At 42.9% G+C, this 63909-nt stretch overlaps 1 protein-coding gene and 2 long non-coding RNA genes across 3 annotated transcripts; 1 reads left to right on the forward strand and 2 right to left on the reverse strand.

Moving 5' to 3' along the window:
- Window positions 1-2259: 2259 nt before the first annotated feature.
- Window positions 2260-13886, reverse strand: LOC310892448. The gene is made up of 2 exons (XR_014578142.1): window positions 13796-13886; window positions 2260-3994 (listed from the first exon to the last, which is right to left on the reverse strand). It is a non-coding gene; the product is annotated as an uncharacterized lncRNA (long non-coding RNA).
- Window positions 13887-23876: 9990 nt separating this feature from the next.
- Window positions 23877-33989, forward strand: LOC310891868. The gene is made up of 3 exons (XR_014577751.1): window positions 23877-26088; window positions 30772-30896; window positions 32924-33989. It is a non-coding gene; the product is annotated as an uncharacterized lncRNA (long non-coding RNA).
- A 14-nt stretch (window positions 33990-34003) lies between these two features.
- On the reverse strand, window positions 34004-60298 carry ISX (intestine specific homeobox). Its single transcript, XM_083819443.1, has 5 exons — window positions 59905-60298; window positions 52875-53117; window positions 39352-39503; window positions 34931-35047; window positions 34004-34257 (listed from the first exon to the last, which is right to left on the reverse strand). Exons 1-5 carry the CDS (start codon window positions 60071-60073, stop codon window positions 34012-34014), a joined length of 927 nt encoding a protein of 308 aa, XP_083675569.1. The 5' UTR covers window positions 60074-60298; the 3' UTR covers window positions 34004-34011.
- Between the last annotated feature and the right edge of the window lie 3611 nt (window positions 60299-63909).

The raw sequence follows: 63909 nt of genomic DNA on the forward strand, positions 1-63909 counted from the left end.
AACAGACTCCAGTCCCCTGCAAAGCCCACCCAGGAATTTTAGGCACCGGGTTAAAGTGCAGGAGCTAAGGGACCACAGAACATGCCCCCACAGAGGCACACCTCTGCTTGAGCTTACTGATTAGACAGGCAGGCAGCTGGCCATCCTGTTATTTTAAAATCTTGCCCTCTTATGCTGAGCTCTGTTTGCCTTCTGGATGTTATGCAAAGCCCTGTTGTCTGCGGGCTTTTCAGAGCGGCTGTGTTCCTCGCTGCCAGAGCAGAGATTTGCTTGTTCTGAGCTACGTGGGGCCAGCCTGCCGGCAGTGCTTGCCGGGGGCTCTGGATGGAGCTCAGCCTGGGTGGACGTGTCCCCTGCCCCGTTCCCTGCTCCAGAGGTGGTTTCACACTGGATGAAAGAGTCGGAAGCTCAGCAAAATTCCTAACTTTGCCTGCTGTCATCAACACAGGGAGCACTAAGATGGGGGACATGTCCAGAGATGGACTGGACATCACAGATTTGCTCCAAGAATGACATAGACACAGAACAAGTTGTTTCCCAGATCCCTGGACACATATCTTCTGGGTACTGGCCACATATCTTCTGGGTACTGGCCACGTGGGAGAATATTAAGTGGTATGTTTAATTAACACTTACGGACTATGCCTGAGCTAGATTGATGCTACAGGTTTTGTGAAGAGATGCTTTGTCCTTCATGGCAGTATATATTCTCTGGATTCTGTGTTGTGCTGTGGAGGTATGAGTCAGCCGGATACCAGAGAAGATTTTGCCAAGTGCTTTGATGCACAGTGTTTTGGGGATATATTATGTGAAAAAAACACAACTTGTTTGATCTTTTGATGCTCATCCTTTCTCCTGCTGTGCCCCGTGTTCAATGAATAAGTACCGATACTTTTCCTGAGTACAGGACTAGCTGCTAGCATTCCTCAGAGTCTCTTATATGTTATGGGCATTATACTTTACGTATGCCGTTATTTCCCGTGAAGGTGTTCTTGCTACTTATAGCCCTTGGATAGATGGATAGATGAATTCATTTTGGTGAAATGTGAGCTCTTGTCTCTTATGGAGACAAGAGTCTTCTGCATGTCTTCCAAAGCCTTGGCTGTTCATAAACGCTGCTCTGGTTAACTTTTCAATTTCCCTCAGCTGTGAATGGTGCCACAGTTGCTTGTGCTGCTAGAGCAGCCTGGAGATGTCTCTGTGAACAACAGGAGGGCTCTGGCAAAAGGTCCTCCCGCACAAAAAGCAGGACTTCTGCAGTGGCAGGAACCAAAACAGGGTGCTAGGTGGCTGATGTGGGATTATAACTGGAAGATAGCTTACACTGGCCCAGGCAGAAGAGGGATGCATTTTACTGCTGCTACATTATGCAGCTGTCTTCACTGCACAGGGCTGAATCCCACTTCTGGAGAGGTCAGTGGCTTTACTGGAATTGCCCACAGCACCAATTCAGAGGAGTACTGACCCTGTTCCTCAGAGGGAGGTCACAGACCCCTTGTTTAGAGGTGGGGATTACAGCAGCACAACATCTGGGTGTCAGCCAGGACCAGTGGCTGCTCAGGGGCTTCTCTGGCCTTGGAGGCATCTTTGGTGGAGATTCTCAGTCTGGGTCATTCTCAGCCTGCTACTCTGTCAAGCAGTGATCCAGAAGCATTCCTCTCCATCCCCCAGATCCCTCTTTGTTGACTACATCCTTCAAACGTCTTTTGGTTATCTGCTAATCTCTTCACAATCACTGTTAAGCCAAGCTAAACACATGCTCCCTTATTTTCCCTTGTAAATCAGCTTCTCTTCCCCTTTCATCTTTTTTTTTTTTTTTTTTTTTTTTTTTTACTACTCTCCTCTGAACTCTATTTACTTTGGGCACATGTTTCTAGCTCTTAGCTGCTAAAAGCAGAGTATAACCCCTCAGCTTTCGTTGTTGTTCATCTGGAAAGGGCTAATACTTCCTGCAGCACCTCAGGAGCAGGAGAAAAGTGACCTACCACTGCAGGAGCTGTAAGCTGCTGCTCTTCACCAGCTATTGCAAACCAGCCAGATAATTTCTTTCTCCCAGTCTAGCTCATGCTCTCATCCTAAAAAGTCTTCTTTTACCAGATGAGATAGGCTGCCATAGACAAAGCAGGGCTGCCTTGCCCACTGTGGATACCACAATTTGGCCCAGAGCTGGTGCCCAGCCCTGTCCTGGTGCCAGCACTAGCAATGGCAGCTGGAGAAGGAGAGGATTGAGCCTGTGTGTGCTAGCAGTGACTCCTCTCCTTTGCAGCAGACATAGCCTGGCTGTGGAGGCAAAGTTCCTCCAGCTTTTTGTCATGTCATATTTCATGGCCTGCTTGCATATGAATTTACTATCTGTCACTGCCAAGGCTCCTTCGGTTCTACATTTTTTTTTGATTTTTTCCTTCCTCCCTTTGAACGTCTGTTGCAAATCTCTCTTTATTTTTTTCCCTCTCCCTCCACATCTCACTTGCATTTTTCATCTGAGATGGAACTCATTTCTTTTTCACTCCAGATTGCAATCTCCCCAGGTCTGCTGGTCTTCCTTCTCTCTCTCCTTTCTGCTACCTGCAGCAGCCGTGACTTTGTGACCCAGAGGGCACAAACATAAATAAGCAAGGGAGAATCCCCGGGATGGCAGTAGGACACAGCTGACGTAATGAAGCCAGAAGGTTGGTCTTGTTGTAGACCAAGCAGCACTAGCACAATGTGCAGCCTTAGCTCCTGAGGTACCATCACGGTCTGCTGACAATATAATTGTAATGATGTCTCTTTCTGGGGGACTGTTCAGCTGCAGCTTGTCTGCTTAAGCTCCGTGAAATATTTTTTTTTTTCTCACAAAATAAATGTTTCCAGTTAAAGGCCATTGTGAGCATACAATGCAAAGCCTACAAGGTCAGGCCTATGGCTGCACACTTTGAGCTGTATCTTCTGAAAAATCCAGCTGCACAAGTTGGAGATGCTGGGCAGTTGTTTGAAAACTTAGTTTCCTAACTAATGCATCTGCTGATGTTTTGGCAGCTTTTGAAATTAGATGGCATTTGCAAATATCCATGTCTCTTAATCCAAAATCTTTATGGAAGGCTGTGACTCCAGTAAATATTCCCCCTAGGTTATGGTTGCAAATGATTGCTGGTTTGTGAAACTCACACCCGTGATAAAAAGCAGCAGGTAGATGGGGCTCTTTCGTGTCTTTCTCCCTGGCAATTTGCAAAGATTAATTTTGTAGTCCAAATGTTTGTCCCTGAGCCTACCGCTAAGCTGCAAATCTGGCACTTCAGCTGCATTCCTGCTCACAGTCACAAACACCCCCAGCGGCTCCTGGGCCCAAGGTCTCCCAGCCAACCTGACAGAGATGTGCCTGCTGCCCCAGAGGGTTTCGGTTGTACCATCTGGCAGGTGACACCGAGCCTGAGATGGTGTCCTGGAGAGGGGACAGCCTGGCTGCTTCTGTGACCAGGACATCTCCAAGCCAGCGCCATGGTTATAAGGGTGATGAAACAAAAGATGTGTGGTGCCTGAAGAGCAGTGGGAAAACAGGAGGGGCTGCTCATTGACTGTCACAGCAGCTGCCATGTGTCGTACACAGGATGGAGCTGCATGGACCAGAATCCTGCTGAGATAAGCTGAGGAGGTTTATCTTCTGACTGCTGTTCTCTTGCAGGACTCCCAGTCTCTTAGCAGACCCTCACAGGCTTTGTAAATGCACACTCGTGCAGGAATGCACACATGTAAAATTACGAACAGTGTTTGTTCACATGTGAGGCAGGCTGACTGATCAGTTTATTCACAGAAAGTAGGGGTCTCTATCCCTCTATCTCCATAACACAGAAAATAGGCATCTGAAATACTCCGGTGACCTCTTCACTGACATCGATTTGTGTCATGTAAGTTGCTTGCCTTGGTGGGTGGCAGAGTGCAGGGCAGGCTTTGTGGGAAGGCAGAGCTGGGCTGCGAAGCATCTTACAGCTTCTGGTGCTCCAGGTTTTCTGTGCAACTGAAAAAAGATGAAATGGGACCTTAGGATTTAATCAAAGCAATTATTAGCGCTTTATGGCGAATCAAGATGGATGTGCATTGTGTGTTTTGCAGATAGATGCTAATAATTTCCTATTTATTTGCAATGATGGCTGCTGATATGTTGGCTGTTTCCCCAGGTATTCTTTAAAGACAGCATCAAAGATGGACCCCAGCCACTGAAGAGCCAACACGTCCTTGAAATGGCCCTGGAATTTCTTTCATTTCTCTGGTCATGTCTTCACATATTGGATCGTGCACTGTACCCACTCTTCTATTTGCAGAGTGGGGCTGAATCTGTTTCTCCTTCTAGAAAATCAAAGCTGCCTTGGGAGTGTCAAAGTTAATGCTAAGTTAATGCTGATTTCCCCCTCTGATGGTATTGGAGCACCCTGTTGCCACTGGACTTCCAGACAGTGACCAAAAAAGAAAAAGAGGGGGGGAACGACAAAGAAAAGACTGAGAGAAAAGGAACTGTAACTCCTATTTACTGCATGACAGTTCAGATCACTGCATTCTGAAAAATAACCCTACCTGCTATAAAAAATGTACAGTTCCCTGTGAAATGAGGAGGTCTGCGTGTGCTTCAGATGGGCCTGAATCTGGCTCCGGATTCCTGGATTGGTTAAAAGGATTTCTTTTTAGCAGAAGTGCTTAGCACAGGTTGGTAGCAGGTTAGGCATGTCCTTTCCTTTCAGAATTGGAGCTGTCTGGGGAAGACTGAATGGAATAATTGATTTTTTATCAGACACAATAATTGGGGAATAATGGAAAAGAAGAGCGTGGAGGAAGAAGGGCCTGGGAATTGTGGTAATACAAAGGGGAGGAGTCCCTTGGGGGCAGATCATATCAACTGAAGTGGAAGTAATACATAGGCTTTTCTATCCTTCTGGCCTCTCGTAATAGCAAAATGAAAAGGAGAGCAGGAGGCACGAAGGGAAGAATAAAGCCATATTCTGCTCTCATTCACTCCACTTTCGGTTTAACCCTCTACTGTCTCGTGTAACTGAGACTCAGATGGGTTGTCCTTCCTCTCCGCCTCTAATTTACGGGTTGAGAAATTGCAATGCCACTGAAATAAAGCCAGTTCATAGGTGCAAGGCTGATGGTAGAGAAGAGGTGGGCCTGGCAAGCCTGGATTTAGGGCTTGGAAGAGCCACTTGAAGCATGACCTGGTGAGGATAAAGACATACCTCCTTCTGGGAAGCATTTGAAGGCAGTATGGATGGTGTTCTTCAAGTGAAAAACAACAAAACAAACAAAAACTCACCACCACCACCACCCAACCTACACAGACATGGTACAAGGTGCGAATCAGGCCCCTGGCTCCATCCATGGAGTGGCACAGAGAGTGGTTGAGCCTCCTTCAGCCAGATGTCTCCTTGTGGTGTCAGTGCAGTAGTGGCTTAACAAGGGGGGTGGATGGATGGCACTCCCTGATGTGGACATGTTGCTTTGGGACAAAGGATTACTGGCCACAGACAGCTACTATGCACGCTATGGTTTTGCACAGCCCCTGCAAACACACCTAGTCACTGGAGCTGGCTTTTTTCCACCCTACTAATAATGCCTTGATCCTGACTTGCAGCAAGGCTGGCTATTCTAGTCTTTGGTGATGTTCATCTCTGATTTCAATGAAGCTAGGAGGTATAACAAGCTTTCCCATTCTAGCAGGTACACTTCTGCTCCCTACAAAACATTTTTTGGTGATTTATGGCACCTTTCAATATCCGACGTCACAAAGATTGACTGCCTTCCCTAGGGGAAACTTATTATACAAAGTAATACATTATCATTATCTTTCTCTTCCTTCTGGTAATATCGCTGTCCCTCCTTTATATCTGACTACCTGTCAGCAATTATCCTATTTATTTTTACACATTGCTTAGTGAAGTGGTACATACTTTGCTCTTTCCACCTTTCCTTGTAATTAGATGTCTCCATTCTGGTAATCAATATATATTGCTCTGTCAATAGCTTTTGGGTATTGAAGTGCCCAGAACTGAAAATAATAGTTTAGGTGTGGCATCTATAGAGAAAGAAGAGCAGGGCTTGCTGCTGTATAATGTATATAGTGCTTCTGTGCATGGAGAAGGGCATTTCGTTGCCTTGCCAAAGCTGTACGCAATTTGCCCTCTGTTATGACCCTTTGTCATCTTCCATTGTTACAGCTCTCTCTTTCCCATTAAGCACCTGTGGTTTAGGTTATTTTCCTCCTGCCTCCCTTCCTGATCTCCTTGGTCACATTTTTTTTTGCCAAGCTGAATGTTTCATTTGCGTAATTTCTTCCTGTTGTTTCAGTTTCTCCATCTCCCAGTTTGTTATTTCTCCTCCTTGTCTGCCTCTGAAAGCAGGCTCCCACATACTCTCTACTCATTCCTCCAAACTGTTCCAGATCATTTGTGAAGTTATGAATGGAACCAGAATAAACAACGGAACAATAGCAGGCTCCCTGCAACACCCCTCCTGAGGCTTTCCTTGGTGGGCACATACAAGCAGGCATGGCCTGCAGTGAGCCTTCATGCTCTATCATGTCCATATCTGTGCCCTCTTGAATTTATTTTGCCACTGTAATAATCCACAAGATGCTCTACAAAATGCTGTCCTTATGAAGTTGACAGAACTGCATCTAGTGCATTTTTTTTTCCTCCATCATCACCATGTTAGCAAGTGTGTCAGGAAAGCAAGCCAGCATGCCCTGGCGTGCTTGATCATTTCCCATTACACCTGACCCACGGTGCTCCTCTGCATTCCTCTCTTGGCAGCCCACCTGCTCCGCTTGTGCTCCTCAGCTTTGCTTCACAGCATTTCTCTCTGAAACCTTTCCCAATTTCCCACTCACTGATATACATCCTTAACCTGTGGTGTATGCAGCCCTTCCAGTTCCCCTTTCAGGCTCACTGCACTTTACAGAACCAGAGCTTCAGCTGCTATAAATTGTCATAGTGCCACAGAAATCAATTGAGCTATGTGATTTGTTCACCAGCTGGGCATCTGGCTTGGATTTTGTGAAAGGCCATTTGCTTGGACTGCAAATAGGGCACTGAACGTCCCTAGGGCCAAGTGAGCTTGGGGAATGAAGGAGAAAAAAAGAAGATATTGCAAAATAAACCAGCTCTAGCAGCCAAAGGAACTGGAGAAGGGCCAGATAAGATAGAAAAAAAACATCAGCAGGGACTTCTCTACTCTGATCATGCTGCTAGTTTACTCCTGGTGGTCTCGCTGCTCTGACGGGCCACCTAGCCCTCCCTTAATGAGTTCTTTCTCTTAGCAGTGGTCACCTCCCATTTGCTTGTATTACAGCAGTACCTCTGCTCAGGTAGCAGAGACCCTTACTGTGCAAGGTGCTGTACATGCACTGAAAGACCAAAAGATTATCCTAGAAATCTTCACAAAACCTGCCACAGGGGCATGCAGGTAGGGAGCAGAATATTACTATCAAAAAATATCAGGATCAGCTTCACAGGCTGTGATCCTAAGCCCTAAACACTGGGAAAATTGCCTCCATAGACGACTTCTATCTTCTTCCCTCCCTTCCTCAGGTCCCATCTTCTTATGTTGCCCCTTTCCTTTTAGTTCTCCACCTGGAAACAACAAATCCACATGGATTTATTGCTCAGACCGAAACAATAAAAACAATACTGTGAGGCTGATCTGACATTTGCTACAACCAGCTTGCCCCCTGCCTGCGTGTGCATTTCTCCTTATTAGCCTGGCACTTTTTCTGCCTGGTCCACTGGGATTTGTAGGCAGAAGTGGTACCTGCTAAGACCCTGGGTGAAGCACGTGCAGCATGAATTATCTGCTGCTTTGGATTTGTACGGCACCTAGCAATAGAACAACCCGCTTCTTGACTGGCTCATAGGTGCTGCTGGAATACATGTAAGCCATAATTAAACATGGCCCAAACTGAATAAGCAAGTGACAGAGAGTCAGCATATTTTAACACCTCTGCAAGGCAAGGCTGCACAGCAATGACACTTTTCCATGACTTGTTAACGCATTTAATCAAGGTGTTTCCAAAGGGCTGCCCAGACTTCATTTATACTTATAAGTTAAGTTCCTTCAAAGGAGTAGAATAATAAGCATGCCTTGTGTCTGTATCACTTTGTCTTCTTTTTTTTTTTCTTCAGGGAGGAAAATGGGAAGCAATTAAAGACGTTAAAGGGAAAACACTCAGAAAAGATGTCAGGGCTGTCTGTGAATAACCCAGGTGCTGTTTGTGGAATCCCACGACTACTCTTGTAGAGATCCATAAGTCATTAAGATTGTCCTGGCTGGCCTATACAAGGCTGTACATGCCTTCCCTTGGCTCAGGACACAGTGCCCTTGCTGAGGTCTCACAGCCAGAGGTCTGAGCAGAGCTAGGTGCTCTCCCTCTTGCTGCCAGCCCATCTGCTGTTGGGCAGCTGCTCTTGACCCTGAGCAGAAACTCTACATCTCTTGCCCTGGAAAGGGGCCTTTGCTGTTCACCTCTAAGAAATTGTTTGTACTTGAGATGGAGAAGAGCCGAGGCTTCTCACAGTCATTAGGAAAGCACTGAGGCATATAAACTGTAGGGTTGTTGGTCATTTGGGCAGTCCCCGAGAGGCATTCGTGTGGATGGGAGGGTGAGAAATGTGCCTTACACAACATATGTAAATGGCAACCAATTTTTCTTTCCTTTCCTGCCCCCCCCCCACTCTCCTGAGTGCAAAAGGCCTATAAAACAATTAGAGCTTAAAATTGGACTCCTGGCAGAGAACGACAGAGGGAGTTTATGCCTTGTTAAGTGTAATCAGTCTGGTGATAAGGGGACAATTTCAGCTGTGTGAGATATAATTACATCATAAACTCCACATTACAAACAGGGCAAGCAGAGGTGAAAAGGTAAAGAGGGAATAAACGATGATGCCCTTTGGGGGCTGTGACAGAGGAGACTTTTCTGGATACCATTTCCCAAAGAAACTTTTCCAGCTGGAATAGGAGCTGTGAGCGTGAGGAAGGGCATGCCAGCACTTCAGGGCTAGCGCCTGCCCTGGTTCTCCCAGCAGGCTGGGAGGAGTGCCTTGCTGTGGCTACACCTGAGGTTTCACATCTGCCATCTGGAATGGGATGTTACTTTGGGCAAGTTAAATATTAATCGTTTTTTCAGAAAACAGACAAACATCTCTTTGTAGCCTGAAGCCGTAGGAAAGCATCTGCTGTCGTGATGCCAGATGAACTATGACAGCCAAACTGCAAATAGTAAGGAAGCACAAAGTGTCCGCCGCCTGGTGGTACCACACCGCAGGCTGAGGTCTCGATCTGACCACACACCGATCCTAAACCTCAAACAGGACCCCCAAGATGTCCCACCACAGGGTTGGTAGCGGAGGAGCAAAGCACCAGCTTGCCCCTCTCCCAGGCTACCTGCACTGCTGCAGAAGTGGTGGGAATGGGTCTCTCTTCCCTCCATGCAGGACAACCCACGCAGCATGAGGAAGTCCCTTAGGAACCAACTCTGGCCAGCCCCATCAGGAGACACATCCCAGAATGCAGCTCAGAGCAGGTGTGGCTGTTGGGGTCTCATCAGGAACAATGGGAAACAAATACCTGGGGGGTTAACCTTTGCCATTTTAGGTAAATATTTTTAAATATTTGATGTGGGTGAAACAGGAATGGAAGATAAACAGCACACTGTGGGGGCATGGTTTATTTGTTTGAAAACAAGTTTTTAGAAGTTCAAAATTACTTAGTTCAGGGATTTGAAATATTGGCAAGAGATGAAAATAATCCTGGGAAATTCTTGTTTTACAGTTTTCTCTCTCAAAAAATAGATGGACATTTTTTAACCAGTAGTGTCAGAAACTGTGGTCCCCGTTTCTGTTTTTGCTGCTAATTTCCCACAATACAGACTAGAGAGCCGTGTCTGGTTCTGGATCATGTGTTTTAGTCTTTTCTTGATACTGACATGCTGCAAGGTACTAGATAAATCACTTAACCTTTCTGTGACATATTTCCCCATCTGTAAAATAAGGATGATAATCATATTTGCTTACTTCACAAAAGTGTTAGAAGAATGAATTATCGCCGTTTTTATAACCATTTATATCTCTCTCTGGGGCAAAGACTGCTTTTTCTTCTGTACTCATGGAACAGCAAATCTTGCTCTGTAATGGAAGTCCTTAAGTGCTATTATGATATAGAAAGATAAAAATTAAATATAGCTTTTGACAATGTAGCAAACAGCTTGCAAGTATAGCAAATACAGATTAAAAGAGCAGGAACTTTTTTTTTTCACTGCTAAACAAATGATCAATTAAGTATAGTGATAGCATCCTGAAGTATAACCCTATCTCAAAGTGGGTGGTGTAACCCTCCTCCAACAACCATTCTTCTGCAAAGGACAGAGAAAAATGATTAATGTTTATACAGTTCCATGAATAGATTATTATTATTGCTTAGATTAGAGTGCTCGGAGGCTTTGGACAAGATGAAGTTGCATTGGGAGCTTTGCAAGCCTGAAACTGGAAACAGCCCTCACCTTAAAGAGCTTGAGGTTAAAAGCAACAAAGCATGAACTTGAGGTTAAGAGCAACAGTCCGTGTCAAAAGAGGCAGAGATGCACATCCATGCATACACAACAGGTCACTGCCAGAGATGGGGATTCCCAAACTGACGTTATTTCAGATCACTCACGTCACTGCCTCCACAGAAGCATTGCTCATATGCTGTTCTTGTACTGCAGGTCACCTTCATTCACAGAGGCTAGGTGTTTTTCTGAGGAATGGGCATGAAAATATACAGGGTCCAATTTGTAGACTTAGCGACCATGCAGGCCACTGAGGATGGAGGGAATGAGGGAAGCCTGAGCTGGCTTGTAGAAGGGGGACCATCACTGGTAATAGCACAGCCTTGGGTGGTGCTTGACACTGAGACTGCCTCACATGTCACAGGACCAGATCAGTCATAGAAATATAGACTCATAGAATCACAGGATGTCTTGTGTTAGAAGGAATCTTAAAGACCACCTAATTCCACCCCCCCTTGCCACAGGCAGGGACACCTCCCACCAGCCCAGGTTGCTCAAAGCCCCATCCAGCCTGGCCTTGAACACCTCCAGGGATGGGGCATCCACAGCTTCTCTAGGCAGCCTGTTCCTGTGCTTCACCACCTTCAGAGAAAAGAATTTCTTCCAAATATCTAATCTAAGTCTACCTTTTTAGTTTAAAGTCATTCCCCCTGTCCTAACAGTATACTCCCTGACCACAGAAGAGGTGCTCCAGCCCTCTAATAGTTCTTGTGGACCCCCTCTAGACTCATTCTAATACATCCATGTCAAGAGTAAGAAGCTCAGCACTCACTGACATATTACATTTAAAAAGACTAGTCCCTGTTGCTGCTTAAAAGGAAGACTTCAGCTGCAAGTAGCTTAATGCTGTTCTACAGGATTGCAAAGAATCATCCCTGGTTGAACCTTGCTGTGAATCATTAAGGCCACAGCTACAGCATCACACAGGACTGATCACAAATATTCTGTATGAAGTCTGGGGCTGACATCATTAGGTGTCTACTTCAAGCATCTTCCTTATGACCAGCTCAGTCCTTCATACTCACACATCTTTTCAGTACAGCACAGAAGGAGAAAGCAAGGTCCCTAATTTATGGACAGAGAACTGCAGCAGGGGTGGACTGAGGCTTTGTCTACACTTTAAGACTCAGTGGTGGTTCCCAGCTCCTGACTTTAGTCTAAGATAGTCTAAGACCCTGAAAGTATACATACCACCCCCCCAACATAGTTTGTTCCCAAAGGTGGGTAGCCCTAAGCTGGAAAGGAGCCCTTCTGTGCTCTGCTATACCTCCTGACAGGACACCTGCAGTGCCAGGGCTATGAGGAAGGGCGCCCACCTCCAAATCTAATTGTAAACTTGATGCAACCTTTGTTCCCCAAAAACATAAAAGCATGCCCAGCTGTGCCAGTGGGAGAACTTAAATCACTTCTCTCCTATCTAAGCCAACTTGTCACCTTCGCTTGCCTGTGGGACTTTTTGTCATTTTTCCTGAAGCAGCAGGGTCACAGTTTCCAAGAACTTTAGGGACCCTACTCAGTTTGGCTTTCCAGAGTGTTTAAGGAATATTCACACCCTGATGGATGGGCCTCCTGCATTCCCTGCCAAAGCCACAAGAGATGGTAAGGAAGTGTTAGAGATGGACAGCTAGGGTTATTAGGAGAAACACTAACCAGACAGGACAGGAGTGCCAGGCAAACTTTGTCTGATCTGAATGTGGTTGCCTCTGGACTATGAAACATAGTGAAGCCCTTAGTACGATCCTTGGTGTTTGCTTGATAGACAGTCAAAGCCCCATGAGACAGCCTCACAGTAATACGCTAGGTACCACTGGTGTTTTTTGTGTAGAGAAACAAAAGCATATAACAGGCAGGATTTTCTCTTTGCTAGGGTCATTGCCCAGGACCATGCTCCCTGCCAGGCGATCCACTACCACAGGAGGATATGGCCTTGAAAAGAACGGGAGCATGATGAACCCTGTCCATGTATTTCACCATCATCAGAAGGGTGTGGGGATGGCAGAGAAGCATGAGACTGCAAAAGGAAGAAGTGGAGGTAGCAAGCAGTGATTGCAGAGGCTGCCTGCTCTGCTGCCTGACACTGAGGCCAGCTTCAGCTACCAGACTCATACCAGGAGAGGAGAATTGTTGGGGGCCTCCATGCGCCCTCCAGTCATGCCACCCTTGAGCAAAGAACAACTGCCTACAGAAAATTTAGAAGGGAACTTTTTTTTGGTTGCTTCCTTGCAAAAACAAACAAAATCCCAAACCAAAATCCCAGTAGAAGTCTGCTGTATTTTTGTCACTGAGAGTCCTTGCCCAGCCTGGAGACATCTCAGCTTGGCAGCCTGCACTTCTTGGTTTGGCATCAAATGGTCAATGGTTTGTGCATAGCACAGAAGTGCCAGGAGCACCCCATACTAGGCTTTGGGCACAGAGGTGGTAGGATATGCTGCACAACTTTTGCTTTTCACAGTCAGAAACTAACAGAGCCTGATAAACCTGAAAGCCTCAAAGGAACCAAAGGATATGTGGTGGGACATCTCTGGGACAGTACTTGAATCGGGACTGGAGACCCCTACCACCTGTGCTCTCAGCACTGTCCTTTTCCACATGGGAAAAGACAAAGAAATCTGCTTAAAAGACAAAGAATCCTGACAGCAGCTGGAGAAGAGCCCACAAAAGTTGAAATCCACCATCAGTGTGGGAAAGGAACAAAGAGAGGAATGATGGCACACAGTCCTGACACAACCATTTCTTGGCAGGAGACAAGTGCCTGTGCATTTCAGATAACTTCTAGAGAACGTAAGAGCTATCAGAGCTCAGTGGGGAGAAGCAAGAGGCTTGGAGACAAAGGCCCTGATCTTTCTGCTGGTTCTCAGGGGAAAACTGATGTCTTCAGAGCCCAGACTTGCACACCTGCTCAGCATGCCTCCTCATGCTCCCCAGACCTCACCAGTGGTGCATGGAGAGCTCTGAGCTCTCTTTCTACCCTGCTGTCCTAGATGAAACCATTTGCTGCAGGAAGCAACACCTCTGGGAGCAGACCTGAGCCTGATAGTCATGCTTTGTTCCCTGCACTGCTATCTGATGGGGAGAAGATCATTTGGCTTTTCCTGATTTCTAAGTATTTAGTCACATTATCTGAACATAGCTAGTGCTCACTAGATATATATGCCCAGGTCTTTTTCACCCTAGACCAAATCAAAAGTTGATGTACTGCTTTAGCTATGACTATTAAAAGGAACCTACCTTTGGGCTGAAACAGAACCTCAGGAAATCCTTCAAAACAACCTCCCAGCAGCATCAGAAAAAATGGCAGGAGACCAAAGCAAGGGCTTTATAATGGAGTGACTCTTCCGATCAGTTGGTGTGAGTTAATTAATTAATTGCTGCAGTTGCAATGACATTCCCTCTGGCTGAGTAATCAGGAAATCAGCCACCTGAGGCTCTTCGGGAGTTAATTGCCTTAAACTTTGTTAAAGCAGAACGATAATACCATTTTAAAAATGCCATCAGTGCACATTTCTTGTCTTTTGGGATATAGCAAACCAATTCTTCATTTTGCAGAGCAAAACCTTTGGAGTTTTACTTGGAACAATTGAGTAATGGAGACAGATGAGGTGGAGAAACAGGGAGCGAACTGTGAAATACAAGTTCTATCTGAAACAAGAGGCATGCTTGTGAATTTGAAATACCCCGAAGCACTCTCCAAACTTTCGGTGTCCATCCAAACCTATGTCCTTTCTTAAGTGCTTTTTGTCTAGTGGGGAGTGGAGTTTCCCTAGTCTCTCTGAATCTCTGAGTTGCTCTTCTCTTTGAAGCCTCATACAGAAACCCTTCTGCTTTCGTTCAACCTGATTTTATCTTAATGAAGTGTTGGCAGAAATGATAGAACTATTCTGGGGAAAAAAAAAGAAACCCTGTTCCCTCCCCTTTCTCAACTACTTATTTTTCTGGCTGAAGTTGAACTTCTCTATTCTTTAGACCTCCCTCCCAACTGAGCTCTTTTAAGACCTTTGGAGGAGAGTCAGTGCTGTCAGTGGAAGTGGGTATTTTTGGCTAGAGCCCCTACAAGCTTTTCTTTAAGGAGGCAAGTCAGAGGCCTTTGAAAGATGTCAAACTGACCTGAGGCAAAGCCAGTCTTGTCCCAGCAGTGGCAAAATCATTGTCAGATGAACAAAGGCTAAACCTCCTGTGCATCTGGCTGCCTGCCTCTCAGGCTGTCCATCTCTTGTGTTTTCCGTGCATATACTCCTTCGTGTGTGGCTGCAACACTGCAGTTTGCTCCAGGCATGCGCCTTCACTTCTCCTGCCTGGGGCTCCAGTCTGTAGCTGGCAAGGCTTTGACTCACTGCCAACTGATGGAGAGGGGAAAGAAAATTCCTGCGTGGACTTCAGCACCCTGAGGACTCCCTAGCTAGAGCTTGCCAGAGAACTTCACCTTTTCTTGATGTTTCTAATTAGAAGCAATCCACAAAAATGAACTGAAATAAAGAAACCAACGGAATGAAACACAGCTTTCCCCCTGCAAAGTTCATTTCATGAGAGACAGTGAGTGCATATGGAAGAAACAGGCACTGAGGACAGTGATATCAATTCCCATTATTTTTATCACAGTTGTTTTACAATGATTGTTTCTTTTCTTTATTTTTTTCTTGTCAGAGAGAGAGTTTTTAAAGTTCTGCTATTAGCACAGATAGCATAATCTCAGGGTTTGTTAAAAAATGAAGAGAGTCTAACCCAACAGATGATGGAAGAAAGCTTGAAATCGTTGGTTCTACAGCCTCAGAACAGAGAACAAAACCAAAGGAGACACATGTTTTAAGTGATTGTTTTAAACATTCCAAAGGCTTTATGGGGGCAGATTCATAACTTATTACCTGAGTCTAGCAAAACTGATTTATATATATATATTTTTTTTTTCCAGCATGAAGAATTCCTGGTCTCTGGGGGACATTGGGCAAAGTGACTACATGTTTGGTGTGTCAGATCTCCCCACCGCAGCCCAACATGGACTCCCAGCGAGGGATGCCGCCATCCTCAGATGCAAACAGCCGTTCGTCCCTTCTATCTTATCTCTCAGTCACTTTGTGTGTGAGCGCATACACATATTATTAAATATAAATACAAACCCCAGGCACACATTTTTATCCTTAAGTAATAAAATCTAATGGAAGAATTTACAGTCATGGGTTATAAAGCAATAATAGTTGTAAAATCATTTAGCAGGGTTCAAATACAGGTGAAAGGAGAAGTTCAGAAGTTCAGCATTTAAATACGTTTCCTGGCAGTTTCCGATGACAAACAGCAAATCCCCTATTGACATGGTGCCGGTAATGAAAGCCCAGAACTGTTCTCAATCTGCTCTGCTTGTATTTTTGAGATCATGGCTTGTTCAGTTTTATTACATTTCATGTGCACTTTCTAGAGGTCAAGTTATTCGGTGGAGTAGTTGTGAGGGCTGCCTAAAAAGGTCACTGAATAGGAAACAAGAATCCAGATTTCTGTGTGCTGCCTGTCCAGCCCTGTGAGGAGGGAATCAACTTTCTATGTGAAACATGGCACCCATGGCTCAATGCAGATTGTACTGGTGTCACCTGAAGGGAAATGGGTGCTGCTAGCAGGACTGGGCACTATTTTTATTGGCACTTAATGCCACTCCAAGGAGACTTAGAAGTTATCATTAAAATGCTTATGTGCATATATGTGTATATTGCTTATACTACTGTTTCTGCTATTTCTAGCAATTAGTAATTTCTAGCAACTACAGCTTACGAGCCATTTTCAATTGGGCAATGACTTTGCTAAATGTCTTTACCACAACAAAGCAGAAAACGCTTGCTCAGCCCTTAACAGCTTGAGCCTGTCTCCTTGTGCCTCTGTTGCTTATGGGCTTAAGGAGCAGAAGAATGAAAGCAAATAAAATCAAGGTCTCAGAAATCACATGAAGCACTTGTCACGGGGCTGACCCAAAATGACAGGTCCCTTTTGCTGTGTGGCGCCAGCCCAAAGCCCTGAGACAGGAACCATGTAGGAACCCACAGCCATTGTCAGCTCTGCTTCTGCTGCTGCATTACTTAACATCCCATCTGAACCTTGCCCTAATGATGGGAGCAGGTAATAAGTTATAAGGTTGCTCACCGGATAAGAAGATAACTTTGCCCTATGTTTCATTTCGTAATTATTTTTTTAAAGAACAAATGATTAGAAGGTGTGAGAGCTACTAATAAAGAGAGTGTACTTTCTCTCAATAAAAAAGGACTCCATTTCTTCAGGGAGCAATTCTCAGCTGGCTAGCAGAATGGAGATATCTATGATATGTGCAGCATGAAAACTTCAGAATTTCTTGGTTCTTGAAACTTTTTTTTTTTAACATCATTAACCTTGGCAATCTAAACTACTTACAGCAAATGAAGGCTGTGCTCCCAAACATGCCCCCATTAATGACATATCTGAAAAGATATTGCCACTTCTTCAAGAACTGTCAGAGAGGAGCTGGGACAGCATCTCCGTTCTCCTCTGGGGAGGCTGGCAGCAGGCGGGGGTTTCCTGCCAACGTTCCCTGTGACCAGGCTGTCCTTTTTCATTTGGCTTGGAAGTGATTTTTAAGGCACTGGGGAAAGCTTTAGTTCTGGAGGAAGTTAACTTATTGGTAGTTTCGCTTTCTTTTGCCTGCTTTGCTCCCCCCACCTTCCACTGAAAGTATTTCCCCTCCTCTTGCCAGGCCAGCTCCCCAGAGAGCAGGGCGAGCCAGCCTTCTGCTGCTGGGAGGCCCTTGTGCTCTCCCTCAGCGTGCTGCCCGCCATTACATGCCCCACTCCCTGCTGCAGACCCTCCGTGCCTTGTTCTGGGGGGGCTGCCGTCTAAAGAACATACAAGAAAAGGGCTTCTGCCTTCTGGGAAATGGGGTCAATGAGCTGGGCTTCTGGTGCGGCACAGGAAGCCTAGCGAGGAACGTGTCCTGGGCATAGGTCCCCGGCCCTGTCTGCAGAGGTGCAAGCAGGCCAAACCAGGCCAGTGCTGACAGAACTGGGCTCTTGCAGGGGCGTGGAGAGTCTGGCTGGCATTCATCAGGGATCAGCTTATCCCCATAGCTATTTGTCTCCTGACAGTCATTGTCTGCCTGTGTTTTTGCCCTCTTTTCCTCACACCTGCCTTTACACTCCTTGAGTAAAACTTCCCAGCTGGCTATAAGATTTCCCAGTGCAGCTGGATGGCCTGAGGCTGCACCCTGGGAGAAAAAGATGAGCAAGGTCACTTTGTATTTCCCCCAGCATCTCCACGTAGTCACATTTCCCTAGGGAATGGATCCACTCTCTAAGCAATGCTGCATGAAGCTACTGGAATGAAACAGCTCCTACAGCTTTACTGGCAGCGAAGAGGAACCACCACAAACATGATGGCTCGTGCACTGGGGCCAAATGTTTATAGAACAAATTTAGCAGTGACTCAAGCGATATAACAGGTTGTAGCATTTTATCCACATCCTTTCTGCCCCTCAGGACACCATGAACCAGTGAACGATTGATAGTACATGAGATCAAACCTCACCAGCTCAGCAATAGCTCTTATCGCTGTGGACATTAGAACCTGCAGATGGAGATCAGCCACACGGGCCAGGCTAGCAATGCTGTTGTAATGGTTTGTGGGGGGCTTTAATTCCTAGTATGGCGGATGTCAGAAACAGAGAGACACGACACTGACAAAGAGAAAACAAGAAGAGCGTTATGGATGTGAGTGCAGATATCTAAACCCCTCATTTGCAAGGCATTCTGTGGTGGATTCCCAAGGAAACAATTTGCATAGGTCAGTTTAGCCTATGAAAATGAGCTCACCCTGCACTCAGGAGAGAATCTATGGGGCGGTTTAGAGAACCTAAAATGGAGCTCATGGCTTTGCAAGGTCTGTTTAGAGAGCCCGAAGTTTTACCTAATGCATGAGATTAAGTGCCAGCCACAGCACCTGTAGGAGTCCTGGTGTCCTGATAGTTTTAAAACAAGCAGGTAAATGCATACAAATACCATCATGCTTATAAGAAATGCTAAGAACGCACTATGCAGTGCTGTTTCTTAGGGAACTGAAAAATTTGTCCCTTTCTTCATTAAGGAAGATGACAAACTTTCTTTTTGAATAGACACAGAAAGAGGAGTTGGAAAAGTTAGTCGGCTGCTCACACTGTATTCTTCACTCTGGAAAAGGGGTGATGAGTGTGGTATTGCTTCTTACCTGTCCCCGAAATGGTAGAGCACAGGTTCTCACTGGGGCACTTCAGGGTTAACCCTTCTTATGGGCCACCTCATTTTCCTTATTGAGCTCCATGCTCCATTTCAGTCCTGCCAACACCCCTGACCGGTTTATGACCTCCCTCAAATAATGTCTTGGGACTCTGGAGCTGTTAGGAACCATTGTATAACTGTAAATGACTTAAGCTGGTCGGGAGCCTAATTGCTGCTAAATGACTCGATTGTCTCACACAGATAGCAAGGAGATCTCTTTGCTCCCATCGCATGTGCACAGTACAGGACTGGGGTCATGTAGCAGGTGGCTGATAAAAAAAATGCAAAGGCAGCTGGCCTGCCTGGTTGGTTGGATGCCTTTTTCCAGTTTGAGAAGTTATCTGTCCTTCTTGACTGGGGTGAGGGGGAGCTGTGGTCTTCCTGAGCTGGTCTCAGGTAGCAAAACCTGTGCAACGAACATTTTGCTGATGAAAAGCTCTGTTTCCATTATTTTCTCTCTTAATTGGCTGAGGAGGTTGGTGCTGTCAGCTGCAGGAGCAGACAGGGCAACAGTGGGGCAGCTAGCTGTCCAGCTCCATGCCCCGGCCTATGTATCTACAGTTTTCACTCTTGGGAAATGGGAAAAAATTGCGGGAGTGAAGCAGGGATTTAAGGTGGGGTCACAGGTTGTAAGTGGTGCTCCATGTTTGCTCATAGAGTCAAAACGCAAGGACTTGTAGGGTGTGCATCATGCATCATGCTGTTCCCAGCAGTGCTCAGGGTGTGTGACTGCCCCAAACATCCCCAAAGACTATTAATCCCTTATAAGTACTTTGCCTCACCAGTTGAGATATGTTTCAAGAGGTAGGATCAACCTGGACCAGTCTGTGTTTGGTATGTAAGATGACACAGATGCATTGCGTACATTTTCTTCTTCCACTCAGGGGCAAACACTAGACTGAATGGACTTTCTGAATGTGGTAATTTAAGATGCAGGGCAACACAAGGTAACATATTTGTTTTGAAAAGGATAAAGACAACATTCAGAAAAAAAAACACGGGTTTATTTTATTTCTCCATGTCATTTTTTACCTGGCATGTGAGCATTGCCACTGCAGTGAGCAATGCAATCATTGCTTAGAGCAAGAGTTTTTTTTTTTTTGGTTGAATTCTGTTGTAAAAGGGAAAAAAAAAAGAAAAAAAGTAGTGTAAAAAGCAAGATAAAACTCCACGCTATAATAGGATAAATGAGACAATGATTAGATTAAACCATATTACTGAAGCGGCATTGACTCTGAGCGGTGTTTTTGGGTGTGAGAACTTCATGCGACTGCAGAGCTCAGCAACGGGAAGGCAACTGTGGTGCCTTCAGTTAATGAACACGTTCCTGCTGTCATCATCCTGGGCACTGGCTTTACACTACCTGACTAATAAGGGAGCATAAGTTTGCTTTGAGTTTTTAACATGGTTCCTTCCTTATGTGCTGCTTCCATCTGAGTTTGGCTTTGAGCATCAGTTATTTTTTTTTATCCTCAGAACAAAACTCTGGGGTTTTGAAACCATTCCTGCTTGGGGAAAAGAAGCCATTAGCACAATCTTGCGTGGGAGCCTGCATCCATGCAGGGCGGTGGCATTCTGCTCATTGTTATACTGCAGGAAGTGGCAAGATAAATCATTTTAATCACAGAGCCAGCAGAGAAAGTTGCTTTCTCCCCTCAGATTTCCAGATGACCCAGGTGTAAGAATGAAAGCAATAATCCCTTGGAAGGACTTGTAGCTGGTTCAGCAGCAAGATTTAAAACACCATAGGATGGAAATATATGGGAAGCATCTGTCAATGTGTTGGCATTTTAAAACAAAGAGAGGAAAAAAATAAAATAAAAAACAACCAACAAAGAAACCTCCAAGTGGACAAAATGGAGTCTGGCTGAGAAAGACCGGCCAGAAAGGACATTGCTTTGCTTTTGCTTAGATTTCCCAAGCCATAAATTCACTTTGTTGTCCTTTTGTTCTGTGTTAACTCCACAGTGCTCCCAGGAGACTCTGCCTAAAATGTCAGAGGTCTATTTACAGCAGGGAAATTGCAGGCTTGCAGGAGGCTTTGTAGAAAACCCTGAAAACACCCCAGTGGATTTCAGGTACTTTGATTATTTTATTGGGTGAGGCAGCTCTCTGTGGAGAAAAGATGAGCTGAAGCAGTGCTGTGTGTAAGAAGGCACAGAGGGGTGGGTGTTAGTCTATCTCTGGGGAATGCAGGCATGTGGGGATCACCATCCCTCATTTTCAGGGATCCTTGCCCATGTAGTGGTGCTGGAGTGAGATTACCAGGAAGGGGATCCAGCATCCAAATAGTGTAAAATACATCCGATTTTTGGATATCTAGTTGACTGCATCGGTGGAAAGTGAACTGCCTGTTTGTGGTAAAGAGCTGGTGGGGGGAAACTCTTCCCAGCCTACGAGCCCCTCTCTTGGCCTGAAGTTTGGCTCTTTAGCAAAAGGCTTCCTTGAGATGGGGATGACCCCCCCATGAAAATGAATACAAACCTGATAATAATAAGAATTTAATAGGTGAGATTACAGCCTGTTTCTTCTTTTTGGAGTACATGCAGACTAACTTGCAACACTGTAATATCTATATACCATCTATGCATCTCTTGGGCATGGTGGTTGCTGACATTTCTGGAGAAACTTCACCATTTCTAAGCTAATCTAGATGATTTCTTCTGAATCTTCACCCATGAGCAGGATCCAGGTGATCAGCCTTGGGGCTGAGAAACAAGGTCATTTGAGGATCAGCCAAGGAAAATAGCTTTTGTTTTCTGTTCAGAAATTGCTGTGGTCTGGCATCCCCAGAAAGATTTCTTCTTGATTTAGGTAGCAAAACTCACCATTACCAACAGGGAAATTCTGAGATTTTCCTGATTTTTTTCAAGGCTATCTCTATTGGCACACAGATCTCAAAACTGATAGCCTGTGCAGGGGAGAGATTTTATTCACTTCAGGTACAGGCAAGAGGAGAGTAAGAAAGCACGTATGTGTGACACAGGCACGTGCAGGCAGTGTCCGCAGAGATATTTGTGAGCCATCTGATGAAAAAAGACAGTGCCTTTGCTCAGGTGCAGCTCATGAGCATATGCCTCAGAGTGGCTTCCTTGCTGACGATGGCTGATATCTCGCCAGGTTGTTGCTCTGTGTTGGCCCAAACTCAGCGTACCCTGACTGTCACACCAGCTTACTGCGAGGTGACATTTAGCAGGATCGGTGCCCTGTGCTCCATGCTGTGTACAAATGCAGGCAAGCCATTTGGATATTTCTGAGCTAGAAGAACAGGTCCTATCCCTGGGAGATGTAAGCTATTTGATCTATTTAACACCTGTGCTCCTGCTTTTATTTTATTTTATTTTATTTTATTTTATTTTATTTTATTTTATTTTATTTTATTTTATTTTATTTTATTTTATTTTATTTTATTTTATTTATTTTATTTTATTTTATTTTATTTTATTTTATTTTATTTTATTTTATTTTCAGTGGGAGCTTGTAATGAATCTAGTGAGTTAAAATCAAACTTACAAGGGTGGCTCTTCAATACCAGCACAAAAGAAAAAAATCTTGAAGAGTTTCTTCTCTGCTGCTATAAAATACTCACCCCTAGGGAACTGTACTGACTGGAGACTGTGAGTGATTCTGGAAGCAGCAGGCAGGCAAATCACTTATTTTATTAGCTATATTTTGCAGCCCAGTATGTTTGTACAGTAGATAACATATTTTGCATAAAGTCAATGGCTGATGCTGTGCTTTTTATCATGGCCTGCTATTTTTTACAGCTGCTCTTTTAAGTGTCAGCATCGAGCATTTGTTGATGTCATCATCCGCGCTTTACATTGCTATGTGCTGCGATATAGCTGTTCCAAAGCTTTGTACTGTGACAGGGATGTCACAGTTACTGGGGAGAGATGCAACCGCACTTCAAACATTTTTCACTCTTTGCATGGCCACGTTTATGGCATTTGTAAAACTCCGTGCAATTTTATGGTGTTTGTAAAATAGCGTCATTTTATGGCAGTTGGGAAGTACTGTGCTTTCAGTGAAAAATGGACTTACACTGGTTTCAGTGGGAGAATTTTCCAGTGCCACAGAGGGATGAAAAACACCGAAACTTTCTGGGCATAACAGAAAAACGCTTCTGAGAATAGTAGCAATTAAAGCATTTCCTGCCATTGGCATGTAAGTGATTATTCTTTTTGTGGTAAAGAGTATTTGCTGCTCTGCATGATGTGTATGAGAGAACAGTGCAGCAAGGAAACCTCTGTAGTGAAGGATTTTAATAAAGCAGAACCTCAAGAAAATTGTATGTTTGTATTCACACACATATGTAAAAGAGCAATCATATTCAAAGGCTGCCAGGTCCCTTACGCTGATAATGGTAAAATTTACCTCTGTGCAGAGCCAGAGAACAGTCTTTGAGACTTGTCTCTGCTTAGTATCCTCCACGTTAATTTGTCCCTATTTGCACAATGTTAATGCTCCTGTTTGTCAGAATTAAACAGGAGTGCCATTAAATACTGCAGTCATTTTTATTCTTTGCAGCTGTGTAACCTTCGGTAACTGTGGACAACTTCTCCCCCCCCTTGCCTCCCTTCTGAGGGCTTCACCCTTAGCCATAATTGGGGAAAAATCCAGAGAGGGGCTGGAGGTGAGATTTCTTGGAGCTGCTAATTAGCTGATGCCATCACCTCAGAATTACAATCCAATTCCTTGGAGGACTCCAGAGACTCATCTCCAGAGCTCTGAGACACATGCTGAATTTACCCTCAGAAAACAGGGGCAGATGATTAGTGCTGACACCCTCAGTTCCCTGAATGAACAGGCTGGCAGAGGGTTGGTTGGTTTAAAGGCCTTGCCTGGAGTTAAAGAGATTCCTTTCAACTTTCTCTTTCTCTCTTTCTCTCTCTCTCTCTCTTTCTCTCCTCTTTCTCTCCCTCCCCCCCTTCTCTCTCTCTTTCCTTCTCCCTTTCTCCCTTCCTTCCATCCATCCTTCCTCCTTTCCTTCCTGATTCACAAACTATTTCAACAGAATGTGAAATTTGATGAGGGAAATTTCCTCTCCACAGCTTCTCATTTGGGGAGGAAGCGAAAACAACAGCAACTCTGCTGACAATAAAATTCAATTACAGTTGAACTACCATTGGTTTGTTTTTTTTTTTTAATTTCATTTGTGTTTATCTTTTAATTAAGTCCTCCTCATAGTATTTTTTTTCGTCCTCTTTCTTAACATGTGTTTCAGGGGCAGGTGTTCAGTGAGCCTGAGATAAAAGACATAGTGCTGCATCTCTCTTAGCTGACGTGCTGGATGATGAAGAAAGACTTCTAAAAATAAAAGTATTGTTAAGATATATATGATACACTGATGGCAGTATCCAGTGCAAAGGCTGTGGAGTTAGAAGGAGAGCAAACATGAAAGACCCTAACCAGGACTTAGTGGTCAGGGAAGTGTGCTGTGAGACACAGGACTGGAGCTTGTCTCTGCTCAACATCCTCCCCTTGGAAAACCAAGGAACAACATTTTCTTTCTAGTAATACTTATACCAAGCAAGAACCAGTTATTGTATAACAGTGTGATAAAACATTTCCTGGGCTAGTGCTGTGTGCTGCAACAGATCCTAGAAGAGCTGAGAAGGTGCAGCTTCCCAGAAGAGGAGGATCTAATTTTCATAGCTCCTTCAGCACTATCATTCGTTGTAACATGCGTACAGATTTAACTTTATTAAAGCAGCACTACTAAGGTAGCTCAGTTAAGCACACAGGAAATATGACATGTCACCATGCACTGTTGTTTTTGTAAGGCAGAAGCTTTAATATTGGAGAGCAATGAATTGCCTGGAATGATATTAAGTCTGGAACATTGTGCTAGTGCTGGTCTGCACTTGCATAACTCCCAGTGCAACATCAACAGGCCTCCGGCTGTAGTTTTGTTCAATAAGTAGATGTTTAAGATTTTTATTTTTATTTTTTTAAAGTGCACCAATCTCTTGTTCTGCCAAACTTGGGAGATGTTTTCCAGTTTTCTTGCTGATTTCAACAGGGGTTGAGCAAGAGTCCCACAGTCAGACTTGCCAGCTTTCCTGGAGCCACCCCCAGCACCTGGTTATCAAAAGCTGAACAACAGATTTTTACACAGTGTAGATCAGATGCAGTGTTTCCACATAGCACCCTGTTTGTTTTGTGACTGGTCATATAAAATTATTTGTTGTATAAGTAGTTTGTGGTTCTGCGAGTCAGCAGATGCTCATGACACCTGGGGACTGTTTAGGATATTTGGGCGTTGAAAATAGATCTGCTTTTCACAGCTTGCACCCACCTCAGGCTTCTGCCATTCCTCAAAGAGTCTGGATGAAAAGTGAGTGGACTGTGAGTACCCAGGAAAGCAGGTAGTTGTGTAGGATGAGGGGAGACTCTGCATTTTTGCTCTGAAATAGGCACAGAGATGGGTCTTTGTGTTGAAGGCTTTGCAAAGAGGAAGAAAAGGATAGTTCTGGGCATGGAGGGCTTCTGCTGGACCGGGAGACATCATGACTAGATGATGCCAAGGACAGAGAAGTCAGGTTGTTTGCATGAGCCGGATGAATGCACAGGAATAACCTGATGCACGTAACACAACATGAAATAGCAGTGAGACTGAAGCATGTGCCAAAAGCATCCAGTGATGACTATTGGAAAACTCTCTGGATACTGGGCTGGGTATAGATCTGAGGTTTGATCCATTGTAGCTGGATTTGTGTTCTTTTGCTCCCACTTTCTATAAAACATGCAGTATTATCATTGGAATTTATTCTTTGACCTGGTAAACTCTAAGCTGTTTCGTTCAAGAAATGCACGTGTACATATACACCCACATTTACAAACACACATACACTCATCATATATATATATATATCATTCTATTACTGCCTCTTAGTAACATATGACATAATTGGGTAATAAAATGCCTCCTACTCTAGTTGAGTTCTTTCATCAGAATCAATGAAAATTTATAGCTGTGTTCATAGCACAAAGAGTTTTTATCCTCATCACGGTTTGCTCCTCTCCAGTGATGCTCTGCAGAACACCACTGGCAAAAGCTGGCTAAAGAAAAAGGTAGCTAAATAGAGCACTGAAAAGAGTAGAAAACCCCAAGAGGGTGGAGTGAATACTCAGCTCTGCCCTCTTTTGTGCTTACATTGTGACAGTCCTTAATTAAGTGATCACAGGATGCTTTTTTCCCCTGTGGGATCAGATTTCATTGAATGCGCAGGATGGAAGGACTCATTGAAAGACAGGCCTTAGGTAGGACTTGTTTTATTCTGTTTATTATTAATTATGAACTTTCAGGCTTTACCTCCTGCCTTCTCTGATGTCAGAAGGATTCCCAGCCCCCTGGGCTCTCTGCAGTTCTCCACCCAGGGGTGTCTGAACCCCACAGGCAAGGGAATGTAGTCCCTGTAGTTCAGGAAGGAATCAAGGAACAGCCTGACAAAGGCTGGGGTCACTTCTGAGCTTTGCACACTACTGTCAGACCCTGGGGATCTTATTTTTGCAAGCAGGCAGTGCCAAACAGTGCTCTAGCGTGACACAGCCATGCCTGGCATGCAGAGAAGGAGCCTTGCACAAGTGAAACCCACAGTTCAAGTCACCAGCAGAGCATCCTGTGGGAATGTGGTGGCACAAATAGGGCCAAACCTGCTCCTCATCCTGCCTCAGATCAACTCTTGTCCCATACTCTGTTGTGCAGCTACCCCATGCTGGCCCCATGAAACCACAGGCATCCTCTCTGGTTGCACCTTCCTGGCCTCACCAGTACAGTCTCCTCACACAGCCAGCATCACTCTCCTGTTTATACCATTCCCTGTTCTGTTTTTCCTCTCCACTTCCCAGTCAGCATCCAGCCACAATCTACAACCCCTCCTTGCCAGCCCACCTCTCCTGAGGAGTTTTTTCCCACTATTAGCCTAGGGAATTTTGCTCCTGCTCACTGGATCATGATCCTGTGATTAAATTGGTGGGGCACTCAGAAAGCAGGGGAAACAGGCTTTTCTGGCTATCCTGAGAGTCTGGGCCACGTGTTGTGTTGTTTGCAGCAAGCTAAGGACTGAGCCTGGGGGGGGGAAGTCATGCTGAGCCATCAGAATAAGCATTGCCAAGGAGCATCGACTCCCTAAGGAATGTAACTGCTATAATCTGAAGGACTCAAAATAAACCTGTTTGAACAGATACTCTTCAGACGGATACTTTGGCCAGATGACAGGAGTTGGTGACAATGACAGCAAAGAGCACAATTAACAGAAAAGGCCACCTGCGTGCCAGAATTCAAGCTCCTGCTTTAAGCACTGTTCTCTTTTGAAAGGGTACCAGAATTTTGTCACCACAAGCAAAACAGTGCACTTTCCCTGTCTCTTTCTCAGAGAGGACTGAATCACTAAGATTTAAGATATTGGCCTGAGGCAGGCAGATAACATAGAAAAATGTTAACTTGAAAGTTAAAAATTTGGTAAAATTCAAAGTGTCTGAGAGCAGGTGAATTGCACTGAGGAGTGCTGTTAAATGCCATCGATAAAAGGATCTCACAAACACCTGTGATGCAGGCTGAGATTTGAGGCTCCTTGGTGGGGACCTGCTTTTCCTTACCTATGGGAGGGGTAACCCTGGGAATCATATGGTGCACCCCGAACACTGCACATCTACGTACTCCTCCTCAAGGCAAATTGAGGAGAAAGCCTCTCCTGAGTAGTTCCCTACACCAGCAAGCCTTTCATGGCAGTAAGGAGGTGCTTTCCGTTGCCTGGTGTCCCTGCAAGAGTGTGCACCTACTCCTGCCTCGAGAATCCTGGCAGCATTGTGTAGGATGGCCCTGAGGTCAGAGCAGTAAAAGGAGATTAGCCAAAGGAATAAAGCAAAAGTAGCAGTAGCATTTGTTCTGTTAGTACATGTGGGAGACAAAAGAAAGGAGAGAGGGAATAGTGAGGTTTCAGAGAGTGGAAAATTAGTGACAAGCAAGGCTGAAATTGCTGAGGGCCCTAAATGATTTCTTAGCTTCAGTAGACGCAAACAAAGCAAAGGTACCATCCCAGAGTCAGGAGTGTGTTCCCTGCAGATAAAGAAAGAGAAGTGTTAAATTGGCTTTTCCTATTGTTGAGGAGCAGACAAAATGGCTCTTTCTGCTATTGGAAGCGTTTGAAACCATTAAAAGCTGACAAGGCCTGGGGTCTGTAAGGCTGTAAATAGAAGCATCTATATTTAATCAAAGATGATGAAGGATTCAGTGAATTTCTGCCCTGTAAACTTGACATCAGCTGTGTGACAAAGATGAGGAGTGCAATGGCAAAGAATGTGATTATTAGAGAGTTTTGAAATGCAGAAAAAGGGGCAGCTGCTCTGAATTCACGGCACATGTTTGCTGGCTGATACTCTTTAATTCTTTAACAGGCTGTGGATCATTTAGGTGGCCAACACATACCACTTGATATGCTGGTCCCAGAAAGGATCGCAGGCTCAGCACCAATACATGATGTCCCATGAGGGGACACGCTCTCCCTGAAATGCTCTTGAAAACAGCTGTTTGAGTAATTACTTATTTGCTACTTTGAGATACAGTTTGTTTTTTTTTTTCCTGATAAAAACCTGTTTGGGTTTATGTTTAAAGCATTTAATCTAAAACCCCTTTGTGACTTTGACATCAGGTTTATTTTTGATCAAGCAAATGAAACAACTCTGAAGTCCTTTGAGAAGCTCCCAGCTCTGAAGAGCTGGAATGAAAGGCTTTTTCCCTTCTTGCCCTTTTCATCCTGCCAGGCTTCAGGAGGCCAGGGGGTGAGTTTTTATTGCTAGTCCCTGCAAAACAACATTAAGCTGTGTGGGTATCTTTGGATAGATATTGATTGTAAATGTTGGATTTTAGAAAAAAAAAAAAAAAGTAAAATGGCCAGGATCTCAATTAAAAGCCGTCCCAGGGACAGAGCAGGTTTGCCTGAAGACACAAGCAATGAGGATGTACCACAAGAGTCATTCTCAAAAGAGCCAAGATCTCCTGGCTGTATCAATGCCCACCTGAATTATTTCAGTGACCACTATATTTTGAATTAAACCCTTATTTGCACAGAGTCTTTCTGGTTGATCTCCATGAGATGCACAGACATGGGGTCATTTGGTCCCTGAGCTAAACCAATACAATTTTCTCAGATACAAAAATACCAAACTACCGAGGGGCAAAAAGGGAACAGAAAAAGAAGAGGTGCTTAGGCAAGGCCTATAGTCTAGGCTAAGGGGAGACGTGGGGTGATGGAACAAGAACACTTTGCAGTTGCTTAGCAAAGTCAGGTCAGAGCACAGAGTGGGAAAAGAATGGAGAGCTTGCTCAACAAGCATGAAGAACCAGATGTTTGGCTGCTTTAAATCACAGGTTTTTTCTGACCCAAGGTCTAGTGTGTACCTGTTTGGAATTACAGAGTAAGCAGCACCTTCTCTGCACGCTCTCTGACTGTGGTAATCACAGGGAAGAAAAAAAAAAAAAGAAAGAAACCCTCAAAAGTAAACAACCCCCTCCAAACCCCAGCTCTCTTTTCCAGCCGCCCCCACAAAATAACAGCAGCAATGATAACTGAAAAGCTTTCTAGAACCCCTTGGGCTCTCTTACTGTGGTATTGGTAAAAGTCTGCCAATCTGAAAACTCAGCTAAAAGTAAAGAAAAAGAAAATCAGCTTTTGATCAAAAGAGCAATCCCTGCACACATGCCTCCTTGCCCTGCCCACTGGTGTGAATTTCAGTCTCATATGCAGCAAGTTTTCCACATTAAATTGTCTAAATAGGAGTCAGGCAGGCTCATAATCCAGTTTTTATGTGGGGTCCAGCTTTCCTCCTGAACAGCCAAGCTCTCTTCCCCACCAGCAGCACAGGACCCTGTCTTCCCATAGCTGATACGTGAGCAAAACTGATCCCAACCCTGCCAACTCGCTGCACGCCACATCCCCTTCTCCCTGATGCATATTCACCACCCCCTTTGGACTTTGTCCCAGTCTCCGCCCTCTAGATTGGTGCTAGTTTACGTCTGTTCTCGGACCTTGGTCATCTATCTAATTGTTTTTAATCCAATTGAGAATCTCACCCTCAATACCTCTGGCCCAGAGGGATTTACAAGGAAAGGTTAAGGACACAAGATAGCTAGGTGAGTTAAGCCAGGGCGGCCTGTGGGCTCAGAGGTGTCTAAGGTGTGCAAACATCATCTGCAAGATCATGATTTCCTTATGCTGAAGAGGACTAATTTTTCTGAAATCGGTGGCCTGTCTCCCCGAGGAAAGTCAGTGCAAAAATGGAAATCAGGGCCATAAGCAGAAGGGAGGAATTGTGCAGGTTATGAGGGGTTTTATGGGGAATTAAAGGATGAAACTGTCACATGGAAAATGTAAGCTGAATGTCATGGAGAGCTGTGAGACTGTGGAGGGGTATCCCTAAGTGGGCTGCACAACCTTGTCATTTGAGTCGCTTAAAATTAGGTGAGGTAAAACCCCCAAGCATCTACCGCAACTAATGGCCCTTCAGTTTTGTCAGGGACTAGGACAAGACAGGGCTGTCCCGTCACTCATTTCCAAGGTGTTATTAGGCTAATGAGACCTGATCCATCTGACAGCAGCAACAGCCTTCCAGGATGTCCATAGGCAGGGAGAGTGCAGCCCCATGCTGTCACCTCGCATTGCCCTTGCCTTGGAGAAGTTATCCAACGAGTATCAGCCAACGGAACAAAATGTTATTGTGACTCTCTGCTGTGCCTTGTGGGTAGAGAATATAACCATGATTTTTTTCGGGGGGGGGGGGGGGAAGTGGTATTAGGCTGCTGAGAGTGGGACAGAGTGTTTCTGGCTGGGACACGAATAGCAGTGATGCTAGCTGATCAGAAAGACTGGTTCACTCTGAAGCAGCACAGTGAGAGCCAAGCACCTCTGACTTTTTTTCCCTGATAAATCTGACTCCTTTTCCCAGCCAACAGCACTTGGAGGTGTTGCCTTCTTCCCCAGCATCTCCTTGTTCAAAACATGGATCATAATGTCCGCTTTGTGAAGGATTTCCTGAATTTCAGAAGAAAACAGCTCTGTTGATGTTAAAAGGTTGGTGATTATTGCTGGGTACACCTCAGTCTATTATCCTGAAGTTAGGATGAAACTATAGCTGCATTTTTGTAGGCAGATGTTGCTAGCACATGGTCAGCTTCTTCAGACAGCTTGACCCTCTGACAACCCTTTGTCGGGCAGGTTTAAGGTAAGTGAATGCCCAGAGCAATCCGATAAGTCTGAATGATGTTGTGGAGTATAGGATGTGCCCAAGCTGACATTTTTGGCAAACACCAAAATATATTACAATGCCAAAAATATATATATATATATATATATATATATATATATATATATCCTGGGGACCAGCACAGGCATGAAACAAGTGGCCTTTTTTTTTTTTTTTTTTTTTTTTTTTACTTCTTGCTTTGAAGATAGGTCCAGGGTACAGGGGAAGGGAAAGACATCAATATCAGACAAAATGGGATGAAAACTGGAAGATGAGAAAGTGTAGGAGTTTAACAATATGCCAGACACTGTCCCACTCCATGACAATTTGTTCTAAATGTGCCTCAGAATAAAATTATGAAATCTATGAAAAACAAACTGATGATATTAAGTCTCTTTGGAATTTGGCCAACTGTATGTATACAAGTGGAGATGCCACACATTTCCTGAAACCTAGATTTGATGTTGGGTGGGAAATTCTGAAACTTCATAAATAAATAAGAAAGCCCAAGCAAAATTGTACTACATCAAAACAAAATCTCCAACTATTGGCACTGCAAGCAAAAGAAGGAATTCCAAGGCTTTGATTTTTCAAGATGAAGCTGATGTAGTTTGCTCAGTAGCTCTGCTTCTCACCTCTCTGTCCCAAAACAGGGCTTCCTTATGACCTCAGAGACACGAAGCAGAGCTTCCAAATTTTGGGCAGTCATCCTGCTGTGTAGGAACCCTGGCAGTGGGGCTATCAGATAGACATATGGAGTGGTCAGAAAGTAAACAACAGTCTAGAAAAGCTGCTTGGTTTCTATTACAAGACTGGTGAAATTGAAACACTCCATATCCTAACAAAGATAAATTGACACATTATGATCATCCCCAAATCGTCCTCTATTCTACACAAATTAACCCCCAGGAGAAGCTGTTCCAGTGCTGGGGCTGGCTTGCAGGCCTGGTGCACTTGTGTGGAGAGTCATGCCCATATAGTCTTAGCTTTATATGACTACAATGCCAACTTCTATATTTAAGACAACCATTGAATAGGAACGATATGGAATAGGGAAACTGCAGTAATGCACAGTCTTCACCCAACTTAGAAGCCTAAGTGTGAGCACTTTTCCTTCCGTAAAGTGAGACCAGGGTGCTTAATTCAGGTGTATGTGGCTGCAATGCAGTCACCTAAAGTTGCATGAGGTGAATAGCACAGCTAATTCATGTACATTTAAATCAGTTAGGTAGGTAAACCCCTTTGTGGTTCTGAACTGTATCTGACTTGGCTTCTTTCAGATGGTAGATGAGATACCATGGATGAAGAAGATATAAAAACCCTAGCAAACCCTAGCAGGTGTAGAAAAAAGGTCTTGTGTAAGACCTGTAGGAGGTAAGACAGGGTATCTGATTTCTGCTGAATAGTTGTGGCCTGGAGAAATGAAGCCCGTATAGGGCAGGGTTTTGCTCAATTATTTTTTCACCCTGTAACAATCAGCTACTCACTAGTTTACAGTTCCCTCAAACAGTACGGGGATAGCTGGTACAGGGACAGCTGGTACCAGCCAGACTACAAGAAAGCTATTGATTCACTGTGATCTGCTATGTAACTAACAATTAGTGGCTAGGAGAAGGCTGAAGACCTGGCAGCTGCAGTCTGGCCAGAGGGATTTCTTAAGTAAGCAACCTATACAGTCATTAACCTACCTGCACTCCCGTGTGCACAGGACAGCCTCCCCAGCAAGCCTTTGGGTCACGATTTGCTTTGCATTTGGACTTTGTCACAAATGGCCACCCTTGCAAGTGATATGTCTAGGAGGGAGACTGCATTTTAATGGCTTTGCTCAGTGTGCAATGTGTGCTTTCCCTGTCAGTGTGCAATGTGTGCTGGGGCTGCAGGACAGAGGATGGTGCAACCCTTTGAAGAATGCTTTCCAACAGTGCTTCCTGTGAAAACCAGTGGAGGCCTCAGCAGAAGGAGGATTGGACCCTGAACAAGCAGAGGAAAACAGCCATATGTTGGAAGGAGATGAATACTATGTAAATAATAGGGCATACAGACATTTTGTAAGTGGGCAGGCCAACCTCATTATTGATCTACAATTAAGCCAAACTGTGGGGTCATACCATCCTATTATATCTAGTAGATTAAACTCAGTTAGGCTGTCTCTTTTTTGTTATTGTTTCTGAAGTATCTTTAGAGCTTTCTTAATTCAGGTCAAAAAATGAGAGGCTTCCTCATAAGCATTTTAATTAACCAGCTGAAGAACTCTTTTGCCCCCGGAGACCCACAGTACCAAATCCAGAGCTTAGCACTGCTACCCCTCTCAGAGTGCCATAAGTAAGCTCAAACTGTGTTTGCATCCCTTTATATATTCAACTCAAAAACACAGCCAGCAAATCAAACCCACACCCTTCCCTCACCAAATCCTTGGAAAAAACAGTATGTTAAAAATCTGATTTTTGACCTAAACATGTTCTTTGCCCCCTCCCAACATGACAACCAGCATGTCCAAGGAAAGAAACCAAAATTTACAGAGGAAAACCCTTTTGGCTGGACCTCAGGGCTACACACTCATCACAGGGATCTTCCCTGCTGCAAGGCATCGGTGCAATTGGGTCATCCTGTGTTATCAGGGCTGAGTAAAACCCCAGTCCTTTTTGCAGGACCACTCAGCTTGATGCACTGTCCTCTCAGGGAGAAGCTCTTGGCTGAGTGGTTTGGTTTCTACACAGCACGCTCCTTAGGTCAACAGGAATCTCCTTCCACGTCCACGGTGGCTCTTGCCCACGTTCACTAGGCTGCAGCTTCTTGTGGTGGCACTCATGCAGCAAGCTGGCCTCACGCCACAGGCTATTCATCGTCCCAGCATGCTTGTTTGAGGAGAGCACCTGCCCCCTGCAAGCAGTCACGGGCGATAACAGCATGCACCCCAAGTCCCCTGCTCCTCCATATCCTCCTCTATGTGGAGCTGGCGCAGATACTGCTCTGTTCCAACTTGTGGGGCAGCGGCGTGCTGTAGGTGCCATAGGCGGGGAGGACATTGAAAAGTAAATACGGTTTGGGGAATGGCAGCAGCTCCAGGTGGTGAGGGATGAAGGAGAGCATGCTGGGCAGCCAAGCAGTTGTCAGTTGCCCTTGCAGTGGTGAGTAGTATCCCACAGCAGGGACAGTAGCGGCGAGCTTTCTCGGCATCAAGCTAGGAGCCTTTCAAGAATAAAAACAAAGTCTCAGGTAAATCAATACTGACTTTTACTTAGATACAATTTGCAATCAACCTTAGCTGTTTCCCTGGTGCTCAGTAATTAAGAAGAAAAGTTTAGAAGAATAGACTCCCTAAAACCCAGTGATGTGCTGTCAGCTGGGGAGCAAGGCAAAATACTTTTTGTTCTAGCTATGGAAACACTCCTGTCAGGGAAATAGCCTGTGTGCCAGCCTAGATTAACTGCCCTGGAGTTAGCAAGGGTACGGGGCAAGGGCAAAAAACACTGATGACCCTAAGTAGGCTGGACATTGTAAAAAGATCTTGACTGCCTAAAGAAACACATCTTTGTGGTTACAAATGTCATATTTTTTCCTGTTCAGGACATTGCTGGTGGTTAAGATGTTTTGATCCAAAGCACGATTTACAAGCATATGATTTAGAAGTAAAATAGGGTAGGATGACCCTCATGGCATATTTACAAAATAGGTTTAGGAATAATACACATTTTAAAAAATAAATTTTATTTGACCATATTTGTTGGGATTTAACTTGATCATATCACCTTTTTGTCCTTTCCAGTCCTTCCTCTCTGGGATAGTCCCATGTGAAGAGGTAACCTGGTGAAGGATAGCTTTCTCCCCCTCACTGGTTTTATACATAGCCTCCAATACTTACTGTGATATCTGCCTTGGGAGCAGGAATGAAATCAACTTCTGTCAGATGCTGAAGGCCACCAAAGTTGCCATATTTTTCATGTTTCCTCCACTTGGCTCGCTGGTTCTGGAACCAGATCTAGATACAGGCAGAAATGAAAGGGCACAGAAATGAGCAGCAGATAAAGAAGGAACTACTCACATTCAATTAATTTTCCTGCTCATTAAATGACCTCAGCAAAACCAGAGGCTGAACCTAAAGGAAAACATGGGGTTTGACACAACACCTTTTGCATTTTGCATAACATGTGGGATCTCTGCACGATCATGACAGCCACTTTTCTCTCACAGAATCACAGCTGTTATTGAGCATTTGGTTTTGTTTCACTCAAAACTTTTAATAAAGATTATATATCATTTGATGTTGTAGCAGAGCCCTGTTTCTGTAGTAATGGTCTAGGTCCATCCCCCTCTTCAAGGAAAGACAGTAGGACAGTGTGCAACAGGTCTTCCAGGGATCTCCTTGGAAAGTAAATCCTTTCATGGTCAAAGCTTCACAGCAGTCAAGAGATATGGCATTATGATTTCCTTAGGAGGTACAACTTATTGCATGGCAGGACTTTGTCAACCTGCTCTCAAATGAATAGACTGGGAAAAGACCCACCTAGATGTTTGCTGGACTGCAATAAGCGTGTGTCACCCATGGAGCTATAGTAACAGGGTTCTTCTTGTATTTAGCTTGTAACATTCTGAAATTCATGTAAGGATCCTAAGCAAAAGACCCATGGGGATGCCACCTTCTGAGTCACTCAGCACTCTATGTTATCTGCCATCTCTTTTGCTCTGGACAACAGACAACTAATTTTCTCGAGGGAGAGCTTCTTTGTCTTTCAGCTGGTTTGACTTGTCTGGCTTCTGGCTGAGGCATGCAAGCATTTACTGTGCAGCCACAGTAGTACATCTTGTTGCATTGCTGTGAAAGTTGAATTCCCCTTCCATTGTAGACTAGCTGGCTTTGGAACTTGCTGTTTGAATGTAAACATTTCTTTCTTGGCAAGAGATTTAGATGAACACAAGGTGTTAGGGATCAAAACCATATGCTGCTGGTTGTAAATATATATGCATTTTAAATCCAATAATGAACAGCTCAATTATTTCTGCATCTCTTGCCCAGCAAGTAATGGGAACGTCAGGAGACCTCTGCTATATTGCTGATAGAAGTATCCGAGGTTACTGAAAGGACAGACCTTTTTTGCTGGGTTTGTATGTGTTTGACAACTGCTCAGTGTGTATGAACTATAACATTCCCTTTCTACCAGGTAGGAGTTATATAGTGAAACAAAACCATGAAATGAGTCCTCTTTATCATCGATTAAGTGATTGAAAATAGAGGGAGGTGCCAAAGCCAAAAATTCAACCTTTTAAGTGCTTCTTCCAGAGTCTGCATGTAGGATAAAGTCCTCACTTCATAGATTTTTATTTTTATTTTTTTTTAATATAGGCATAGCTGTGTTCAGAGCCTAAACTGCCTTTTCTGCCCAGCTGCTCCAAAAAACCCCCCTCCCCAGAATGATTTCTAAACCTGCACCCTGACTTCTCTTTACTGGGATTTAATCCTATTCCTCCCTGCTCCATCCACCACAGATAGCAACCTACTGATACCATTTTTTTTTTCTGCATGTTAGTAACCTTAAATTTTCCAGTGTTCCTGAGCTGTGGCACTGAGACAGAGAACAACATTCCCATGGGTGCTCATGAAAATCACACTGGTGCTAAAGCCAGGGTCAATTGCTTCCTTAATCTTGCCTGAGATTTCACAAAAGACTCATTTGCCCATCACAGCTGTAGCATTAGCCAGGAGCAGAATGAGGGCGGGTTCTCAGCAAGTTGTATGAAGAAACAGGGGCTAAAACAGAGCACAGAGGGAGGGTGGTGTTCCCCGTGTTGTAGGAATGGCTTCTGTCTGTTGCTCTGTGATTGTCCCTGTGTTGTTCTCTTGCAGACACATAACCAATGACCTAGGGCACGCTAAAGAACAAGCCTTTTCCTTATTTACCAGTCCTTTATCTTCTTACCATTTCATAACTCTATCATTAAAGATTTTACTGATTATGCAGTTCACATTGACCTCTGTGTCAGCAAATGGTTCCTATGAGAGGCCTCCTTTGAAATGTCCTCATTTGCAATTGAACACCTGCTTCTTGTGTACTAGAACATGACATCTTGATCTGTTCTGCTGTCTTAATCCAAGAAGGATGTAAGACCAAGGCAAGGTCCTTACAGTGACATCCCATCAATGTTATTACCTCTATCAACCAAGTATATAATTAATCAAAAAAAAGATGAATTTGACAACATCTGTTTTCCATAAGCCAGTGTTGATCAGAATTAAATATATTACCATTTCTTTAATTCTTCGTGAGTAGGGACTCATATAAGCTTTATCACCATTTTGCCGAAATCAGTGTTTGGCTCACAGGTCAGTCATTATGTCGTTGTTCTCTTTACCCTTCTGAATACCGACACAACATTAACTTTCTGACAGGTCCCCAGAACTTCCACTGTGCTACAGGACTGATTGAATATCAAAACTGATGATCGAAAGTGTGTCTCAAGCAGCTTTTTAAGAACTACTAGAAGCAAGTCACTGAGATTCTGGATTTAAAAACGTAAGTCTGTAGCTGCTATTCAATATTGTCCTGATGGAAAGTGTCTCATCACCATCATGTGATACTGCCACCTTACCTGACATATTTCCAAGGACAGAGCAGAAATTATGACTGAGCATCTCTGCCATTTCTGCACTCTCCTTGACTATTCCACTATTTCTGTAGAGTAACAGATCAATGAAATTGTTCACTTTTTTCTTCTTAATGTACTTTTATTGAGTTTCTGATGATCCTTTGTTTTTCTGACCACATATTTGGCCTGTATACTTTAGCTTTGGTTATTCCTTCTTTTTATAACTTTCTGTTTCTAATGTTTACTCATCCAGCATTCTTCATTTTGAGTTGGATGTAGGCATGCATACATGCAAGGATATAATTCCATCTGTCCACTTAAATTGTTTTGTAGGAAACATAGCTTTGTTTCTTGATTGGGGGACACAAGCTTTTCACACAGTTGTGAAATGTTTCACATGGTTACCCCAATAGCTGCTCACTTTTTTGTTGTTGCTGTTGTTAAATTCTCTCTCTGAAGTCATTTGACTTATAGCTTATTTTGGTTCTATGATTCTCTGATTTCAAAAATACCTAAGTTACTGCTATTTTTGAGTTATGTGACCAGTTTATCAGCCAATACAGAGGCAAATGCAGAACCTCCGTGTCAAGTGTAACAGTCTGGATAGGGAATTTGCTATCTGAAATTCAGACACGATGGGTTTTTTCTTCCTTGCACATCTCAGGTTGATGTTTCCCATGATAATTCCGTTTCTTTCGTTTCTTCTTTTTTTTTTTTTTTTTCCCTAGAGATTAAAAATTATTTTTTACACAGAAGATGGTCCTGTTCTTTCATGTGGTTTGGCGCTCTGTCAGGAACACTGACTAGTAGCCCAGCTTGCACTCCCATGCTATCAGAAATGCATTTTGCGTGCACTGATATTGCTAATGAGCACATTACATTTATGCTGCTCCAATTCTCCCTGTCATCTAAATATGAAGCAATATCACCACAGTTACTCAATAGTCCCAGGCATGTCATAGTCAATAAACTGATCAGTGTTGAACTTTGATTGTTAGAGTGGGACATGTACATGGAAGTACACTGATGACTCCAGCATTATGGTGAGTACAGGAACTGTAAAAATCATCACAGCAGTGCCTGATAACACCAAATTCCAATACACAGTGGTATGTATATTTCACTGTAGCAGTTTTCATATGCATTGAACACATGGGGTCAATTTTGAGCTCTGTTAGCAAGGCTACATTATAGCTGGGGGAAACAGGGTTAGTTTCCATGCACTGAAATTACAGCCAGGGCATTTATAGTCCGTGATATCAAATTACAGAACAGTAAGAAAACATTTTCATTTGGGCAGTTATTTTAACTTTTTTGTGAACTTGTAGAAGAAGGATGTGGGTGAGAGTTTGCACTGAATTACAATGTCCTATAAAAGGTTGATAGATGATTAATAAATATTTTCATAAATGGCCATTCTGTTGCTACAGAGTCCAACAAGTTGCTTATAACCATCTGCAACTCCTATTTGCTGTGCATTTAAGATGCTTAGAGCACCTGTTAACCCTTTGATTAATCCCATTTGGCTAATCCCAACTGGGTGACAAATACTTTTTTCCCTATTTGTAAAAGGCCTCCTCCGTAAGGTAAGAAAGAGATCACGTATTTCATTAGCATGGTCATTCACACATAAACTATTATGAACATACCCTGAATAAGGAACTGGTGCAATGAGTTTAGCCTTTTGGAGGCAGAACATACCTGAACCCTGGCTTCTGGGAGGTTAATCTTTGCTGCCAGTTGATTGCGAATATGGATATCCGGGTAGTGAGTCACTTGGAAAATCTTCTCCAGTTCCTGGAGCTGTTCAGCTGTGAATGTTGTCCGGATTCTCCGTTTCCCTTTCCTCTCAACTGTGCAAACAAGGAAAGGTGTATTGAATTTCATAGCAAATGACCACATGACCACAAGGAGATTCAGAGATGCAGCAGTTTCTGCAAATTGCTGTGCAGCTGGGATGTCATCTCCAACTCCTTCTAGAGATGTACTTACAGTAGGTGTACTTACAATAGGTGACTGTCTCTTGACCCAACAGTGAATGTGGACTTTAGCATTGAAGTAGAGAGTCAACAGTGTCTATTTGCAGTGCTAATTCCACTGATTCATTACATATGAGCAACTACAGAAACCTATGTATTTTAATCACAAAACCTTATGTATTTTAGCCACACTAACCCTGCAATGGTTTTGTCATCAACATCCTCTAGTGTTGCATGAAACTTTGACCTTTGTTGCTCATCTGTCACATGCACACAACATCTGCTGCTCATTTATAATCCATTATTAGCTATTTGTGAACAAATCCTTAATGTAAAGGCAATGAATGAGTGGATACTTTGTTTTGTCTTGGTGCTGTTCTCATGACTGTAACAAATCACCATTTTTCTTTCAGCTTATAAATTTTCCATGCCTATCTTTTCCTGTCATACTGGTTTTGCTAAGCTTTCCCCAAGCTCTGAGAAATAACACCCTCAGGAGAGTGGTTTGAATATCCAAGGTCATCTGCAGATATTTATTAAATAAAATAGAAATCTGTATTTTCCTTAGACTTAACATGAACTTTTCCACAGTCAGGAGGCTGTGAATCTTGTTGGGCAGTGGGGGAATAATGAGTAAATGGAGTAACTTTTGTCCATAGACAAACTGTGTCAGGTCTGCTTCTTCATCTTAGAACAAGATCCTTGTTGGTGTAAGCTCAGTTCTTTAGCATATTTGTATTTCTTGCAAAGTTGCTTGGGTTTACTACAGAGTCTGCAGCCTATTCGTTGTTTCCTTGTGCTCTCTTGCTCTGTTTGCATTAACTTGTTCATTCTTGCCTTAAAAGTTGAATCTGAGTTATTTTGGATAGGTACTGACTCTTTATGAGATTGAGATGAGTGATATGGTGGCTTTTAGATCACTGTTAGCTTCAAGCAGAAAAGCACTGCTGGACCTCTTGAGAGTGAACCACCTTACAATCAACAAACCCAACTTCTCCTCACCCCAGGGCAGCAGTAACTACTTTCCCATGTCACCTTGTCACCAGACATCTCCAGCTATTTCTTACCCAATAAGATTCTTTGACAACACTGCACCCATTCCACCCTACTGCCACACCCAAGCCAGTTGCTCCACCCCTACACTACACCCAACCTGATCTTGAATGTTGGAATGATTCATGGATGGAGAACAAGACAATTAGAAGAGTCAGCTTCAGAAGACATGTCGTACACAAGTTCAGATAAGATGAGAAATTACAAATATAAGTGAATTTGCTTGGTCTGAATTTGATCTTACCCCTAGATTTTATTCCACTGGCACTCCATTGATTTTGATTAATTTACTCCTCCCAGATGCCAGCAAGATCAAAGAGTACCCAAAGTGGGTGAACATTGTGAAAAGAACTAAACCACTCCAGACTAACTGATCTCCACTCTCTTTCCATACCATTCCTTTAGCAGTATTTAGGGATAGTCAGCAACTTCACTGACATGTAACATTTGCATTAAAAATACTACCTTACAAAGAAAAGTCACAGTATTCTTCAGACTACATTGTTGTGGTGTGGGAAATCTCTAAACACGTTTGTGCTTAAGAACTATAAGGCCTTAAAACCCACAGAACTGTGTATGGGGACCTTTTGGTGGTATGAATTCCTGAGAGGACTCTGTGACTGCTCTACTCCTTCAGCTGCTGCAGTGTGACGACACAGACTTTTCCATCAGCACCTACACTAATTTGAAAATGCCCTCCTACACTAAGGTATTTTATTCAGACCATGAACTATGTAACACTTGGTGCAAATTAGAATAAGGTCTGGGTTGATCTGAAATGATGCTGAAGGGTTGATGTCTTGCAGAGAGGAGGAGAAGGGAGTGGCAGAAATAAGTTGTAAGGCGACTGATCTGCAAAACATGGATTTCAGCCACATCTCAAGGCTGGAATCCTCTCTGATGCACAAATGGAAAATCTTCCAGATGACATTGGATGAACAGCACAAAATGTTATGCCCCAAGTTACATTGTTTGTTTGTTTGTTTGTTTGTTTGTTTTTCTACTGAGCTTGTAAAACTGCAGCCTGATAGGAATGTAAAATTCCAAATCTCTCCTGAAGTATTTGGCACTGACGCCATGTTGCTGAAGAAAACAAACATTTTGAATAATTGCTTTTAGTCTTCCATGGTCTGATGACAGCTACAATACATACCAGGTACCTAGATGCATACACTTCCTAATGGGAACAGTTACCCAGAGGTGGTTAGCTTAATCCCTCAAAGAGACTTTACACCTCTTCCCCCTGTAGTATTAGCATAAAGTATTCCTTGTTGGGGCTAAAACTGTGAAAAAGGTAACTAAGCACCTTAACCGGTGGAAATTGGGCTCTGCCCCAACCAGAAAATGACATCTTTCATTCTGTAATGGAAACTTAATTTTGACCCTGGTGACACAGAAAATAAGGAATAAAAAATTTTGCTCATTGATTTGGTAGGAAGATGTCCAGGAGACAATATATGGGAACCAGTAAGTTAATATATTCTGTTGTGAATATTTCCTCTTTTTTAAACACTTCAAATACTTTGAAAAGGAGACCAGCCATGCAAGAGTAACTGAGAAGCGTCATTTATCATAAACACTGTCAATACTCTCATATCTCAGGAGCAACCTAATAAAGCTCATGTCCAACAGAGTTAAATCCATATCATTAGACTTTTCACTGGTTTATCAAAGTACTACTCATTAGACTGCAGCCCTGGCTTCAGCCCCAAGGGAAAAATGTCATTTAAATTGAATCTTGCTGACACCACTGGGGCAAAGATTTGAAATGAGAAATATTTTTGTGCATATATACTGGAGATAGCAATGGGCACCCTCTCCTTGAAGCTCTGATTACAAAGTTGCATCAACTTGAAACTTCACAAAATACGTCTATAAGAAAAGGGGCATTTATTGCTGTATGGATTAAAAAGGGAAATATGGACTATCATTACTAAGAATATGAATCCCAAGACACTATGTCCCCTGTGGATATGATAGCGCTAACTTAGTTCATAGTGTCTCTTGTCTGGAAGATTTTCACCTCACACCTCTCTGTGGCGGTTGGCTTTCATATCCTCCTGGGAGATATTTTAGACAGGTAAGATTGAGTACCAAGGTGATATTTTGTCAAGTACATCATACCCTGTCATACAGTAATGAATATCTCTGCTATATTTGTATCATTACAACATATGGTATTCATATTTCTCTTTCACAGGGCAATTCATATAGCATGTCCAGACAAGTGAATTCTGCCCTGACCTTGCTCATGGTCTCAGAAATTGGAGGCGTCCTGTGATGTCCCACATATCTCACTGAATACTGAGCTGAGCTCCTGCCTCTTGCCAGAGTGGGAGACTGCTCCCCAAAGCTGGAAGAAGCTGCACTCTACCCCCAACATTAACAGAGTAGAGGAATTAACCTAATCTCAACTGTGACCACCTCCTTGTTCTTATAGTCCCAACTGTACATAAATACCTGGGATGCTGGCAGGGTTCATGTCCTGCCAGGTTTTGTATGTCAAGGCAGTCTATGTAACTTCTAGCAACCAGAAAGCCTTCAGAAGAAAGAGAACAGACCACACTACCTCCTGGAAGATTTCTGAAGAATCAAAAAAAGACCCATGTATTTTTTTAATGTTTTATATTAGTGAACTGAAATATAATTTCACAACTATGCAAAGAAAGAAAATGTCTACATTACAAAATCTGGGATGTCACATCAAATAAAAAAAAGCATTTTTTAGTATTCCATCAGAATACAGCAAATAATGATTTAGTCCAGTGTAAACCCTTCTGTCTCATACATTGACCAGACTCTCTAGAATTATGATGACTGAGGCGGACCGTGATAGGAATGAAACGAATGCCAAAGGCCAGCTGGGTCTGACCCCATCACAGTGGGTACCATACAAACAGTAATCAGTATTTTTTGCCTGTAAATACAGAACATGACAGCCATCATCTGTATAATATGGAATAAAACCTAAAGGCAAGACTTTTAGTGCCCAAATCAGAGAATACTACCTGAGCTAAAAAGGAGTGGTTTACATTATCAGACCATATTAGCTGCAGGACTTCTCCATAGAAAGCATGTTCATACAAACTACAGACCGAGATGATAATGTAGATATTTATACTTGGCTACCAGCTTAAGAATTTCTGGATGCTGGAAGGACACTTGGTGCAGAGTTTGTTGAATTAATCAGCCTACATTGACTCAAGAAAACATCTCTAACGATCAACGTAATACTATCTCTACAGGGATGGGGTATAGAACAAACTCATTAGTAAAGATCATGAGTCTAGAAGGATCTGGAAAGACCACCCTACAAAGAATATATGAGAATGAGAAGACAAAGTCTATGCACAGCTGGTGTAAGTGTGAGAAGAAACTTTGGGCAGATGGGACATCTTATGGTACCTGAAGGACCGACCTATTGCTTTTTGAAACATACAGTATTAAAAATTATGCTATAGATGGGATTGGGAATAGATCTGCCAGATCATCTGTCCCACCCAAAGGTGTCCAGGACTGGACAACACAGTTTAAGAGAGAATAGGCTCATGAGTTTCTGGTGTCTCCTTTCAGCATCTTTTGTATGAAAATAACCCACATAGCTCGGTGACAGGCAAAAGAAACTTGCTGTCAGTGTGCTCTTACATCTTCCACATTTTTCCTTCTTGGAAGGGCATGGTGAGCTGTTTTGTAGATAAGACTGTTATGTAAGGGAAGAATCTACACAGTGCTCAGAAGTGCCACTTCTACTGAAACCAGATCTTTCAAATTTGGAACACATCAGATTAAACAAAATAAAATAACATGAGGTCAGGTACGGGGCCAGTAGAGACTGAAGGACAGGCTTTGATTTCAACTGGAAATGAAATTAAATTGCTAACAAAATAGACTCCTGTGACCTAATCAAGGCTTTTGCCTGTAGGAAATCTAGAAGAGTGCATTTTTTCTATAAGTAATCAGTCATTCTATTTTTGTTTCAAAAAAGAAAAAAGAAATCCAACCCACAAAACACTATGAAAAAAAGAAAGAATCTGGGACTGTATGTTAACATTTTGCCTTGCAAGATGAAACTTTCTCTGACTGTAGCTTTGATACTTTCCTTTGCCTTGGGACCTTAGCTTAGAGATCCCAAAGCAAACAACAGCATTCAGAATTACAGTCTAATAAAGAATGTGGGTGGAAGATATAAGACTAGAAAGTGTTGGAAGTGTAACATTGGCTTTACAAACGTGGCTGTAGAGTCTCTGGGGAAATAAGACTCTCTGAGTTTCCTGAGCTATTTTCTATGTAAAAGCTGGGGATATTCAAGTGTGCTTTTATGCTCTGTGAAAGTCATTTGCAGGTTAGCTGACTGCTGAAACCAAGCCTGAAAATACCAGGCAGCTAGATATGTCAGCATTTGTAGATTCTTAGAGATACAGCTGTCTATACATTGCCTTATTGTTGACATTGGAAGGGCTAGATTCTTCACACTGATAAAGCAGTATAACTTCTTTAAATTCAGAAACAGGCACATTTGTCCTTTGCAGATCTGGCTTTATTACTAGGTCAGACCTAGGGCAAGTTGAAACGTTTAAACTTTGTTGAAATACTGATTCTTCTTAAAGGTGTGCAGTTAAAGGACGAGAACAATGAGTACAAATTACAGCAAATAAAATTCTGATTAGATAATAGGAAAAAATATTTTCACCATGAAGGTAGTTTGACACTGGAACATAGTCCTGGAGAGATTCAGAAGTCTCCAGCCTTGGAGATATTCAGAACTTGACAGGACAAATCCTATGCAACCTGATCTAAGCTGGTCCTGCTTAGAGTTGGGGTTGGACAAGTTGGTCTCTAGAGGTTCCACCCAATGTACTGTATTGTGTGATCTCTGATCTCCAAATATTCACGTGGACTAAAGTGTAGCAATGCTCCCCCCTGCCCCCCCTTAAAAAAAAGGAGGCAATTTAAAGCTTTAATACTACTTGTAGCTTAAGGAGTCTGATCTCTTGTTTATACCATGTTAGCTAAGCTTATTTTCACCACCCTCCATAACAGAGCTGCGAGATATTAGAGGCATAAGTGAATCAATACTGAAGACTAGTACTTGTACCTGCATTTGCTAAGTAAAAGCTGTGCATCTGCAGCAACGCTGTGCTTTGGCAAATTCATTCTGGCCTGTAGCAGGCAAATAGCCTACACCTTAGGCTGCTGTGCCTCAGCTGCCCTGTGTGCCTGAACCAGCTAAATATATGCTACTTTGTGAAGATCTCTGCAATGCTGCAATTGCACCTCCGATTTGCACTTAGCCCATTAGCAGGCCAAGACTGTATGAAGCCTACTTGGTCTCAATACGAGAGGCATGTGCTGGAGGGATAAGGAACCAAAACCCCAAGAGAAGGGCTGGAAGTCAGTGCTGACACATCTCTGCTTTGAAGTATGTAATCTAGGTAGGTGAAAACTTGTGGGATCAGTTTATCTTTCTGCAATCCTCTTTGTCACTTCTGGACAGACACCCTCGCACAGCATCTGATAGCCAGATCCAAAGATTTTGCTGCTTCTTTGTCAATAAGACAGAAAGCACTTACATAAGCAAGCAGTGGCTTTAGCTTCATATGCTCAAAAATATATTTTTCTCTGTGTAACAAAGATGACTGTACCATTTGTTTCTCAGAGAGAAACTCAGGAGCCTTGACAATGATCCTCATTATATCTGGCTGGGTTGTGTTTTTTTCCTTTTAGCCTTTTTAAAAGAAGTAACTCTCTCTCTTCTTTTTGATTCAACCAATTATAGATATTTGAGTCTCCCAGCTGGTTTCTTCCAGTGACTTTTCTGAGCATTGTTCTTCTCTGGTGACATTCTGCTTATGATGGTCAAGCCCATAGCAAAAACAATTGCAACTCTATAAAAGAGCTATTACAGCATGCTGATGGCATCAGGACAAAATGTGCTTGTCTGTGTACAGAGATGTGCCCGTGGCAGTCCCTCTCCTAGTTAAAGAGGTGGCTCATGGCTTTCAAAAGAGCTTGTGCTGCATTATTTACGTGGGAGTATAGCAGCGTGGCTAATCTTTATTAAAATGTGTTTTTTTTTTTTCAGCCACTTTCAAGAGGAACTGGCATAGCCAGTGAGACTGATCTGAATTGTACATGTACAATGTGTTCTGCCTAGAGCCTCTTGCTAGTGAAACGTAGCATTTAGCATCCAGCTGCTGGCCACTGAGGCATAGCAGAAGTCAAGGCAGAGCAGCAGGATTCAAACTGTTAAAGGCTCAACTTCCTTCTCCTCAGTCCGCAACTCTTTGATGAAGAGCTGTGTTCACCCTGGCGCAGAGTACAGTGCCTAATCACCTGACAGCAAGGGTGAAACGCAGAGAGGTGTAGACTTAGGCAGTGTGGGTTGGAATGGTAAAAATGACAGGCCAGAAACCCCTTTAAGCAAGCTGTACGGTGGTGGCTGCGGGAATTTCTTAGCCTGCTTTTCAGAGGAGCTGGCAGGAAGCAGAAGGCACACATGAAACAATTCACATGGGCAGTTTGTTGCAGAGGATGGTGCTCATCATCAGCCTGAGCCCCTGGTGAATATAACCCTTCTCAATCACCAGCAAAGAGCTGATGGTGTTTACAAATGATGCTGTCCTGTTGTGCATAAGTCTGGCACAGCCAGTGGTCTGTGAAAAGTCTGGAGGGAGCACACAGACTGTGGCTTGAGGGACCTCAACTGACAGGGGTGCGTGGTATTTTCCACCACCTGGTATCAGTTCTGTTCCCAGGCTAAATGACCTCCATGTTCATGAACTCCTTCAGGTCAAAGTGAATTTGGGGCAGGTATATATGTACTTTTCCCCACTCACCTACATCTCAGGTTTAAAACATACTTTCTGAGATTGCCCTGCCATTGCCAAAATTCACCTTAAAGATGCTCACAATCAGTGAACAACGAGAAAGCAGTGACCTGACTAATCCAATAATGGTTTTCATTGTGAAATACAGAAATACAGGTTCCCCATTGCTCTCCCCACACTCTCTGGTCAACCACCTTTGTCAGAAAGCTGAGCTTATTACAGGTTGCGCAGACAGGTGTTTTGTTTTTCTTTTTTTTCTTTTTTTTTTTTTTTTTTTTCCCTGCTTTATTTCAGCTCCTTGTGATTACCTGCAAACCTCTAAACATGAATCAGGCATGCTTGTTTACATCCCAGCCTCAGAGTCTGCTCCCCCTCCAATAAAACATAATTCCATCATTATTATTGTACATAGTCTCTGATGTTTCTAATTTCAGCATAAAGCATTTACTAATACAGTAAGTAAAAGGCTTGCCATCAATTTTAATGAACGGTAATTAAAAGCACTGGATCCTGGGGATGTAATGAAAAGTTCTCAGACAACTCCAGAGAAGTCAATAAGTACTTGCAAGACCTTTGAAGTAAACTTATCAAGATGTGCCATCAACTTTACAAGTGGTCACATTACATAGATTTGACTAGCAGGAACAAATTAACCTCTGGCTCCTGTGTAATATACCCTTCGGATCTAAAATTCCCGGGAAAGAAGGAGCTCTTGAAGAAAAGCATTGCATGCTAACATTCACTTTAACCAACCAACAAAACACAAAACAAAACAAAAACAAACAAACAAACAAAAAAGCACAAATAGAATTTATGATAGTCCTCAACTGCGAACAACTTTTCTTGCTTCAGTGCTTACTTGTATCAGTCAGACTGCTGTGTGAACGTAGTCTGAAGGGCAAGAGTAAAGGATTCAGGTTTAATGCCTTTCATTTAATATCCAGGGTGTGACTAAAAACAGTTAGTCTTCAAAGAGGGAGAAAAAAAAAGAACTAGCCTTCAACAATGCTTCAGGTAAACCCACTAAATCAAGGTCAATGGTTCGCTGCATTTCTCAGCGTGTATAGGAATACTGCACTTCAGAGACACAGGACTGCAGGGACTATTCACATTAACAAACAGAAGACTGGTAAGACAGCTGATGGCAGCAGAATTATGTATATAGGAATTTATTTTTTTCCCCCCTGGTTTTCCTTTTCATTTAGAATTGCTTCCTTTTGTTGTTCAGGACAATGGGATGCTTTTGCCCTTTTTCTCAGTCCCATTGGTGTATTCTGGGCAGCCGATATTTATCTGGAATTGTGATTATACAGTGCTTCATTGTCTCTTGGGTGTTTTATAAATGCATTAAGTCAGCATATTGGGGAAAAGACTGTTCTGCAAGTGATAAACCATGCCATTTCACAGGGGTACATGGATTTGACCATATCATCCGCAAATGAACAGAACAAATGAATTTATGGCTTCAGAGAAAACATAAACACTAAGCTAAAGATGCCTGCAATTGGCATCAATGCAGAAGAGACATGACTTATACTGGAAGTTCTCCAGGACTGGGCTCATCTCCATATTTTCCATTGTCTTTATGATAATTGACAGCAGAATTTGTCAATATGCTTTGGGATCAAAGATACTATCATAATAATAAAACTATAAGAGTAGTTAAAAGACCCCAGTTAGCAATGAGCAGAGGATTTCTGCTATAGAAATATTTGACTGACGTTGACTCACTATGGCACACTCCTCTACAGTGAATAATGAAGATATGAGCTGCAGGAAATAACATTGTGCAGTTGTTCCCAGGCCCTGAAACCCCCAGTTCCCAGTGAAATTAGGAGCAAGCCCCATTTGTGGAAGCCTGATCTACCTTGTACTTGAATTATTGCCCAGAGAAGAAGTCCCAGAAGACTGGGCATCTGCCAGGATATTAAGCTGATGATGCTATCTGGTTTCTCCAAGGTACTGACTGCTCCCTGGCTGGAGCAAAGGACTGGAACCATTACCCATGCTTAACAGCCTAATAATAAAATGAAATAATTGCATTGATGGGCACACTCATCCACTGCCTTTGGAAGTAAAAAGTTAGAGCAGACACACACACAGATATGTATACAGCCAGACCCAGCACATGTAAAAGAATTGCCCATGACGATCTGAACTAGTATCATGGCAATCTCCATCAGGAGCTGCCACAGATCTGGCCAGCATGGAGCATGTCCTCCTCTCATGCTTTGCTGCTCAGCCGTGATGAACTGGTCAAGTCGCAAGAGTTTCACACAGAGCAGAGAGAAGGAACTAAAAGGAAAGTGGGGGCTCAGTATTTAACTCGGGCATTTACGTGGACATGTTGCTGTGATGCTGACCGATGGCCACAAGAGTTTGCCCTGTTTTTAAGTCACAGGTGAAAGTGTTCACATGCAGAATGAAGGCTTCCAAATTCAAATGGGAGCTTTGCAGAATTAAATGGCACCACAAGCATATCTCTAGCATACAAGGGCTTTTCTCTTTTTTATTTTTGCTTACAATGCAGCCTCTAAGTTCAAAGTGCAAGAGGCATTGCTTCCTGTAAATAGGTTGTGATAAGGGCATAAATCTATTTAGTTTAAATGACCCTGCATTTCTATACCGCTTAGTCGCATAAGCCATCTTCTGGGAAAAACAAGTTTTTAGGAACACTGTAATGTTATAGGCTTGCCTGGAAGCATGCTCCAAATCCATGCTCAGGGTTCACGGTTGGGGTGCTCTTGCTGTCTTGAACCTCTTGCCCATGAAGGGTGTATAGTCATGACCTCCTCCTCGTCTTTCTCATCCTATCCAAAAAGCACCGAACACCAGCTTTCCTCCCTTCAAAGTGATATTGTTTCTTCTTGTTTTCTTCACTTGATTTATTTTGTTCCCTGAAAACTGTACACGTGTATGCTTACCCAGAGCCTAGTGCCCTCTGTCTCAATTCATGTATGTGCTTTATCCAGATAGAAGGGTGAGGGACTGATGTCCCCCATGTCAGAATTTTCCCCCACTGCTGAAGCTGGTGCCATTCCCCTGGGCACTTGTAAGCATACTCAGTGTGAACACAAGGCAGACCTTGAGGACACCTCTGTGGCATATGCTGTGGGTGTTTGGCACCACCAAGATGCCTTCTTAGAGGACATATAACCATCCCATAGCTACTATGCCAAAAGTATGCCTGAGGCACAGAGTTGCTAGGCATGGTAAGAGAAGTTCATTTGCTATTAGCTCAAGCTGTAAAGATTATAGACTGCTGCAGGGGATGGTGCCATCCCATCTCTCCTGGAGGCATTGCTGCTGACTATATCTGGAAAAGGTGACTCCAGCCTCAGCCAGAGGCACAAGAAAAGGAGCCACCTGCTCTTCTCCTCTAACATGAAGTGGAGGACTGCGGCTGGAGCTTATGATGCTGCAAAGTATTTTAAACCCAGGGCTTCAGCTCTCTGCTAAGAATGACACAGTGTGTGCACAGAATCTGAAACATCATTGTTTGTGCACTGTGGGGAAAATGCCAATCCAGTGTTTTCAGATCCTCCCTCTCCTTCAGCTAGTTTCTATCAAAGGCTCAGCAACTGTGGGAACCAGGAGCCTAGAAAACGGCAGATCATTAAACCTCTGCTTGGTTTCAAAACCCCACTGCCTCCAGAGAACAGAGGGATTTTGTTTAAAATGCCTTTAAAATACAAGTTGTCATTGAAAGGGCCTGTTCAGCTCGGCTCAGTTTTATGCAGGTAATTACGTGCTTTCCCCCTGTTTTGCTGATGAGGCTGGTACCAACCACTGTGCCGGTCACTGAAACTAAGTGCTGAGTCAGGACACCTGCCTTCTTCCTCTGACACCCTGGGAAAGTGGCCTCCCCATGGCTGGGAACTCCCTCCCTCATGAAATTCTTTTTAACACTCTCAGGCAGTTCTGTGTGGCAGAGACATGCTGCCCTGGCTCTACCTTGAGGATGCAACACATGATTTTGCTCTGCTGCCATCAGCTTCCTGCAGCTTACAGGCCAGAAGTAGGCTAAAATATCTGGTTGTCTTACGACACTTCTCTCTGCATCAAGACAGACTTTGTCTTGTAGAGGAGGAGGTGACAGCAGCTTGTCACAAGACTCATGTATACCAAAGCAGCAGCTGCAGGAGCAAGGCTTTTCTTTCAGATGTATTTCACACAAAGACGTGTTTCCTCTGCCAACTTGCAGAGTATGGGCTAAGGAAGATGTGTGGATGTCAGTGAAGCCACCTGTATTTGCAGTCACATGAACCCACTAGGAGCCTTCAACGGCCTTCATTGAAATTGCACTGTGCTGTTTTATCCTTTTCTTTTCTTTTCTTTTCTTTTCTTTTCTTTTCTTTTCTTTTTTTCTTTTCTTTTCTTTTCTTTTCTTTTCTTTTCTTTTCTTTTCTTTTCTTTTCTTTTCTTTTCTTTTCTTTTCTTTTCTTTTCTTTTCTTTTCTTTTCTTTTCTTTTCTTTTCTTTTCTTTTCTTTTCTTTTCTTTTCTTTTCTTTTCTTTTCTTTTCTTTTCTTTTCTTTTCTTTTCTTTTCTTTTCTTTTCTTTTCTTTTCTTTTCTTTTCTTTTCTTTTCTTTTCTTTTCTTTTCTTTTCTTTTCTTTTCTTTTCTTTTCTTTTCTTTTCTTTTCTTTTCTTTTCTTTTCTTTTCTTTTCTTTTCTTTTCTTTTCTTTTCTTTTCTTTTCTTTTCTTTTCTTTTCTTTTCTTTTCTTTTCTTTTCTTTTCTTTTCTTTTCTTTTCTTTTCTTTTCTTTTCTTTTCTTTTCTTTTCAGAAAGGAGTGAATCATAACGAACCATGCAGCAAAGATCTTACTACTGCTACCAAGCACCTGTTTTCTGAAGTGTAGTATTACTGTCCATATTAACCTCTCCAGAAACTCAAAGAACTTAAAGCGGCACTTGTCACATCCTACATGCCAGAGCTATTGCATATCGACAGTTTGCCTGTGTGCATGGTGATGACCTCTTCACCACCCGTGCAGTGGGTCCAAGGTGTATACAACGCGTTAAGCTGATGTGGCATGTTCAGCAGCCTCGCTCCCCACGTTGTGCAATGCCCATTTCCTGCTAGCTCGGTAGATTGCCACCCAAAGTAGGAGGGCAATAAACACCCAAAGCAGTCCCTGTCATTAAAACTGGTAGGATTTACAAGCCTGAGCTAGAGCTTAGCTCAGAGGGTGGGTCTCCATGTTTTCAATGACGAGACTGAAGAATCATCCCCCTGACTCAGGCAAGAGCTTAACAAGAAATACTTGTGATGTCTGCTGTTATGTATTGCCACGTAGTGCCATGTAAGATAACAGCTGTGGTTTGGGGTATTCTGGGAGAAAGTCTGAATCTAGAGGCACTCACCATGAAGCGGATGGTCCACTGGGAAATCACATAGCTGATCTTCCTCTTCATCGTGTTTTCTTTTGCCTTCTGGGTGTTCACGACCTGTTTCCTCACTCAAGAGGGAAGCTGGGCTGTCAGTAGGTCTCCTGCAGTGGGCTCCCTGCACTTTTTTTGCTCTGGTCATGGGTGTAGTACACATGGCAGGGAGAAGCATTTTATCCGAAGGTAAGTCATTCTCCGATTGACTCCTGCTGCTGGAATCTGTGAAGGACACAGCACGAGAAAGCTTTGATAAAGCTACTGTCATTAGGTGCACCTTCCAGTATGTGTGAAAAGAAAAGAAACATGAGTGTGGTCTAGATATTTTACCATTCAAACCTGATCATAGTTAAAATGGCCTTTATCTTCCTGTGTTGTGCATCATTGCCAGGATGACCCCTATGTTGCAGGAGCATGATCCTAGTAAACTTGCCCCCCAAAATCTAAACTACTCACTGCTTCATTCCACCTGAAAAGTTTGGATGACCCTTGTGGGAAATTTTCAGAATGGGAGTGTAGAACTAAGCAGACAAGAAACAAGAAACAAGATAATTGGGTCTGTGCTGCTTTAATGGGCAAGCCTAGAATTTGGTCTAGTTTTTCCCCTTGGATTTCTTTGCTTGGAAAGGCAGAGTAAGAGGCAACACATAAGCACAATAGACTTTCGCCATGGTCAGCACCAGAGTGAAGCTAATGTTACAGCACAGATTTGTCTGTTATTAAAACCAAAGAACATCAAGCTATTAATGGACTTCACTCCTGAGCAGTCACCCACATCTAGGCTCTGGGGTTTGCAGCACCTAGGGCTATTCCCCTCTTCCTTCTCTCCTCTTATATCCAAATAACAGCTGTGACACTCAACATATTGTACTGGTAGAAACTCCATTTTTAATACCTATTTTACTTCTGGTGCAGGATATAGCATTGGCAAAGCATCTAACTTTTTAGGCTTGTCAAAGTTTTATTTTCTGAACAAATAATAAGTTCTATTTCTAGCCAGCCTTGGAGCAATGATAATTATAACATCTGGAGACAAAGTGCCCAATTCTGCCCTCAGTAAAAGCCCACACAATAGGAATTGTACAGAGGGATTACACTGACATGAAGAAAATACAGTTACAGGAGCTCTGGAAATCAGCCAAAAGTTCAAGTCAATGAGGAATGATTATTTAAATGTTATCTTTTCAATTTATCACAAATCTTTGGGGAAACTTCTAAACACAACAGCCTGCATCCAGCCATGCTGACTTTAAGAACATGGTATGAGCTCCACCTCTGTGTTTGAAGCATATTGTGCAAAATGGAACTCATTTAATTCAGTTAGGATCAATTCATTTTGAGTTTTCTGGTGAGAGAAAAAGGTAGGGTTTCAAGCAACATTCATGGGATAAAGGAGAGGGTAGACCTGGAACTGGTCACTAACTTGGGCCTGGGGTTAAATGATTTGCTCAAGAGCTTGGAGGATGTCAGTGTAGTGTAGGTTCTTAGCCCAGGTTTTCTATCTGAATCTCCCATCCTTAAATTAAGGACTAGCTGTACTCCCTTTCTCGATGGGATGCTGTGAAGATGAATATGGACGGAAATGACAGTGCTTATATCCTACAGTAATGAAGAAGACAAGGGTACCTGAGCAAGGTGTTTTTAGGGGTAGTCACTAAACCTTCTTCAGAATGACATTGGCATTTTCTAAGTTATAGAAATTTTTTTCAAGTCTTCATCCTTCATATACAACTTTTCCCCCTCAAAGTATTTCCCTGAGGTACTTGCATACCCCAGTGATGAACACGGCTTACATATGGACATGGATAACATTGCAGGCTGAAGAAAAGAAAACAGGGAGGGAATCCACTGTCCCATGGGAATCCCAGTGGAAATCTGTCCTAGACAGATGGGAAAATATGAATGTTTGCGTGAACTGGTAGAAAGGAGTGGGAGAATCTGTTGTTTGAGATCAAGGAAGTAAATTACAGTGATATAAACCTTATAGAGAGGTTGGAGAAATCAACAAAGTTTTCTGGAGAAGATTGAAGGTAGATGATACTGAGTTTAAAGCACAGACCTGAGATTTAAGAGCCCCAAGGTCTAGTCCTGCCCCTATTGCAACCTTCTCTGGTACTGGCTCTCCTCAACAAACAAGGCTCCTGTCTGCAGTGGCAGCTCTCTAGGCTAGCCAGTATTTTTCAGTGCATGTTCATATGGCTCCAGCAGAGACCTCTGAAAAATATCTATTAATTGTCATGGGGTAAGATTGCCTCCAGGGAATGCGGTTTTCTTCATTCCTTTTTGTTGTGGGGATGGTGATGACATTTCAGCCTGGCTCAACATGAGGTATTTGTTACCGAGCATACTGTTACTATGCACAGAAATTACTTTGACTTGTGGCCCAAAATGGTCTTTTTATTTTGACTTTCAGCTGTATAGGAAAGGATGGGAAATGTCAGGCAAGATTGCAAGATTTCTTTTTTGGAAACAGGAAGTTATTTCAGATACTCTAAGCTCCATTTAAGCCTCTTTGTGTAATCACTGGAGAGAGACAGACCTGTTGCAGACCTCAAGCATATGATTTTAAGGCCTTACTAAGGCTCTGAGCAAGGAAGAGTCTGTCACTGAGACATGCAAGCAGCTTTTTATTGTGCTGTTTTTCTCTTGCTCCTCTACTTTTTTTTGTTTCTTTTTTTTTTTTTTTTTAGGTGGTCTGTTTCTCCTTGTTATAGGTGGGGTGAATTGTTGATATTAGCCAGGTGGTATCTATTCAGTTATATTCCTTCATTTGTTTCCTCTTTTGCAACAAACGGGGGTGGAGTGTTGCTACTGGTGAAGTAAACAATTATCATATTGACACTTGTTTGTGAAGCCACAGTTAAATTCAGATTAATTTGCATATCCTTAACACAACAGGGCATAACGCAGACATAATAACATAATTACTGTATCTGTTACTGCTTTTACTATTAATTTCCCAGGTGCAACATCCTCATCCCAAGCTCTCCTTGCCTTGACAAAGGACCTCCTGTTGGTGGAACCTCACTGACAGAAACTGGAGGAGTAATGAAAAATTATTTCAGATGTACTTTCAAGCACATCGAAATCAGGTTCCAAAGGATTTCAGAAGAAGGACCAATTCACTTAAAAGATGAGTGACTCATTTAGTGTACTGGCCCTTTTTCTAAAACAGGCTGCTAGTCTTCTCTGTTTATAATGAAGGAGTTGGCACCAAGAAGGAGACCAACACTTGTTGGGCATGCTTATTTGTGTCCCTTTCAAAGGCCATAGTTACTCTTTCTAGGCATTGTGACAAAAATAAGATGGGAGAAACATAGGCTGAATACTAACATGTCTTCTTTTTCCCTGTTCCTTTTTTAACTTGGTAGGAGTCTCTCAAAAATTCAAAACTTTCAGTAGACTTCAGATCAACAGCTGCAGTTCCAGGTCATCTTGTAAGTCACCTTTGTATAGTAAACTCACAAATGTTTAATATTACAACTGGGTTTGTAGGAAGACTACACTCCTTATTCCAAACCCCGTTGGAGATACCCTTAACACAACAAGAATCAGGTACAGAGATCTTATTATATGTGATTGACTCCTATCACACCTTTCTATGAGTGGCTAGCACTGTACATCACATTCTTTTTGTCAAAGAATTGCATAATAATTTAGGTTGGAAGCAAATTATGAAGGTCATCTGATCCAGCGCCCTTGGGTTGCCTTGGAAAAAGACTCCAGGGTAAGCTCTGTGTCCTCATTTCTGACTTTCTGAATCTCCTGGTTCCACCCATTTTCTTAACATTCAGTGGCTAGATTTAGACTTTAGGACAAATGTGGTCTTGGTCCCTAGGCTGCCTAGATCAGCAGACCATCTGGATGATCGTTTCTGGCCTGGGTATCTACTTCATGGAGCCATGGATACATGTATGGCTCAGTTCTTGCTCTCATGGATCACAACATGGCTCAGATACATAACATATAGGAGGTGGTAAATATTCTTAAAATCTGTAGTAAGATATGGCTTGGCCCTGGCCCTCAGTACTTCCTTCTTTGCTGCTGCTGAGCTGTTCTGGGAAAGCAGCTGGATTTGTATCCCATCTTGGAATTTCCAAAAAGTTCCCTAGCTCATTTCAGTTCCCTGACCTTGGCCAGCACTGAGTCAAATTAGATATAGCTAACTATTTACACAATTTTTTTAATGTCAGTGTTATATGGCATAAAGTTGAATGACTTTGATGAAATACAGCAATTAGCCCAAGATGTACTGCATAGGGTATTGCAGTTTTGAAATAAACCTTATCTGCAAAAACTGGCAATTCTGATGGGAAAGTAAAGAGTAATTAGCTTGGGTAAATCTTTGGAGCTAGTCAGAAACCAACAGTAAAAAAGCTTCATTTTCTTTTTCTTTCCTCTTTTTTTTTTTTTTTATTTTAAATTTTTATTTTAACTCACTGATCAGTTGCAAAAGCAATGTGAAACAACATTTTGAAATATCTCTGTGGCTTTCCTATGTTCTCCCAGCTCTAGTGACAGCTAAGTGAATCTCCATGCGTATATGTTATTTTCATTAGTTAACATTTCACATTGCCTTAAGTAAATTAATCCAGCCTTGCTTTCTAGCAGGGGAGAGAAGGGTCACTATTCTCTTGTTACAGCTACTGTCTCTCTCTGGCTGGATGATGAAGTGAAGTCAAAGACAAAGCCTGGTTGTTCTGCCTGCATTGCTTTCAAGGTGGAAAACTGACTGTATTCTCAGGTGGAGCAGTTTGGGGTGAGACTGTCCTGGCAGTACAGCAATGCAGTCCCAAGAACCCACCATGTCCTGCATACAGTTTTGTCAGACCTTGTGTTTCGAGTGGCACATTTAGCTGACATGCACATTGAAACAGAGCTGGTTATCTTCAACATACTGATCACGAAACAGAATTATTATAAAAAACCCTGTCTCTGCCATGCTTTTCTGATGCCAGAGAAGAGTCTCCTGTTGTTAATATACATTTTTATGGTCCATGCTATGAAGAACACTGACTCTCTTTTCCATGGTGTTACGTCTCACTTTGGATCCAGTGGCACGAAGTGATGGCCATGGGCCCTATGGAAAGGAATTTCAGTTCACTAAATCCCACTCGCACAGAGCTCATGCCACCATTTCCCCCCACTAGGCAACCTGGCACCTGGGCTCCATCAGCACATGAGATCCGTTACGCTTGCACCAGCATCAGTTATGTCCCTGTCCGCTCCTACAAATTACTAAGTTCTATGTTTCAGGACTGTATTTAAAACATAGCCTAGATTTGCTGCCGTTAAGGTCTGATCTGCACTGGCAGATTTAGCAGACATTTAGGGGCTGCACCCCTCCAGCAGTACCAGTCATGAAACAGCTAAGCAACAACACTAACTGTGGTTTTCAGCAAACTTGTCTGTCTTTAAACTTATCCTTTCTTTGAACTGATGACCTTGAGAGGTCCCATTCAACCTGAACTATTCTGTGGTTCTGAGAAAATACAGTAGAACTCTATCCCTTTCCCTCATGTGCAGGTTTCCGTGGAAAGCTGCAGGTACTAGTTCAAAGTTGGCTGTTATATTCAGTCCCAGTGCCTGGGGCTCCCAGGCTGTGAGATGTGTTGTGGGTTTGCTCTGCTCCATGGTCAGGAGACAACTGCTGTACAGAGTGAGGTCACCCTGTGTTCTGGGGGAACAAGAAAGTGCAAATCTTGTGCAAAGGATGATTGAAGCAGCAGTAGTGGGACTGACCTCTAGACCAACTACTGTAACCAACCAAGAGCTCAATTTTTTTTAGTTTCCTTCCTTATTTAGGTCTTGTTTGCTTTCCAGTCTAGATCAGGATCCTGTTTGGAGCTGAAACAATGAGAATAAGCAGTGGCTACTTCAACCATCAGGTCTTTAGAAAAAGACTCCCTCCCTCACTACTGGTTCATCCATTTTTTGGGGAAATGGAGTGATGATCCATGAAGGATCTCTGTGTATTGCAAAGTGTAGCAATAAGCTTTGTCTCGTGAGTGAAAGTCTTCCATCAAAACTCCTGGTCATTTTTCAGTAACTGAATGTGTCTGGTTATATAAAACATCTCTGTTTCATGGAACATACAGATTAAAAAACAAAAATAAATACTAAATCCAGAATATGTTTGTTGTTGATTTTTGTTAAGGAAAAAAATAGTTTCAGAAGGGGTAAAAGTTCAATTACGGTTGAAGTAACTAAACTGAGGAAACTGAAGTCAAAAAGGTTAATGCACTTGCTGGTTTGCTGTAGTCAAAGTTATGTTAGTTCTCTACAAGTAGGCTTTATTTAGTACACGAAAGAACCTAGTGTCCCTGATGATAAGCAGAAATGATTAAACACAGATGCTTTCTCATGTCTCGTTCCGGTGATTGAGTTCTAAAACTCCTCAGCTACAGACCCTTACAGACCATTTCTCTTGCTTGAGGATGAGTGGTCAGATTTATCAGAAAATGATACAGATTTGGCCCTAATTCCAGACCACAGACAGTTTCACCTGATATAAGTGAAACTCCAACAGCTTCATTAAGTTGCAGCAGTTTTAGGTCAGCTTCCTGTGTTTGAATGCCCATCTTTCCTTGTGACAGTTTTTTTTTTTTTTTCTCCTTTAATAACAGAACCATTGTTTTGTAATGGGAAATATAAAGGATGTTGCATTTGTTTACAATAAGAACTCCTCGATGTTACTGAAGAGAGCTACCTGCAATGACTGCTGAGGTTGCATACGCACCTCTTCAATAACACTAGGGCTTCATATTGTACAAAATCCCACCAAAGGCTGGCAGAAGAGTAAAATCTACCACAAGGTTAAAAGGAAATTAATTTTTAAAGATGATTTCTGAGTATATAATGATTGATTTGTGCTTGACTACAGAAATCCAAAATTCCTGCTAAATTTAAGAATAAAAATTCTACGTAATCAAAATTTAGCTTTAGAGATTGAAAAACAAAAAAAAAAAAAAAAAAAAGGAGAACATTTTTCATTATGTGATGTACTTACCAAAGGCCAGTGGTGATCCTGCTTTTAGGGCTAAAGATGTCTCAGCATAGTCACTTCTGGTCCTGATTTCACTGCTTGAGGTGGTGCTGGTAGAAGGTTTCTTTAAGATCTCCTCAATGGAAAAGGACAGGCTGGGCTTCCCCTGGCTGACACATTCACGGGGGTCCATTATCTTCCTGGCAAAGCAGCCACGGGGCAGAAAGTCCTCTCCTGCTCTCCGTGCTCTCGGTGCGCCCCAGGAAACATGCAGCTGGGAAGGTGCGCTCCTCTCCCCACTAGTGCCCAGCTGACCTGTAGGAGTGTCGGGAGGAGAAACAGAGGCAACCCAAAAGTAAGCACACTTGCCTGCTCCTCTCTTCTGGCCAGCTTGAGACCAAAAACTGTACTGCTGTATCTGGGGAAGGCAACATCAGAAGGGGGGTGTGTGAAAAGTCTTACCAACCCCACCCACTCCTGAACAACCCCTGGTCAACGCAAATTTACAGAGCTCTGAGCAATCACATTGCCATCCCAGGAGGAGGTACGCTTCTCACAGACGCAGGTAAAAAATGCCCCAGGAAGAGTTGCTTCATGTTGGTAGATCCTGCTCAAGTGGCAGTTATCCTCCTTTACTGGTTTCAGGCTGAAATCTTTGACAAACCGTTTGCTTATGTACTATTACGGAGTTAAAAAGAAACAGTCGGCAGGACAAATACTTCTTCCTAGTGCCATTTACTAGCAAGGGAGACACCTCGTAAACTTCTCTTACATACAAGGAGTTGACACAGATGGAAACCTCCCTCACCGGCAGTTCCCAGGTTATCCTACAGTCACCCCCACAGTCATCAACCTTGGTTCAAATTCTCTCTTTTCCCACTCTGGAAACCCTTTGAACTTTCCAAACAGGTGCTTTTCAACATCATCCCATCTTATCAGTCACAAGAGAAAAAGAGAGGCCCCTTGCAACACACTTAGGAACAGGAATTAGTGGCCTCTACCTCCCACCTATACTCCTAGAGATAAAACATTATTTTCTTTCTCTCCTGAGCAAGCTAGCTGGATAATCATCCCACCAGCAGTCAGGTATCCAACACAGGGGAGAAGATTTCCCAGAGAATGCTGATGAATGCCAGTAATTCATCTCATGAGCTACTTCTATCTTCTCATTAATTTTTATTTTGGGAAGAATACACTCCTATTCCTTCCCTCTCCCTGCCCCCACCTGATATTTTTTGCATTCTTCTGGGATTGCCCCTCACCTTTTAAATTGCTATGGTTGTGTCTCCCTCTCCTGCTGGTTCTCCTCTGTGCCTTTGTTATCAGGCTCTTATTATTGTATTGGCAGGCCCTGCCTTATTTGTCCAATGAACTGACAATTCTCGAGCTGATATCCCATCATATGACCTCTTCATGGAGTGGAGACCAAAATTACTGTGTAACCAGGGGCAATAAACCACACCTGATAAGATGAAAGGCTTTCGGCTTTTTCCAGATTCCAGATACTGGGAAAGGGGTGGGGGTGGGTGGGTAGGTGGAAAAAGAACAATGAAAGAGGTAAAAAAAGAAAGACAAACGGTGCAGCCAGTCATGATGAAGAATATTTAATTATCTGATTTTATTAATCAAGCTTCTCCTCAGGCGACAGGTTGGACAAATGAGTGTCCTTTACTCTGATGAAATGCAAGAGGTAGAGAGCGGGAAGTGTTTCTCTTTGTTCCCTTTGCATCCCTCTGCCTGGTGGCTCGCTGGGGCTGTTTGTGCAGAGGAGAACCTCACGCCCTCCCCATTACCTGATGAGGTGGCAGCTGCTGCATGGGCACAAGAGGCCTCATGGCCTTGTGGAGAGGACACCTTGCCTATTCAGTCAATAAGCACTGTTGCCTGTTGAATCAATATGCACAGAGGGGTGCTACTCTGGCGGAGGGCACCATTGCCATCCTCTCTTGCTTTTGGGTGCCGTCAGTGCCTGTAATTGTGGCTGGACACACACACAAAAAGGATTTCTTCCAATTTTCTGCTTAGTCTGAATGAGAGAGTGGGTAGTTTATGGGCTGGGAGGAGGTGAGCATGATATCTGTATGGGGAGGGAAGGGAAAAAAAGATGTGAAAGTACACCTTGGATGGAAACTGCCTATTTAATAAAAGGGCTTCCTCTTTTATTCATGATTCCTGATTCGAAAACCAGTTTGAGTTTCATGGAATACTATGAAAAAGCACAAGGAGAAACTTAGGACTTACTTTTACAAACACTTTATTTTCCCTACTCAGCTTGCCTTAGACACTAAAAAAGGGGCCACTCTTCTTGCTTTTAACTGCTCCCCATAGAGTAATGGCTTAAAATCTTACTCAGTTCCCAGATGTCATGAGTCAAAGGTCCTTGACCCAGCCTCCAGTGTATTAGTTAAGCATATATGACAGTGCCTGGACTCTCTGCCTATTACTGTGCTACCTTTTATCAGGAAGATTTCAGGCACACGGCAACCAGCTTCAGGGACTGGGATCCTCTGTTTTTTTTAAGCCACCTCTTCTGTCCATTTTTTCCAAAGGCCGCATGTAGGCACAACCTTGGAGTTGTCTGCTTCATTTGCCAAGTGAAGCCCAAGAAAGGACACGTTTTCCTTTGCCATGAAAAGTTTTGTCTTTGGTTTGTTATTAAAGCCTCTTTGTGTTCAAGGGTCTCATTTCTTGCTTCAGAGGGAGGAGATGTAGGATTTTGGGGAAAAGTCTGATAGGTTCAAACACTCCTTATGAAAGGACTTGTATCTTTGGAGGTCCCTGGCTGGGTAAATCAGCCTACAGACTCAGTGCAAAATCCGCACCTCTTATCCCTCCTTGGTTATTCAGCTCCACTTTTGCCCAGTTAAAAACACACTGTTTTGGAAGGAAGAGGCGTAGCCTTCTGGCAGTGATGTATCTCTGAATGCTCACACCAGCTTCCAAAGAAATAAAAGTGTCTCTCCATTAAAAAAATACTCAAAAGAAAAGAGAGTGGAGACAGACACACTCCAAGTTTTCATCTCAGTGAAATATCTTTATTCAATGATCAGACTGACAACACGTAACAAGTGAAACTAGGGTATCTCCATAGTCACAGAATATATGTTGCCTGTCTCCACTGCTGACTCTCTCTGGGTAGGCACCTGCTGAGACAATGCTGTAGTCCCCATGTCACAAAATCATATCTGTCTTACTTTGTGACTTTAAACCTCTTCACTGCTCACAGGGGCAAGTTGCTTTTCTGTGTGCATTTGAGTTTAAATGAGATGCACACACATAAATTTATAACTTGAAAGCTTCCTTATGAAGGCTTTATTTTTATTCTGTCTTATTGTATTGTTCTTTTTATTAAAACTGAAGGCAACGGCAACTGAGAAATATATTTTTATTCTTCTATATAGAAAAACACAACAAGCTCTGTGGTAGGAAATAGAATGAATAACTGACAACTCTTGAAAGGGGATTAGAAAGCATCAGTGTAATGATGCATAAATCCCATGTTTTGCATACAAAGGTTTCTTCAGAAAAAAATGCAGATTTGATATCAAAATGTTTAAGTAATACTGAAAGACTTTAACATTTTCATATTTTTTAATACTGAATTGGGAAAAAGTGATATATACTATTTCATTAACTAAAAAACTAAATACTTTCTTTCTTTGGAATGATTGCTATTTTGGATTTTATTTTCTTTGTGTGATAGTAAAATAAAGATGAGTGGCAAAAAATAGAAGCTTGAAATGCAAATGAACATTTTGCAAATTAAAATAGTTCAGCTGACCCCTTTTTCAAATGATTGAGTTGCTGAAATGTAACAAATTATTTATGTTCAAAACAAGAAATGATTTACTTTTAAATTACCAAAGAATGAAGAAGTTATTTTTCTGCCGAGTTCTAATATAATAGCTTTTGCAGTGTAGTTTGGGGATATTTTTGCATTTCTGCTTGACCTGGAAATGCAAATGATTTTCATTTGTTACAATTATTGTGCTACCTGTCTAATTTAGTCTATATAATCCTGAATGCAGG

Source organism: Anser anser (genome assembly GCF_964211835.1).
Source record: "Anser anser genome assembly, chromosome: 1".
NCBI lineage: Eukaryota > Metazoa > Chordata > Aves > Anseriformes > Anatidae > Anser > Anser anser.

Coding starts and splice junctions, on each gene's coding strand:
- ISX (XM_083819443.1), bottom strand. CDS start 60,073: ATGGACCCCCGTGAATGTGTCAGCCAGGGGAAGCCCAGCCTGTCCTTT. Junction 35,048..39,351: donor TCCCAGAAGCCAGGGTTCAG/GTATGTTCTGCC, acceptor GCCTGTATCTAG/ATCTGGTTCCAGAACCAGCG. Junction 34,258..34,930: donor CTCCCAAGGCAGATATCACA/GTAAGTATTGGA, acceptor TATTCTTGAAAG/GCTCCTAGCTTGATGCCGAG.